The following is a 72,089-nucleotide window of genomic DNA, read 5'->3' on the forward strand; positions in this document are numbered from 1 at the left end:
CATTTTCCGCAAAAAGGAAGCAACTTGTGCGGGGGGTGCTATGCGGAAGTTCGGACATCAACTTGACCCACAAAAAGCAACCACGTCATCCTCCTCTCTTTTCTCTCTCTCCTCCCTCTTCTCCCAACCGCACACCAACACACACATATCCAACCAAAAGCAACCACATGCATGGTTTTTCTCACTTCCCAACCGGATAAATGAGGATTACTTTGTGAATAAGCGTTTGATGGCTCCCTTCCACATCATGTTCGCGGACAACGTCTGAATTGGCCCAAGGACATTTGGGGTGTCTGTTTTAGGGGTTTGCATTGGAGATTCCCTCGCAGACCCGGCAAACTTCACTTGAAGTCTAAACTGGAGCTAGATAATTTTTTTTATCTTGACCCATTGAGGATGACCCATGACGGGGATGGTAAGCTCTGCAACCATCTCACCATGTGACTGCACGGGTATCACCGTGCACTGCATCACCCCATGACATCCTGGTGGTAGAAGCCATTGCTAGACACCGGCTATGACACGTCGTGTGTGCCGCCGCATCGTCAAGGACGGCCCGACCATCCGCAACTTCGTGACCTTTGTTATCGCTACCATTCACTCTTGGTTGTGCTGGAAGGATGCAGCACCGCCATCGGAAGTTGCATTTGTCTCACACCTCGTTGTGTTCGCTTGCCCGCTCTCGCCCTCTAATTGTGCCATGCGGAAACAAAGCTCATGTAGGCGACAACTTCGGTACCGGGCACGGTGGGCATTGCGGCGCGGAGGCCGTAGAATCGATAGTTCACCTTGTGGCGGCGTTGCCGCTCGACCTCCACGTCCGGGCAGACAAGGGCGCGGCAAGCCACAGGTACACCAGTACACCACGTCCTTGTTCTGGTACGCCATGCCGATCTTGCAGGTCAGCCATTGCTCGGGGACCTCCCAGGAGGAGAAATCGAGGAACGGGTGGTGGTGCTCAAGCTCGATATGGGAGAACTGGCCCGACAACAAAGAGACCGGGAAGAAGCACGAGGAGATCGAGCAGCTCGCCGTCCATGCCCAACACGCGACACGAGGGACCCGACTGTGAGGGGTGTTTGCAACGAGTTCCTACAGGAGCGGTAGCTCGACGACAACGGCTGCAGTGAGTTCGTGGATAGTAATGTGGCGGTCAAACCTATATGACATGTCGGTCAAACATGTATGACGTGTCTGGTTTTAGTCAAGACCATGTCCACGTTGGCAAAAAAACACCTAAACCGGCACGAGGGACTAAACATATCTGGTTTTAAAAGTCAAGGGACTTAAGTTTGCTGGTTTTGAAGTTGATGGATATTTCTATAATTTCAAAAGAATCGAGAAACAATCCCATTAGTAGAAAAAATTATATATATACCTAATAATATAGAGGCTATTGCTTCTGGTGGTACGCCACGGAAATTACTCTTGAAGTTCACCAGAATTACCCACCATTGCTAACCGTAAGTGACAAAAACGATTCATATTTTCTTAAGTCACCGTGCGACGCTTTTGGTTCATATAAAGCCTATGCTTTTTCATTGTCATGTATGTACGTAACTACCTGACTGGCTAGAGCATCACTTAGGCACCGAGTAGAGCTGAGTTCGATGGTACTTTCCTTTTTCCAGATTCAAGTTAAAAAACCGTATATTTCAAACAATAACTCCAAATTACATGTCATATATGAAAATTGCTCAGAAAAAATGTGTAGATTCAAAATATGATATTACCTTGCATGTTAATTATTTTTAGAATTAAGTTTTTGTTGCATCCTTAATTAATACTTTTCTTTGTATGTGGTATTTTGAAAATGTCTATTATATATGTTTCGTACTCATTAAATTGAGTAGATAACGTAGTATGATGCTCTCACAAAAGTAATTATTGTCAACATGCACATATCATCCTCTCTATTTCACCCAGTGCACAATAAGCAAATCACATATGGTGATGTACACTAAATTGTTAATATGAGCTCTAAACTAATGGCTTAATGCTGATTTTCATATTATTTGAAACAATGCCCATAAAGATTTTTTTAAAGAATATTAATGTTGATATCCAACCTTGAACATTTGTTATGCATGTCCTTACGGATTGATTGTTTTCGGTGAAGATGTATAATACGTTGCAACCAAATTAAACTTGACGTGGATTACAGTTGCAAACACATATATCAACAAAAAAGTAATGCTCTTATGCACATGTTATCATTGAGTACTAAAAATTACTTTCATTTTTTCTGCCTAATGCACTATTTGTTGGGCATCACTGAGTAGGAATGCAAACAAAGGCGTGATCTGATATCGGCAACTAGGGAGATATCTATGTTGTCTAATAAACTAAACACAACTTCAGTACACTTAGAAATTTGTCCCCCTTTTTTTTTGCGCAACACCATTTGTCATGTTTTTGACGTACGACATCCTGAAAGATTTCAAGGGATTTATTGACCTTGCTGAGTGTGTGTATGAGTGGTGATTTTTTTTTCCGTTGCAACGCACGGGCATGTTTGCTAGTATAAGAAGCAAATGACGATGGCCGCACCAGAAAACAGCCAAACAATGATCTAAATTGGAGTTTAAATTGGCCCGGTCTAATTTGGGGTTTTGGACGGTCGCATTGGAATTGTTTGGATGTCAAATCCATATAGCGTCCCTGTTGGAGTTTTGGACACCAACGCTACAACCACCATCATGAGCCATTGTTGTTGTCGTCGTTGAAATGGAAGGACCATGACCGTGACGAGCCCGACCAGGAAGGGAGGAAGCGGCCTAAGGCCTCAGTGGAGAGCCACCTCAGATGAACAATGAAAGGCCAAGGTGAGAGTGCAGGAGGTTTGAGGACATTGATGCGTATAGTGATCCTAGGGGTAAGGGGACATGGGTCGTCTTGTGAGCACAAGAAGTGGTAGTCAGGTGCTAATAGAGATTCACAAAGTGACACAACGCTTAATGTAAGTATCTTGTATTATTTTCTTACCAAACATTTGTTTAGTATTGTTTTCTCGAGGGAGAGGCGCTCGATGGAGAGACAGAGGTCGGGCAAAGCCTGGGTGGGGTCTGGAGGGTTGCAACGACAATGAAGACTTCAAGAGTGGAGGAGGAGCGGAGCGTGAAAAGGGAAGAAGATGAGGATCCAAACGAGGTTTTGAGTTGGCCTAGACCGTCGCCCGTCGTAGTCCAACATGGCCGGCATCCATACTCCCCTAGCAAGTCGTCCGATTTGTGGTCGTGCTATGGGATTTCGAACGTCTGGATCGGTCCATCTCAGTTTAGACGGATGCATTTTTAGAGGACTAAAAATCTGCGGATTGTGAAATCCAAACATACATGGAAGGTTAGAGAGGCCCTTCCAATTTGCAAATATGGAGTACAATCGAACATGTCTTTAGTTCGGATTTGTGGTCCGGATCAGTTTGGAATCCAAACTATACTGAAAGTTTGGGTTGGGCCGGTTGCTTTTAACCGGCCTTGGTTTTGGCCAATGCTCTGCGCCGGTCGACCGGCGAGAGCCTTGGGCCGGTCTCTCGTGGATCGTTAGATGGTTTCACATGCAGCCGTTTGATTAGCATCTTTTCTCTCGTCCACTCGTTCTTCTTTGTCGTGACACTCCCTTCCTTCGCACGCTTCCGCTTGCAGGCTGCAGGAAGCTCATGCTTGCTCACTGCGCTTGCAGCGGCCACCGGCCAGCTTGCAGTAGGGACCAGTGCTCGGCAGCCCCGCTCCCAACCATGGACGTGCACCTTATCGTTGTTGGTCTTCTTGCAATCTCGCCATCGTCGTTCACGTCCCTCGCCATGGCTGCCTCGTCTTGCATCTCCTGGCCATGGATTTGTCGCTGCTCCGGCAGCGCCGTACCTAGCACCGGCCGGCACGATTTGCAGTGCACAACCTCATGATTGTGCGCCGCCCTGTCATCCTCACCGACAACGCTTGCTGGCGCCCGTCCGCTGCCCCCTCCCCGTCATCTCCTTGGGTCACTGCTTCCCCGATTATAACCATGGCAGCAAAATAAAAAGGCAGTTGTAGCTTTTGTTGGTGCCGGTTGCAGCCCACCGGGGTAGCGCCCGTCTTCATCTCAGAACCACTTGATTTGGTTGAAGCAAAAAAAGACACCGGTTCCAGCTATAGTAGTCAACGGTTCCAGCATCCGCATCATATGGTTGCATGTCCGCCATGAAGCAAAAAATCTTCTGCCGGCTGTAGCACCATGCAGCTCCGCTGTGAACGATGTACCAAATTTCGTCGTCGGTAGCAGCAAAAGCGGATGACGGTTGCAGCAAAAGGTCGTCGCCGTCGCACCATTGCTTGTGAATGCAACTCCGGTAGTGGTCGGTTCCAGCTTCTTTAGCAGCTGGTTCCAGCAGTTCCAAGCGACGGTTGTAACTTTTGGCGACAGTGGTTCCAGCTTCCCTAGCAATGTCTGCAGCTTCCCGCGACACTGGTTCCAGCATCTCCCCCGCCGGTTCCAGCAAACCTCGTGGTCGGATGTAACATCTAAATTTGCAGCGCATCAGAGGGCATGGCGTCATCGCCCCCAGCCGCCCCTTGCTGCAAAAATCGGGTGCGGCCGTGTCAGGGGAGAGGTAGACGCCGTCCCCTGTTCGTTCGCCGACTTCGGGCTCACCGCATCACCGAAGTTCACTGTCGTGCGTCCTCGTTCCCAGTACCCCGGTGGCTTGTTTGCAGCATTTTTCTGAGCCGCCGTGTGCCGCTCATGGAGTGGAGTAAAAAAGACGGTCGTTTGGTGGCACCGGCAGGCTTGGGCATGGAGCCATGGATTGGGAGCACGCGGGGTTGCTTGTGTGGCCGGAGAGCAAGATGGAGATTGGGGAAGAAGAAGAAGAAGAAGAGATAAGGCAGCAGTGCTATGGGTCCACAAGAACATGTGGCTGGGACGTGGGAGGGAAGGAGCAGCGCCATAGGATCTGTTGTGATCCGACGCAGCGCGCGAGACCGGTCGAAGACTCGGCCGGTCCACCGCTGTTAAACGTTTCCCTTGTTTTCGTCTCCAAATAGCCCCACGCAAACGTCTCCCAATCTCCCATCCGCGGATCCGCCCGTCTCAACTCAGCGCCAGCCCTAGCCCCATCCATGGACCGCGACCGCGGTGAGGACCGCCACACCACCAACCACAGCGGCGAGGACCCCCACCGACGCCGCCGCTGCGACAGCGACGGACATCACCACCGCCACAAGGCTCGGGATTCCGTGGGGCGCCGCGATTCGGCCGGCTGCGAGCCGCTGCCGCCGCCGTCACGGAAACGGAAGGACCACGACAGCGGCGAGCCCGGCCGGGAAGGGGGCAAGCGGCCTAGGGACTCAGTGGATCCGCCTCCGCCGAAGGAGGAAAGGCCACGGCGAGAGCGCAAGCAGCTAGAGTCAGGTGCTAATGGAGATCCACAGCGCGCCGCACCGCCTAATGTAAGGGCGTATCCTCTACTGTTTGTTTTCTTATACTCCATAGTGATGTGATTTATGTTTCTGAAATTTGCGAAGTGATTCCTGATATGCTTGAGTACCAATTTGATGTGATGAACTCATAATTATGCAGTTAGTGATATACCTCTCCTACTACTTTCTGGTTATAAAACCTGTGAGGAAAGGGTTGCTGTTGCATTTGTGTAGTACTCCCTCTGTCCCATAATATAAGAACGTTTTTGACACTACACTAATGTCAAAAACGTTCTTATATTATGGGACGGAGGGAGTAGTTCATAGCGCACATTGCTGCTGAAGATGATATTTACATTGCTGCTGACTGTGATACTTATTTAGTGAATGTATGTATGAGGGCAAGCTGGACTAGTACTTACCGTTTTATGTAGAATAAATTTGGTCTACAGTTCGTTTTCTTTTTAATTAAAACGTTCATGTCAGGTTCATCATTGGATCCATTCATATGCTGACTTTGCATCTTAATTATATTTTTGCAGGATGGTGCTCGGCAGCTGCTCAATTCTGCACCTGCTGTTGCGGTGCCATCTGCTGACCCTGTTCCTTCAAAGGTATATGCTCAATTCTGCATCTGCTGACGAAGTTACTGGAAAATCTAGTGCAGATGGAACTGCAAATTCATCCTCTGGCACAAGTAGCAACTTAAGTCTTGATGCTTTAGCGAAAGCTAAAAAGGCTTTGCAACTGAAGAAGGAATTATCAGCAAAACTCAAGAGATTACCTGTGGTAAGACAATACACCTATTACTGCTAGTCCTTTGCTCCATTCTTCTTTTTAATCTTTTGTAACCATTCTAAGCTCATCTTTGCAACTGAAGAGTGAGGCTGCTGCCAAGAAGGTGTTCGTAGATGCTAAAGTTGCACACTACTGGGACCTGGCTGTCAACTTCTCGGAAGATTCGTCTTGAGCTCAAACTGGTATTCAAGACAATGAGAGCGATTGCTGTGGATCACTCTACTATGCCATTGATTCGAACATATCATTGTCAGACTGTTGATCAACTGAACACATTAAAGAGCTGTTGGATTTTTGCAATATGCTTTCAAATATATCTGCTAAGGCTTATCAATTTGAGAGGAGAGGTTCAGGACCATGGTCCACCCGAACCCATGGTTGGTGCCCTTTGATCTAGTACTGGTTCCCATGTGGACCTGTGCCTGGTTAGTATTCAAATTTCTTGGTTTAGCTTAATCCTCCTCTTCGTTAGCTTGCTCGTAGGGCTGCACCAGCTGGCCTTTTCTGAAAAGGATGGACTGACACTCTTCCCTATGTTACTATAGATTATGAAGCACAGCCCAAAGAATTTAAAAAACATTCTGCTCAAACCTGTCATAGTACAGTACTGTTTATTACTCTGGTTATTTCCCATGAGTTCGGTTGGCTCAGTATTTGTTTTGTGTACACTAGGTAAATTATTTGTACTGAGTAGAACAAAACATAGGTAAAAAGAACCTTTCATACAGTTAATTCTGCTGGTAAGATTTAATCCTTTTTTCTGCAAAATGGGGGAGAACACGGTGGTTTGATGACGTATTTATCTGTTGGTTCGAGTTATGTGTGGTTGCCCTCAGTATCCAACAATTACTTTTGCTTACTCGAAAAATTATATGAGACTAAAGCTCAACATTTTGGATAGACATGTGTTGCTTTCTAAAGAGTGTTGATACAGAAGTGCATCTGGGAAAAAAAACAGATTTTTTTTTCTAAACTCCTTCAGATAGGCGAGAACATGTTTTTTTTTCTTTCCTTTTCTTTTCTTTTCTTTTCTTCTTGAACAACTATGAGAGACTTGGCAATTGGTTGGACATGTTTTTCACGTTATTTAGTACAACAACTCATAATGAACATTTTATTCTACAGTGATGTCAATGTCTACACCTGGGAAGCAGTGCGGTTCATTTCAAAAAAGGAAAAGGAGATTCATTTGACATAGGAATAAGGTCATTTTCAACAAAAAAAGGCAAAGTTAGAAAAAAAATTAGAACTCATGCGAAGTCGTAGGAACTATCATGTGATGTACGGCCTGGAGCATGGGTTCGGCTGAACCATGGCTCTACTTACTATTTTTCATTGTCAGAAGTTATTATGCTGTTTTTTGATGGACGTTGTTGTAAACTTTGACCTAAATTTTTTCGTCACTGAGTATATATTAAACAAGAGCTAGCTAGTCATGCAAAACCACATCTTTTGTTGCTAGGGTTTCACTAAATAACATGTTTGAATTTCCCTTTTACAAAACCATATCTTCTCTAATCTTTCACAACGGTCCCTAAATCAACCTTAGTGGCTTTGGCAGCAAAATTGGCAGCTCAGGTGGTTTTGCGCTAATTTTGCCAAGCCGCTTCCCTTCTCCTCTGTGCTAATTTTGTGCCCTCCCTCCCCCCCTTATCCCCTGCTTGACGATCTCATTGAGGAACACCGGCCGATGGCTGTGACTTATATCCTTCAGCTCATTTCACACCATGCCTCAAGCAGTCAAGCCTCTCCCTCTTCCTCCTTGCCCCCCTCCCCCCCAAGCGCCCACTAGGGAGAAGACGAAGCATGGGGATGCCAGTGTCAATTACTCCCTCCGTTCCTAAATATTTGTCTTTTAAAGATTTCAAATGGACTACCACATACGGATGTATATAGACATATTTTAGAGCGTAGATTCACTCATTTTACTTCGTATGTAGTCACTTGTTGAAATCTCTAGAAAGACAAATATTTAGGAACGGAGGGAGTATTACATTGTTCCCAAAATTAAAAAATGTTCGCAAAATTTTAAAAAAATAATGAATTTTCCCAAAATTTTAAAAATTATCTTGACTTTAAGGAATAAAAATGTTCAAATTAACTGAATAATAAATAAATAAATAAATTTATAAAATGTTCTGAATCTAAAAAAGTGCGGTTTTTAGAAATGTTATGGAATTTAATAAATGACCCAAAATTTCAAAAATTATCTTGACTTTAAGGAATACTCATGAATTGAAAAATGTGTATGAATTGAAAAATCTTCCCTGATTTCAAAATATATTCTTGATTTTGAAAATGGAAATAGAAAAGCAAAAAGAAAAACAAAAAACTAGGAGAAAAGCGAAAGAAAAACCGGCCAAGGACCTTCCCACAACCAACCGGTGGAAGAGGCAAGCATGGGCCGGCCCAAATATAGCATGTCGAAGCGACTTCGGCAGACATTTTTAGCGTTAAATATTGTGACGAATTAATAAAGCTTCACAAGATTGTCTAAAAAAAAGTCTATCTCATTAGGAGGTACAATCGCCGGAAGATAGATGTTTTAATGAGATTGGATCGAAAAGTGAAAATCCTAGCGTCAATGGTACCTACCGGCAAAGTTCTCTTACACTACTGCTATAGAAAAATGTTTCTGCGTGTTTACCAAATATTCATATTTCCGCTTGCTGGCCCACCATGTCCATCACATGCAGGCATGGCAGGAATATGGCAGAGCCACTCTCTCTTCTCTGGCACAATAAATCAAACATTTTATTTCACCATTCTAATTTAAATCAGCTATATCATTTTTACCATAAGTTTATTTTTGAATCTTTTTATATATTTGACCTCTTGGCGCAAAACCTTGAGAACAAAATCAATCTTGGATATATTTCAAATGTGTTTCGTTTCAACCGACTTATTTCACGTCATCTGTTTCAGTCATTTGAAGTTTCGATTTCAATTATTTCAGAAAACATATTTGAATTATTCCAATCAATTATATCAAAAAACAAATTCACAAATTGTTTCACTCAATTCTGGAATCTAATTTCATTTCCCCCCTAAAAAGTGTTTCAATTATAATTCGAAAAGACCGGTTTCATTTTCTCTTTCAAAAACCTGATTCGAGTTATTTCACATGATGATACCATTTCAAATATTTCAAAACATATATTTAAAATGTTCAAAAACCAATTTAAATAGTTTGAACAAAGAAATTTCAATTATTTAGTCCATCATTTTAATTACTTGAGAACTATTCAGGTCATATTTCACTATTTCAAAAATTAAGTTCCTGCATTTCACTTATTTCAGAACATATTCGATTTATAACTAAACAAGATCAAATATTCCAAAGAAAATTTCCTTGTTTATAAAAATAATTTTACTTAATGCAGATAAGATTCCACTATTTCAAAAACTTGAGTTCACTAATTTCAAAACATATTTCACTCTTTGGAAAAAAGCAAACCTTTTCCATAAATTGAAAACATATTTCACTATTTGAAAAAAGTGTATGTTGTTTTAAATGAAAATATGTGTAAGGTATCATGGTGAAAATACGTGACGGGTAATTAATGAACTTTTGACCAAATACACTTTGATCATTGATCAATTTCTATATGTTAGTTGTCCCACGACACGGATCACTTGTTCCTAGAGCTTCCCTTGCCGAAGGAGAAACTGGAGAAGTACATCAATGAGGCCTCGATGACTGGACCATGGAGCCAGAACGCGCTTCGCACCACCACAGATGCTTGGTTGAAGGAAGGGTTGAAATCTCGCTGCATCACTAGGGATTTGAAATGGGGCGTCCTGTCCCACACGAGAAGTAGACAAGGTTTGCCATCTGAGCACTTGGAGATTCTTTAGTATAATTTATCTCTCTCCATGTTTATATCGATGTTCGTCCATGCGATGAATGGGTTTAGGTGTTCTATGTCTTGTTTGATGTGCCGATTGGATATATTTCTAACATGACGTGCGACGCAACCGAGTGGGAGAAGCGGTGACATATCTCAACTATGAATCAGGTATCACATAGGTTTGTGTTTTCGCCATTTCCAGGCCATTATTTCTTCTTCTGGCTTTGAGTGCCTCATGTTAGAGATTTGCAGAGTCTTTAGCAATGACACCAACACAAATATCCCTACTGATTTTTCTCAGTAACACACAGGTGATATCCTATATGCTTATTTTCTACATATTTGTTGCAACTATTCATGTGCACCTATTTTAGTCTATAACCAGAAAGAACAAATGGTTCTTGTGCACATTATCTGCCTTGTACGATGTTCATATTGTTGAGACTTTGAGGTTTGTCCGGAAAGGTTGGAGGACTCGAAAATGAGTTGCCATCTATAGACCTTCAAGGGTAAGCTTGCATTAACCTATGTGAAATTCAAGTCTGCTTCTGTAGGTTGGTCAGAATCCTACATGTGATAACTTCATTAGTTTATTCCTGAGTTTCTTAGTTAATTTATGAGGTAATATCATCGGTAGTCATAGAACTTGCGCTCGATGTTCAATTTGACGCTAGAACTTTAAAAATACAGAATTAAAGTTACTCAACTTGACTCAAGCATGCACATATATACAACCACAAAGTGCATATCTGGGCGTATTCGTGTGTATGGCCTCACCCGTTAGTGAGTGATGGCGCTTAGACGAGGCATTTTTGCACAAAACCCACTTTTATTTTTTATTCAACAAAAAACGACCACCATGATGCATTTTTGCACAAAACCCCCTCATGATTTTTTATTTGCAGAAAATAAGGAAACCAAAAATTAACACCAAAAATGGATGCGCCGGGTCTCGAAACAACAACGTTTACAGCCAGTTTAACCACTCAACCAAACATGTTCACATGTCCACTATGGATAACAAATTTATATGTACTGAACAAAAACACATGGGGAGCTTAAATGGGCTGTAGATACTGCGACCCATTTTGCACGTGCTATTAGTGTGACGTGATGGCCGTAGTGGCCAGACTAGCCTGTTGTAGACGATGGTCCTGGGCACGGCGCCCCCTCATTTTTGGTGTTAATTTCCGTAGTACAGTGGTTGACATTTCTGTAATTAAAAAGATTGTGAGGGGGTTTGTGCAAAAATTTGTTTCCATGCTTGGTTTTTTTGGCGAATAAAACAAATAGAAGGTTTTTTGTGAGTGTAGTGACTCACTGACAGGTGGGGCCATACACATGGATACGCCGCATACGCATTTTGTGACCGTATGTGCACGCGTGAGTCAAGTTAAATGACTGCAATTCTGTATTTTCGAAGTTCTAGCATCAAACTAAACATCGAGCGCAAGTTACATGACTCCCAGTGATATTACCTCTTAATTTACATATGAGATTAATATCTATTTGAGCATGGCTCTCCCGTGTAGGTTTTAAATTCCGCGACATTTGTTTCACCAAGTTTGGAATATGTTGGGACTTCACCATGGAAGTGATTCGTGTTTTCCATATGTTTCGGTTGACAACTAGCGTGACGATCTGCATTAGTCATGGTTTGCTACTGATTCTTTTTTGTTCAGTTACGTATCTTTGACTATCCAACTCCACGAATGAATACATGTACATGTCTTTATTTTCCTGTTTTGTCTTGAGAACACACATACTGAGTTATGCAGTGTACATGTTCACCAAATCCGTGTCCGTAAAGGTTCATGCAAGTTTTATTATTTAAATCTAGGAGTAGTATTTTTTTGAATTTACTATTCATAAGCGAGCAGGTGATATCATGTTCAAAATCCGCGTCCGTAAATGTCCATGCAAGTTTTCGTTTTAAATATTAACCGTACACTCTGATGCATCTGACACACAAACACATGCAAGTTTCTCCTTTTCTCAGTCAAACCATCCCATACAATACACGTTTCCCCAAAAAGAATTCCATACACGTTTTCCCAAAAAAAGTTCCCATACACGTAGCACCAGTTTGACATAATGCCGATTTTTAAAGATAAAATAAAATAAATATGAACATTTGATCATCAGTTTAACAAGATTGTTAATCAGATCGTTCTAAAATATATTAGTCAATACATTTGTTATTGTGTAAATAAATAATAAAACTTTATTTATATGTTGAAGCTGCAAATAGTAGAAAAAAATAGCAAACCAATTTTCATTTCAGGTTGGATTTAAAAATAACATTTCCTTTTCTTTCATTGAATGAACGCAAAATATTCACCACACACTCTGACGCATCGAATACACAAATGCACGCAAGTTTTCCTTCCTTTTTTCCCATCAAAGCATCCCATACACGTTTGCTCAACAACAACAAAAATCCGTTAGACGTAACAACAGCTGGACGTAATTTTGATTTTTTAAGCTAAAATGAAATTAATATGCACACTAGACCATCAGTTTAACAAAACTATTAGTCAGCTTGATCTAAAACTATATTAGTAAATACATTTCATATTGTGTAAATAAATAATAAAACTTTATTCAGACGTTGAAGCTGCAAATAGTATAGAAAAATAGCAAAACCGTTCTCATTATGTAAAAAATCAGGGGCGGAATATAAATATAAAATTTTACCCGTAAAGATGAATGTGAAATATAAGTCTAAACAAAAAGGCAATACAATTACCACTTGATAGAAATGTAAGTTTCGGTAGAACAGCAAGGACACAAAAACTATATGACTTAAAATTCAAGGGATTGACTATTTCTCAGTAGACTTAAAAATATTGTTTATCGATGATATTCATAGCAATCCAACGATAACCTTCTTATTCTTTCTAATTACATGAAGCTATCAAGTGGTTCTTACCAACTATCGCAAAATAAATCCTTTACATAGCGACTATTTATCTTACACTTGTCCAAGAACTCGCAGAGCTAATATGTTTCGTACCAATTTCATATAAATATTTGGTTGCGGGTGAAAATAGTGGCAATAAAAGATTAGTTAGAGAGATACATAGATAGATTTTTCATTCATGGAATAAGATGAGAAATTTGTTGTTAGATAGATAGATTAATTTCTCTCTCTCTCTCTCTCTCGCGCGCGCTCGCATATGGAATAAGATGAGGAATTTGTTGTTTTTCCCCTGCGAGTTTTTTCATAGGTGTGCATGCATGGTTATCGATGTTTTGTTTCGTATCAATCTGGTTTTAGTGAGATGTTTATATGCAATCTGGATCACACAGGTATGAAAGAAAAATGAAACGTGCTTTATAAATTAAGTTTGTACCCTAAATAACATTTCAAAACTATTTAACAAGTAAAATAATATCATATTTAGGTTTTACATATTTTTCTAAGCAAATTCCATATATAACATGTTAAACTCGGAGTTAGAGTTTAAAAGATATGGTAATTTTTAAAAATAATTTGTTTTAGATGGACCGCGAATTGATTAACCCAAAAATCAGTGGTTTTCTACTAAAATACAAAAAACGACTCATTTTGACTTAAATATGGATCGCGGGTTAATTTCTTGAAAAGGCAGGGGGTTTTCTGGAAAGCTGCAAAAAAGGTTTACCTCTCACTCAAATGTGTATTGTAGGTTAATCCAGAGAGAAGACATGGGTTTTTCTGTATAATTGTGTGACACACATGCAGAAACACTCCTTCCTTTATTGGTAGTACTAGCAAAAGAATTTGTGCATTGCAACGGGAGAAAAAAATACGACACAACCTAACTCAACAACCATAACTCAAGACCCAATAGATCCACTTCCTTTATTTCAATATGACATCCCATATTTGTTGCCGTTTATACTCCTTTCCACCCTCGTCGACGGTGGCCTCAGTGCTCACAAAATGACAACTTGTTTGAATGTAGTCAATCCTAAGGCGTCTCTCTCGCTTAAGATGAGAAATTTGCTTTATCATCGCCGCCCCCCCCCCCCCCCCCCCCCCCGAGGTTTTGCTGAGGCATTCATACGTGCTTCTAGGATGAGGTTTTTCATAGCCAATCTTGCTTTGCTTAGGTTTTCTTTTTCAATCCTGATTGGCAGAAAGAAAGACGGATCATGCACTATTGCTTAATGTTGCACCCTAAATAACATTTTAAAAATGGTTAACAGGTAAAATAGTATCATATTTATATTCTACATATGTTTTAAGAAAATTCCATATATAACATGTTAAAATTGAAGTTAGGCTTTAAAAGGTATAGATATTTATTAAAAGCATTTGATATGGACTGCAGGTTGATTATCAAAAACAACAGAGAATTCTCTACAAAAGCGAAATATTTTCCTAATGTCACTTCAAACCAGGCTGCTGGTTGATTACCTGAAAAAGCAAGGGGTTCTCTGCAAAAGCAGAAGACTCACTTAAACTGCATTGCAGGTTGATTACTAGAAACATCATAGAGTTTTATGCAAAAAAGCGACTAGGCATAGATGTATATATAAAGTGGTATAGATAAAGTGCAATCGTACGTGAATATATGTGAAGTTTTTCTTTTTTCAAAAACATGAAGTCTGAGGGCTCTTTAATGACAGGGACACAACTGTCGGTATGTAGTATTTGGATATTCATCCCCTCAAGCGGTCATGCATGATGCATCCCGTTGCTTTTCCCACACACCGCCTTCGTGATTCGCTAGATCGGCTCCCTCCGGTAGTAAGAAACCACTGCCTCGTTGAAACCAGCCCAGGGAATGAACCCAGCTGAATTATGTTAAGGAGGTCTCAGAAAATCAAACCCCACGCAAAATTTAACCAGATGGCTAAATCGCTGGCGAGGAGGTGAGAAAGATGTCTAATTTTATTTTTGGACCGCGACGTTTATCAAAAAGTTCTTTATGCATGTGTCATTTTCTTTAATGACATATGGCGATATTAACTAGTTTCTCGCGCCATGTGTTTTCTAATCAAAGAAAAAACTTTCCCGTTCATTATCTAAAGTTTACACCCAATTTCTCGCCCCATTTTTTCCACCCTGCAATCCCCCCCCCTAATTTATTGCGCCTTGTGATTCCGGCTTGAGGCCATGTGTTTCTAGCTCAATTTGTCAGAACATGTGTTTCCTTCAGAAATTTTCCGGCCCAATTTTAGGCGGGAAAAAGCTTCTAAACAACCGACTGATCTTCTCGCCGCATCTGCCGCTTGCGCGGTCGTCAGATTGCAACCCTCTGGTCCTTTGGATCATGGTTGCACATGCGCCTTGGTACCACGCACCGATTGCCTTTGGCGATAGCATGCAACGATGACCACATGTGCGAGGCAACGATTTTGCAGAAACAGAAATCAATCGTTCAATCCCCTCGACGAATCTAGCACCTACTCCCTCGTTTTCTCGCCTTCAATCCCCCCGGTCTCGTCTCTCTCCCCATGATGCTCTAACACTTCCTCCCTTCAATCTGCTTTTAAAATCATCCACGGCCCAAGCTCAAGCCATGGCGGACGGGGGTGTCAATCTGCTTCCCAAATCATCCACAGTCCAAGCTCCATCCATAGCGAGCGGTGGTGTTGATCTGTTTCCCAAATCATCCATGCGGCCAAGCTCCGGCGATGGTGAACGACGGTGTCAATCTGCTTTCCAGATTATTCACAACCCAAGCTCTAGCCATGGCGGAAGGAGAAGATAGAAGATATTTGATTTTGCAGCAAAGGGTCTGTTGCAACTACAACAAATCTCTTTTTGCAAAAGGCCCTACTGAAGTATAAAAAAACTCACAAAAATGATTCTGTAACAAGAAATTTGTTGTGAAAAAGTTTCTACAACAAGACCTTTGTTGCGAAAAAACTCGTAAAACTGACTCTGCAACAAGATCTTTGCTGCGAAAAAAAAATCTACAACGAGCCCTCAGTTGCAGAAAAACTTATAAAAATGGTTCTGCAACAAGACCTTTGTTGCAAAAAATTTCTAAACAAGACGTCTGTTGCAGAAAAACTCAGAAAAATGATTCTGCAACAAGACCTTTGTTGCGAAAATTTTTTATAACAAGACCTCTGTTGCAAAAAAATTCTGTAACAAGACCTCAGTTGCAGAAAATACCGCAACAACACATTTGGTGCAAAGATGACTTGTCACATAGATAGATCGGACGCCATGCGCAGCTCCATCCAATGGTCACGGATGCGGCGGATCTTTTTATATTATCCGCCGGCGGACGCGTAGCATCGCCCATTTCTGGCGTGTGTTTCCCACCTAAAATTTTCGCATCGTGTGTCTCCTGGCTATTTATTTTGTTGAGTGATCGAGGAAGACCTAGCTACTAGCTAGGCCCACTCCAGCACGCGCTAACAAAACCTACTCGGGCTCTACAACCAAAACGAAACCAAACCGGATACAAAACGAGTAGGATACGGACGCCTACACAATCGTTCAGCACGCATGCCAACTTTGTATGCGTTTCACCTTTCAAAAGAGTTGCGCGAGCACGATCCGTAGCTACAGGGTGTGAAGCAACAACACACGCCCGCCACCGGTGGAAGAAGCCATCGCCGCATCATAAAGAACAGGCCGCATCACAAAGAACAAGCCGGTGTCCGGACGAGAAACATCTACAAGAACTGCAAGCGTCCCGAGCAGCCCCGGCCGTCGTACGTCCTTCTCTGCGCCCCCACCGCCCGTTTCACGAGCAACAGGCAGCAGCATCGAGGAACATGAATGGAGGGGTCGAGAAACCGGCAAGCAGCAGCGCATTATTCAGTCCCAAGGATGCTGGTTTAGGCAGACGCAGATCGTCGTACAGGGAGATGCTGGAGGACGAGGAAAGGGACATGGTTACATATCGTACTAACTGGGAACACGTTTGGGGCCCCACATGTGGTTCCTTCTAAGACTACAGTCAGTAATCTACTCTTCTGATCCATGCTCTATTATTACTGTACTAATTAGAGGCATGACAGGAGCTAACTAGTTGCATCTTTCACTTTGTTTGGCTGCAGCGTTTGTGACTCCCACACTATATACATATGGAAGGATCCCAATAGATGCTATGCCCCGCAGTTTCTTGCAGAGCTTCTCCATACAAGTCATGGAGAATGAAGAGTGGAGAATCAGGTGGCCACTGGAGGTATAGGGCTTCATTGCCGCTCGAGACTATGTGGATCACAACCGCAACATTCTCTTCAGCCGTACGAGGGATGATCCCCAAATCCTGACCCACCAGGTATTTTCTTCTTCTTAATTCTCTTGTCGTCGTTACTAATAACATAACCTAATCTGGTATATTGCCCTCTGCACCAGCGCATCTTCCTCATCCAGACTTGACCTGTATCTCTAGACATAACACCAAACTGAGAAGCTTTTTCGCTGCCTGCATATATATATGGGTGGAGAGGGGATGGCGGTCGCTTGTTAAGTTGGTTTTATTTTTGAAAACATTATTTAATTGTAAAAGGAAACTGCCTTTAGGGTGTTCAACTACTATTTGGATATGGTCCACTGAATTGTAACAACTGATGCTCTTGCAGGATCCATTTTTGCAGTTGACTGGCCCTTTGTCGCCCAATTGTGTTGTCGGACCCTATTGACTTCGAAATTCAACTAAAAGTGAAGGGCACAACATATTCTGAAGATGAAACACTGATGGATCGTTGGTTTCAAAACGGACATTGTGAGGGACCCTATGATGAACTTGCCTGCCGTCGCTGGAGGGGTAATTTTTGCGCATTAGAGGTCACCTCTGCGCTGATTGGTAGCACGGTTGCAGCAACCGTCATCTGTGCTGATATTATAGAAGGGTCATGGCCTGATGATTTCAGAGGTCGCGTGGTTTGCCGCATTGCTCCCTTGGATAAGGAGCTTGTGCTGCTGGACTCTGGAGAAGGACCGTTGCAGGTGGATCCAGATGGACGTATCATCCTTCAAAGGGGTGTTGCGAGTGTGCAATGCGAGGGAATGCTCACGGTTTCGGTGGATGCCTACTCAAAGACAGGTGTTCGTCATGCAGACTGCGTTGAATTCAGGCCCAGAGTCTCTCTCACAAGTAAAGGTACTTGCAACCTTGGATTCTGCAGGGTGCAGTTTATTGTTGGTTGGTCCTATATCTGCAACAAGGATGATCTGATGTACAGTGGCAACTGAGCTGAACTGCATCTATATCTAGTGTTCCCATCCCAGTTGAAAACATGTTAAGGATGTCGGGGAGCTAATTATGTGGTAGTGTAACAAGTGTGCAAACATTTTCAGAGGTCATGTTACTATTTATAAGTCGTGTTTGGTCAAGTGTCAGTGGCTGCATGCATCACTCTGATGCAGAGACCTGGGGCTATCCCCCATTTCAAAAAAAAAGGTGCCAGTATCTCGGAACACCATGCTTCAGGAACTGTTTAACTGTTGTGGCCAGTCTATATGCTCTACTTTGTTGTTCTGTTATCGTGAAATGGTAGAACCGGCCGTGAGATCGCTTGAAAAAAAATGTTTGGAACTAGTACACTTTCCATATTTGTGTATCGGGTGTAATTCTCTTTTGCGGTTTTGATTTTATGTCTGCAAACAAAATGCCGTTAAGTGACAGTCATTGATTGATCCCTCAACACACAATGGGCATCACTGGCTCCTTTTCTCCAACTCTTTCTTACATTTTAGACATATAAGAATAAGAGACGAAAAGGAAAGTTATTATTTCCGTAAAAAACACCAACAAAATGCCTTAGTTGACTACGCCACCAGCAAGGCCGGGCCAATAACAGGGTGAGGTGGACGTTTTTTTTCAGCCCTGTTTTTGGTGAGGGTTGGTTTATGGTTTTCTTTTTCTGGTGTTTTGGCTTAGGGTCTATCTAGGATACATCTAGATGTTACATGACATAGTTATGTCACATCTAAACTGATTTTCACTCTGTTTGTGGTCTATTTTTTTGTCCTAGTTTTTTAGTTTCTTATTCCTGCATTATATATTTGTGGGAGGTTAGATGTGACATCCTTGAAAAACATCTAGATGTGAATTAGACAAATTGTTTGGCTTATATATTTTTTGGTTTCCTGTGTATCTCTTCTGGTTTTCATTTTTTTTTAGAACCATGCATACACTATGCGATGGTAGTAATATACTCCTCAACCATCTGTTGCCTCACTGAATCATGCACTCCTGCCACCACTTTGTGATCACCTGATGCCCTTGTTGTGGCTGCAATCTGGTGAGCCAGCTCGTTCCGAGCTCAGTTGATCACCCTGACCTCAAATCTTTGGAAGGCATTTGAGGTCTTCTTTATGTCAGCTATGATTGCATAGCTAGACGACTTGCAGGGATCCTCCGAGAGCAAGTTCCGGCCCACTGCAGCGCAATCCACCTCCAGGATTATAGGTCCCCCATAAACGTTCAACCGTTCAGACATTCCCATCAGTACAGCAGCTGCCTCTGCCTCTTCTACCGAGGTGCACTGGTTCAGCCGGCATCCGACAGACAAGTGGACAAAACCCCGATGATCTCGAGCTACTGCTCCTCCCCAAGTGTCCCCTAATTCTTTAAGAAAGGCCGCATCACAGTTGATTTTTACATATCCAACTGCAGGTGCTATCCAGCGATTATTTTTCAGGGGTACAGGCTTGGTTGTGCTCTGATCAAAAAGTGTGATTGCTTGCTTGCTATCAGGCATGTTAGCTGCCTGCTCGGCCGCTAGCAAATCTTCGCCCAGTCTGAGGAGTTGATGCACTGCTCCCGTGACAGTATCCTTCCCATCCCCATGGATGGTGTTGTTCCTGAGGCTCCAGGTTTTCCACTGTATCATCAAGATGTTGCTTCTGATGCTAGCTGATTGTGGCAGAAGGAGGTTCTGAAGCCAATCCTCCCCCGTTCGTCTGAACTCAACTTCCTTGGGGATGTCCCATTTAACCCTCATGGCAGCTCTCAACGCCCTGCTTCTTGTGCATGAGACAACCGCATGGAACTCATCTTCACTTTCCATTCCACATAAATCACATATATCTTCCTTCACAATGGTCCTTCTGAAGGTGTTGTGTTTTGTTGCCAAAGCTTGGGTCGCCACTCTCCACCCAATTTTTTTTGTTTTCTCTGGAATGTTTGCTTTCCATATGACATCCCAAATGCTTTCTGTTCCCGGGTTCACTCGACGAGCTAGAGGGAGCCTCCCTTCCATTTCTTCTTAGTGTGACAGCATGTTTGTAGGCGCTCCTGACAGTAAAGACATCAAACTTTTCATAGTGCCAAGCCACACAATCCTCTACTTCAGCAGAGGGGATTCGGATTTTGCAGATTTCGTCTGCATCAAAAGCATGAAAAATTCTCCTTATGAGGTCAACGTTCCATTCCTTTGTGTCCGAAAGCATTAGTTGGTTGACCCATCTCAGTCTGGAGCGACTTATGAAAGCGCTGTTTTTAGGCCTTCGTCTCGTGGAATCCATTGGTCTCTCTCAATTTGGATTTTCCTTCCGCTGCCCACTCTCCAGATGAGACCCTTTTTCAGAAGCTCGAGTCCAAATTCAATACCTCGCCACGCGGGGGAAGCATCTGAGGAGAATACAGTATTCAGTAATTCACCATTGGGGTAGTATTTAGATTTTAGGACCCGGGCACACAAGCTGTTCGGAAATTGCAGCAACCTCCATCCCTGCCTGGCTAGCAGCACTTGATTGAAATAATGCATATCTCGGAAACCTATGCCTCCATCCCTCTTAGGTTTTGTCATATTCTCCCATGACATCCAATGAACTTTTCTATGTTCATCCTTGTCTCCCCACCAGAAGTCTCTGATTATTTTTTCATACTTATCGCAGAAGCTTTGGTTGAGCTTGAAAACCCCCATGACGTATACAGGCAAAGATTGTACAATTGATTTAACATGGACTTCTTTTGCCGCTTGGGACATGAATCTTTCATTCCAGTTATTACATCTCTTTCCAAATTTGTCCAAGATCGGTTGGAAGTTCTCATCTTTCATTCTTCCCTCCGGTGTTGGCAGCCCCAAATACTTACCCTCAAATGTTGAAGTTTCCACTCCTAGGGTGTTCATAATATCTTTCCTTACATTTTCTGGACATGCCTCACTCAAGAGTACGGAACACTTACTTTAAGGCTCAACAATTGACCCGAGCATTTCTGAAAAAGGTCTAAGAGCTCCTTCACTTTTCTTGCTTGATCTACAGTGGCTTTGAAGAATAGCAAATTGTCATCCGCGAAGAGGAGATTTGATATACCCGACTGCCTCGAGCGATTTTTAGTGGGGAGATAGTACTTTTTTCTACTTCTCTGTTTAGTAAGGTGGCCAATCCATCAGCCACAAGTAAGAAGAGGTATGGACTCAACGGATCCCCCTGCCTCAGGCCTCTCGAGGGCACAAATGCATCCAGCAGCACACCATTGCATTTAACCAAAAAGGTGACTGACCTCACGCATATCATCACCGATCTAATCCACTTCTGATCAAAGCTCAGTTGTATAAGAGCACCCTCAAGAAAATCCCAATCAACCCTGTCATAGGCTTTGGCCAAGTCCAATTTGTAAGCACAATGGGTATCTCTCCGGTTCTTGCTGTGTTGGATTTTATGGAAGCACTCAAAAGCGATGATCGCATTGTTAGTGATCAGTCTCCCCGGGATGAAGGCACTTTGAGTTTCAGAAATGAGATCACTGCTTGTTTCCGGGACGATGACACCTCCCCGCATACTACTTCTTTCAAAAGGAGATGCGCGTAATGCTGCCGAGAATCTCATCTCTTGGAGATCCTCCAGGAGCTTACAATCGCGCTGCCCATGCCCTAGATGGCCACAAGCACTACAAAACCTAGGGAGCCTCTCATATTTTACATTCAGCTTGTACATTTTCCTTCAGCACTACCATAAGTCTCTAACTTACTCCTAATGGGTTCATCCACATCATGGTTAACGCGAACACGCATATAGTTGCCCCAGATTCTACCATCCTTGTTAGCATCCACTTCTAGCACCTCACCAAGCTCGGCGCCGAGGGCACGGGCCACCGACTCAAAGAGCATGATCGGAGGTGCATCGTAGATGCGTGCCCACATTGGCATGTGGGCGACCTCCACATCACCTGGCCTGGCGCTCCCGTCCACCGCCACCATGAGGAAGGCGTCTCCTTTATGGGTCCACGACCCATTGTTAAGGATGAACCTGAGGTCCCCCTCGCGCTCAAACTCGAGGGTGAAGCGGTTGTTCTTGAGTGGAGTGTAGCTGAGGCGCCCCCTCAACCCCCACTTACTCTTGAGCTCATGGAAGAGCCCGTTGATGTTGAAGATCTGCACCAAAAAGAATAGGCCGACGGCGATCCACCTTGATCGCATGTCTGCCCTCTGCCTCGCCAAGTTCAGCTCCACCACATTTGACCTCTGCATCTCCATGTTAACAGGGAACACGGGAGCTATCACATGTTCATTCACATCATACCTTGCTCCGTGGGAATCCTGTACTCTTTGGCCGACAGGGGTGCAGAACAAGTCTCCCCTGTCCCTTGAGGAGCCACCATGGACTAGTTGCCTCGAGCCCAGCTCCGAGTCGCCCGTGGCGGCTACCTCTCCACCAGGGTTCATTGGCGCCTTGTCCCTGCGGTTGCTCTGATCAGCCATGGTTAGCACGCTCTTGTCGATGTTATGCTGCGGAGGGTGTGTGGAGGTCAGGTCCGCCCCAATCTGAAACTTTATACCATCTGATCCTCTCTCCCCTAATGATGATTGTATCTCCATACAGGGCACAATTTGATTTTCCTTCCCATCGATGATCCCTGGATTTGCTAATTGGTGATCCTTTTCCTTTCCCTTGTCCGGCGGATCCTTTGCGTGTTGACCTCCGATCTCCCTTTCCCTGGATTCTTGGTTTCCTCCTAAATTACCAGCGTACAGATACTTTCTCATATCCCCTATCCTGCACTTGATTCTATCAAGACCCACGCACAAAGGCCTCCCCGGATTACCTGAGATCTGTTGACTCGGATTCATGGCTGATATCTTTTTCTTTGCATATTTCCGAATCGTCTCCCTAGTCTTGATCCAATCCTCCCGTAACCCCAGCGGATCTACCCGCGCCTGATGCCTCCCTCTTTCATCGCTCACGATCACATGTCTCTCTGGCTCGGCAGATCCCACCGTCCGGCCGGGATCTTCCCGTTCGACACGGGATCGCCTCGGGGTCGCCACGACAGGGGCTCCGCTAATTGCGCACATCTCTCTTTGGTTTTCATTTTTTCCTTATTCATTGTTTTTATATTTATTTTCTTTTTTAGCTTTCCTGTTTTGTTTCTTTACTAGCAAAAGAGCCCGTGCGTTGCAACAGGAGAGAAAACATAACACACGCTCTTAACGCAACAACCATCACTCAAGACTACAATAGGTCCATCTCCTTTATTTTTGCGAGGCATCATATTTGTGTTGCGGCTTATCCTCCTTCTCACCCTCACCGGCGATGGCCTCGTTGTTCACACAAAACAACAAAAAACATGTGTTGAATATGGTTAATCCTAAGGCGTCTCTCTCTCCCTCTCTCCTCCCTCTCTCCCTCTCTCTCTCTCTCTCGCTTTCTCTCACTCTCGCGATGAGAAATCTGTTGTTCTCCCCTGCGACATTTTTCAGAGGTATGCATGTGTAGTTATCGATGTTTTCTTTTCCCTGTATGGTTATAGTGGGGTGTCTATTTGCAATCTGGATCGCCGCCGGTATGAAAAAAAAGGATCTTGCGCTATAAATTATAAGTTTGCTTCCATAACAATTTTTTAAAACTATTTAACAGGTAAAATTAACATCATATTTAGATTTCACACATTTTTCTAATAAAATTTTATATATAATATGTTAAAATCGAAGTTACGGTTTAAAAGATGCAGATAATTTAGAAAATCATTTGGTTTGACTCAAATATATTCCAAAATAATATTTAAAAATACTTAACAGGTAAAAATAATCTCATATTCATATTCTACATATTTTTCTAGTCAAATTTCATATATAACATGTTCAAATCGGAGTTATGGTTTATAAGATATGGATGATTTTAAAAAGCATTTGTTTGACTTAAATATGATCCGCGGATGAATTACCTAAAACATCAGGGTTTTTTTTTTGAAAAATGTAAAATAAAGGTTCGGGTGGGACTTAAATCCGGACGGCCGGTTGAATTCTCTGAAATAGAGGGACTTTTCTGAAAAATGCCATGACGGACGAAAGAAACCCAATTTGCTTTAGGGCACCAATAGGCGCCGGCGCACCGGCCGAATCGTTCGGCCGGTCAGCCCCTAGCCGCATGATGCGCGCGTCTACACCGCACGATTCCTCCCCTCGCCCTCCATGCGCTCGTCTTCTTCCTCTCGATAGCTTCCCCAAGCCTCTTGCTTTCCTCCCCCTCGCTGACAAGCCGTGACTCCGCGTTTGCCCCTGCGCCGCCCGTGCTCGCCGGCCGCCCGCGGCGCCGCGCTCATCCTCGTCGGCCGCCCGCGCCACCGTGCTCCCGTCGCTGTCAAGTGGTTGCAGCTTTTTCGCCGGGCGTTTCCAGCATCCTTGATGGAAAGTTCCAGCACTGCCGGTGGTGACCACCGCAACTCCGGGGAGCAGCGTCGCCGGCGCTCCGTTGGACTGGTTCCAGCACCAATCTCGCTCCACCGGTCCACGGTTGCATCATCCCAAAAAATCAAGAGCTCGCCCCCTCCCCTTGCAGCTCCACTGCACCGCGGTTCCAGCACGCCGGACAACGGTTGCAACATCCCAGCCGCAGGGGGGTCGCCTTGCAGCTCCGCTGGACGGCAGTTCCAGCTCTTATGGCCATGGTTGTAGCTCCCCTTGTCTGGTTGCGGCACGCCATGCTGGCAGCCATGTCGTCCCGCCGTCACCGATAAAGCAAGATTGGTCACCCATAGTAGCAAAACAAAACCACGGTTGCAGCTCCCGTTGCAGCCCCCGTAGTAGCAAAATTGGTCGTCCCGACGGATGTAGCAAATTTGATCACTGGTTCCAGCAAATCCAGATGCCCGTTCCAGCAAAAATAACTACCACCGTCGTTGCTCCCACCGGTTGTAGCAAAAAGACGTCCGATTTCAGCATCTGGTGTGGTCGGTTGTAGCAACAAAAGTTGCTGGTTGTAGCTCTAACCCTGGCCGGCTCTAGCACCGGCGGTGAGCAGCTGGTAGCGTCCCCCATGGCTCAGCACCAGCGTCGGTGATGGTCGAATCCAGTGTAGGTGGTGGCAGCAGCGGGTGGCGCTTGCTTGCTAGGACAGCTCGCGGCCATGTCACGCCGACGGCCTGGCCATGAACGGGCGGTGAGGAGAAAGAAGATGGCGTCCGTTGTGAACGAGTGGAGGAGAGTACGCGTGAAAAGATAAGGCTCGCTCGGTGTGTGGTCCCATCCCGCCTGTGTCCGCGTGAGCTGTTCAATCAGCTTTGACCACGTGGTGTGCGTGAGTCCGGCCCAAGATTCAGCCGGTCCACCAGCACTAAACGTTTCCCTTTGCTTTTTTATGAGGTAAAGATAAAGACTGAACATTCTCTTGGACAAATACGCAATCATCCCTTGAGCAGCTAGCAGTAATCACATGGCGATCATATCATGATCAGTACGTAGTAGCTTTATTGAAGCAAATTAACTAAAGACGATTTTCCATGAGCAGCAGGCAGTAATCTTTCCTCATGTCCTTGGGAAGCGCCAAAAGTGACCTGAACTTGAACTGGCTCCCATCACACACAAGAACGCTATACGTTCTCAGCATGTCATCACGCTCCAGGTCACCTATCTCCCGGAGTGTCGCCAACATCTCCCCAGGAGAAGCCATGGCCGCCTTGTTATCCGATGAGTTGAGTTCATTAATAATTGTTGCCGCTGCCGCCATCGGTGCTTGCTCATGGAGCTTTGCTGGAGGACGGCAGCTGCGAGAGGAGGCGTCGAAGTACCGGGAGATCATGCAGGGAAAGAACTCGGGAGGAGAGCAGAAACCGTCGTCGTGCTCGTCGTAACAGACGACGGATCGCAGCTCCATGCGATTCGTGTCCACCTCGATCATCCGTATCGCATGGTCGCCGTCAACGTCCTCCATATGGTATGGGAGCTTGTGCACCATGAAACAGAGGACATCGGGGTCGTCCAGGCTGACGATGGGGTACTCCGGCGTGATGCGTGGCACGACGCCGCTGTAGCCGGGGAGCGACCAGAGCTCGTCGGAGTCAACCACGCCGACCTTGTCCCACGTTGCCAAGTCATCGTCCATCCTCAGCGCCCACGTGGTTATGTTAAAGGCGTAGCGGGAGCGCGAGCAGAAGGTCGCGCCCGGGCAGCCGCAGCAGCAGCGGGGAAAGACTTCCACGAAACTCACTGCTCCACCGCCGTCCGTTGCGCACACGCCGCGGTAGCTCGAGCCGCCGTCGTGGTCGTCCGGTCGGCTTTCCAAGGGCTCCACGGGAAGAGACACGTATCGCAGCTGGGGCGTCTCCTCCCACGCGTCCGAGAAGATGATGCCGCGGTAGTAGTCCACCCAGTACAGGAACCGGTCGCCGACGGGGATGACCGCGTCGGTCTCCCAGAAGGACACCTCCTTCCGCTTGCCGTCGCCGTGGAGGACCGGAAGACGCTTGAGCTTCCACTCCCACTCGCCGGATCTGAGCAGGCAGAGCTCGGCCTCGAGCGGCGCCTCTCCTTCCGTGCCATTGAGGGTCAGCCGCGCCACGAGCAGGTCCTCGTCGCCGCGGCGCAGGAGGCCAGTGGTTTCTGCAGGCATAAGTCGCTTCCACCTGGGTGACCCCTTGTGGTAAGGGGGCAGCAACGACAGCGACGGCGGGCGGGAGGGGTCGGCGGCGGCGGCGCCGGCATTATAGACGAAGTAGTCCAACGAGTCGCGTTTGTCAGTATCAAACCTGCCGGGTCTGCTGGTCTCGACCTCTATAAGGACCGAGTCCGCGTTGGCCGCGATGATCTCCGCGAGGAGCTGGGTGCCGTCCGGCAGGCCGGGGATGTCGACGCGCAGGCGTGACACCGCCGGTGGCGCCGCGAGGTGGAAGGAGACGCGGACGTTACGGCCTCCGGAGGTCAGAGCATCCGCCACGGTCTCGGCGTCGAGATCGTCGCTGGCGATGGGTGTTGTTGCTCTGGCGGCGGGATCCTCGCAGATCATGTTGCCCTGGAGCAACACCCAGCGAGGTTGCCCCGGCGGAGGATCGCCGGATGGTGGTTGGCGATCCGTTCGGGCTTCCATGTCGATCGCGCGGATTTGCTGGAGATCGATCACGGCTGCGAGAGAAGCGCACACGGAGTCGGAGGTTTTTATCTCCAGGAAAAAAGGGTGAGCAAACCGACTTTTACTTTGGCTACGACGACTCCCCATGGCTCGATCCGGCCCACCGCCATCCAGTCTGCTTTAGATTTTGTTAGGGCCTTTTGTAACTTAAAAAAAAAAGGTATTAAGGCGTTTTGTTAGGGATTCTTATTCGTCGCTTTGTGCGAAATGGGGGCATCTAAGAGCATCTCCAACGGCCGCATAAAAATCTCGCGCCCAATAAAAGTTATAGCATGCCACTGTAGCACTTTTAATGCGCCGGGACCAAGATTGCTTTAGCAGACGCCCAAAGACGCGCGCCCAAAAAGCAGACAGTGCAAATTGTGAAGCGCGCGCAAACCGGAGCCCAAAATATGCTGCGCGCGATAGCGTTTTTCAGCGCGCGCCCAAAAACTTTTAGCGCTACAGCGTCTGCTGGAGCTGCTCGGCGCCCAAAAAAGCAAAATTTTAGTGCGCGGAGCTCTTTTTAGGCGTCTGTTGGAGATGCTCTAGCAAAGGGGAGTAACCAACTGGAGGGCAATAGAGATTAAAGAGATGGGGCTGGACTATGCAAAGTATGAAGTAAGTAAATGCCCTCGTGAAGCAAACTGTGTAGCTGATTGCATAGCTAAATCATCTCTAGCTAATAGATCTTCAAAGGTTTGGGAAAATGATATCCCGGACTTTATTTCTCATCTTATTGTAAACGATCTCGCTATTATTTGAGAAATAAAGTTTTGCCTTGTCAAAAAAAAAACCGGAGGGCAATAGAATGGGAGGAGCTGGTCGAGGGGAAGGGGCTGATGGTACATGGAATACGCGGCAGCGGAAGGGGAAGGAGAGGCAACCTTTTTGGTGCACGAGGACATGCAAATGCAGAGAATATGGGAAGTGACGACATGGAAAATGGCACAAAAGAGAAGAATGTGATGGGCGCTCAAAGCCTCAAACCCATATTCTGGGAGAGGGAGTGATTATAGAATATGATAGAAATCCCCGCAAAAAAAAAAGAATATGATAGAAACATAAGTTGGCGTTACAATGCTTTAGCAGCCTCAGAAGGGAAAGAATTTCTAACTGGCCAGAAAAGCGAGATACAGAAGGAAGGCCCCCTCATATTAGGGAAAAGGGTAGCCAGTGAACCGGTTGACCCTAACACTGCTTTGGTTTCGGTGGGAATTACTTCTGTGATTGCTAACCAATTTGAAGTAGCAGATGGAGGCCCCACAGATGGAGGAGGGACACCGCAAAAGAGTGCAAACAGAAAGAAGTTAAAGGGCAGCGATGGCATGGCAGTGGAGAGCAACAAAACAAGTGAAGAGGCGGACTCCCAGGAGGAGGACCGCCCAGCCAAATGACACTTTTATGTTGGAATTGTCATGGGGCGAGCAACCCTGCAACAATTTGAGAGCTTCGTGAGCTGACGAAGCGTTTTGCCCCTATCATTCTCTGCATCTTAGAAACCCAAATTGAGGATGGTAGAGTTGAAAAAATTTCAGTTTCTTTAATAAGAGCTTTGCAGTTAGTACCTCAGGTTGAAGCGGTGGTCTTGGTATAATGACTCAACAAAAGCCAAGATTCTTGGTTACCCTCCATATCACATAGATGTGGAAGTGGATGATTTGGGCAGCTCACTTTCAGGAGTAACATTTGTATATGGAGATGCCCAAGTGCAAGAGCGGTATAAAACATGGGATACTCTTAGGGGAATTGCTAGTGTGAGTAACCTTCCATGGTTGGCCCGTCAAAAAAAAAAACCTTCCATGGTTGGCAGCAGGGGATTTCAACGAGGTACTACACGCTCATGAACATGATGGAATTGGGAATAGGAGCCATGCCCAAATGGATGGATTCAGGGACACCGTGGACACATGTGGCCTGTCGGACATAGGGTACAGAGGAAATCCGTGGACATTTGAGAAAAAAGTCTCAGGGGGCTCGTTCACCAGAGTTCGCCTGGACCGTGGAGTGGCAACGGCAGCTTGGTTACTTGCTTATCCTAGTGCACAGCTCGAACATAAGGATACAACTACTAGCGACCATGCAACACTATTTGTGAAACTAGCCGACGTGCATGCATGTAGTAAGGGTCCAAAGAGTTTTAAATATGAGATTGTATTAGAGTTGTGTCGAATATTGTGTACAAGGTAGGTTACAGTTGAACTTGTAGTTGTATTGTGTTTAGATAGGATATCTAGTCGTGTCCAAGTGGGACACTTGTATCCTAGACCTCTCGTATATAGCGGGGATAGACACACGATGTAACCTATGCCAAAATAATAGCACGGACACGCGGGGGAGCCATCGGTGTGTGCCGGCGCCCAGGCGACCGGGTGCGGTATTGTAGCAGTGTCATGGCGAGGAGCGCCCATAGTCAGGCCTTGGGGATGTAGCCATATCGGTGAACCTCGTTAACAAATTTTGGTGTCGTGCTTGTGTGATTGCTTGGTTCTCTAATGATCGACGAAGTGCCTTAGATTTATTCTAACAAGAGGTATCATGAGCTAGGTTGTTCGGAAGTCGTATTTGTATTGATCTAGAGAAGGAAGATTCAGCGTCGTGGAGCCATCGAAGGATAGACAACCGGCGGAAGCGATCAGAAGATGTCGTCAGATCCAAGAAAGCAATCGGAAGTGGTCTCGGCGTGATAATGTGCAGCAGGTTGGCGGGGCATGGCACATGGGTACACGGCAAATTGATTCGATGCGGGCTCCTGTGGCTGGCCTTTGGATCGAGGCCGACCGGGCGGCTGTTGTGTGCAGGCGAAACTCAGCAGATCAGATCGAATCTGACTCGAAAGCGACTCGGTGGCAGCTTGCATACTTCGCGTGCGGAGGCCCCAGGAAGAATTATAAAGGTGGGGGTGTCCCCTCCTAACAGGCTAATCTTTTGGGGGAAGAGGGCCCAAGGCCTCTCATAAATCGTTGTTACTCTTCGGTTGGGTTTGGTGACGCAGGTAGGTCGAAACGCTGGTGTTAGCGAACCCGGAATTGCGTAACAAATTGCACTGGGAAGCTCATGCACAGAGTATTGATTCGGCGTGGGGACCGAGGAGCACAAGTACTCTGGAAGAATTGAAAGAAAAGTTGAAGGAGGTTTCGGCTGATTTGGCTACTCCAGGCAGATTACGTCCCTCACATGCAGAAGGAAAGATCTGTGATAGGCTTGTCGAGCTATACGACACGGAAAAAATATTATGGCGTCAACGAGCTCCGGTAGAGTGGTTAGCGCACCGAGATAAAAATACATACTCCCTTCGTCTAGGTGTGTAAGTCATCTTAGGCTGCGCACCGTGATCAAGGTGGAGGGGAAAATGAGAAAACTTAATGTGTTTTTGCTAATTAATAACATTGCATGCAATGAACTAACCACTGCATGTCGTGTTTGATAGTATCAAGTCATTTAAAGAATGCATGGCCCACATCTCTTATTGGTTGATATGTGACGAAACAAGAAACGAGATAAGAATTAATGTACCGCGCCTAAGTATTTTAAGATTATTTGGTTTTCGTAAGATAACTTACACACCTAAACGGAGGGAGTGGTACTTTTTCAACCTTCAAGCAAGCAGACACCAAAAGAAAAATCAAATAAAATCAAATCAAAGCATTGCAGATGCCCGTTGGAAGGTTGACAGAGGATGTAGGAGAGATGGTGGAACTGGCCACAAGTTTTTACACCAACCTATACACGTTAGAAGGGGTGCATAACATGGAACGAGTGCTTGATTAAGTCCCATGCAAAGTCACACCGGAGATGAATAATCTCCTGAATGCCGATTACAAAGCGGACGAGGTCAAAACAGCGCTTTTTCCAAATGTTTCCGACTAAGGCGCTACGGCCAGGCAGTTTTCCAGCACACTTCTTTTAGCGTCGTTTTGATGTCTGCGGTGAAGAGGTGACAAAGGCAGTATTACGAGTTATTCAAGGTACGGAATCAGCAGAGTGTATCAATGAGACTATTTTGGTGCTAATACCGAAGGTAAAAGAATCCTACACTACTGTCTCAGTTCAGGCCTATCTCTCTCTACAACGTTTTGTACAAAATTGCATCAAAGGTCCTATCTAACAGACTGAAGCTAGTTCTACCAGATATTATTGCAGTCTGATTTTGTACCAGGGGGAATCATCACAGATAACATAATTGCAGCATATGAGTGTCTTCATTTTTTGAAGCGAAACAAGGCAAAGAGAAACTGTCATTGTGCGTTGGAATTGGATATGATCACTAGTAGAAAATATGCCTTTAGTCCCGGTTCGCAAAGGCCATTAATCCCGGCTGTGCAACCGGGACTAAATATGCGCGACTAAAGGCCCCCCCTTTAGTCGCGCCTCTTACGAACCGCGACTAAAGGCCCGTCCACGTGGGTGCCAGGAGTCCGTTGGAGCGGAGGACCTTTAGTCCCGGTTCTCGTGGCTAACCGGGACTAAAGGCCTCCTCCGCAGGTTTAGGGTTTTAGCCCCCCTAAACCTGGTTTCTTTTTAATTTATAGTGTTTTATTTCTTTTATATTTTATTTTGTGTTTTATTTTAATTTTGATGAAGTTTCAGTACACATATTCTACGCTACTATATACATGCATATGAAATTTCAAACAAGAAGAATTCAAGAGGAATATATAATATATATTCAATCTCGGGTGACCATATACAACTTCGAACAAGTTTCCATACACAATTAGGATGGATGACCATATACAACTTCGAACAAGTTTCAATCTCGGGTATGCATATAAATTTCTTCGTCCTCGGTATAGTGTTCTCCTTTAGGATTGATGACTTCCCTCATGAAAAATCCTGCTAATTCATCTTGAATTGGTCGGAAGCGAGCTTCTGGACTAAGCCTCCTCCACAAGTTATCCGTCGCCTTCCGCACGCTATCCGATGCCTTCCGCTCAGAGGTGTGTCTCCGGATGTCCTCACAAACATAGTATCCACATCGATTGGTCCCCGGTGGCTGCTTATCCACATTAACTAACCTTCTAAAATCTAGCTCATGTTTGAATTCACCGACAATTTTTTCTGAGAACCGTCTCCAAACCCTACAGGGCAAAGAAAATTAAATGAACAAGGGATTTATTAGTTACTTGATATTAGGAAATGAACGAAAGGGACCGATCGATATAGAGCTCAAATGATTGAAAATAATTATTTTTGCAGCATTTTTCTCATGTCGGCCCAACGCTTTGAATCCGAATCCATAGAGTCCATGATTAGAACTCTGAAGGTGTGAAGTTCAATATTTAGCAGAATCCAGTGGAACCTGCGGATACGTTACATGCACAGTCATGCATAACTCATCGATTAGACATACCATGCATGGAGTAAACAAAAGAGAATGGGCACAAGACAGAAACACTCACCCAAAATGGTAAGGAAATAGAATATGACTTTTGAGTTGATGCTTTCTAAGAAACTTGTACAAGTCTTTCTCCACGTCTTGGTCGTGATTTTATAACACATGTCCATTAATGATATATGGGTCAATGAACCCAACATCATGGATGTTTCTTATTTTGCATTCCCAAATCTTCAATCTGCATAATACCGTACGCAACAATATAGTTAGGACAATATATATATATATATATATATATATATATATATATATATATATATATATAGTGCAGGCAATGAAGAACGAGATGAGGTAGAAATAAATCACTTACAGAACGTAGCAACTCAGGATAGATTTGTCGAGCTCGCGCAGATTGAACAGCTGGAACAATTCACTCATATGAACTTGTACAGAGTACCGTTTGGTGTGATGCTCCTCTGTAACATCCGCATAAACATATTCTTTGTCGGCCCATGTTATGAAATGCTTGTACCAACGTAGCAGATTTCGCATTTGTGGTGGTAGACTCTTTTCCCGCGCAGGCTCGACGAGAGGCCCATTCCGCACATATTGTAATGCTATCTCACATACTGGCGCATCCTCAAGGCCTAACGAGGCACGGAGAGTCAAACCCATCTCAGACGCTTGTTTCATGGCACTCGCTACAGTCAATCCAAGTGCTGCGGCAGCTGCTATGATCTCGGGGTCCTCTTCCGGACCGGCTTTCACTATGAGCGGGGGGATTGATTGTTTATTCTGCATCTCGGGGTCCTCTGTAACAGTACGGGTCATTGTCCTGGGAAAACCCTACTTTCCACGGAATTCTGCCTTTGCCTCGTACATGTCCTCTGTGTTCATCATTCCCGAGGGCTGTTGTCAGTGCGTCTTTCTCTCTGTTGAACTTGATCAAGCCCTCTTGAGCTTGGGTCATTGCGTCAATAAGGGCTTGGGTGGGAGCAAACTGTTTCTTCCGGTGAACACACACCCCTGTCTCCGGGTCTAGCGATTCCCCATGCCCGTACCACCAGCTTTTGGCCCTTGGGTCCCATCCCTCTGTACCTAGAGGGATTCCTCGCACCCTCAGGTCCTCCTCCATCTTCTGCCACTTAGGCTCCGAAAGGCGGTATCCTCCTGGCCCCATAATATGATGGTACTTTTTCTTACTCGCATTATCCTTATTTTTTTCGATATTTCCTTGAAATGCTCCGATTTCTTTTGCCTCACAAATTCTGGCCAATCATCTTTCAGTTTCTCATGTTGTCCATTGAAATCCGGAGTCTTGCCCTTGTTGACATAGTCACGGGTTAAATTTTTCATGAAGTTCCGGAATGCTTCGGCCATCTTCTGAAGAGCGAACTCTTTAACTAGCCTCCTCCTCTCACGTCCACCCGGAACCTCGTTACCGAATTCATCGACTTTGTTGTATTCCGGAGGTAGAATGGAATGTTCCATAAGCTTTCTCCAGCAATCCTCTTTCGTTCTCTTGTCGACAAAACTGAAACCAAGACGTGCCTTCTTTGGCTCCTTCCATTCCTGGATGGTGATCGGGACGTTGTCTCTAACAATGACTCCACATTGGTTGATAAACTTTGAGGTGTGCTGTAGGGGCTTGCCGGTTTCACTGACAAAATCAATGGTATATGTTTCTCCTGTTTTCATCGGCTTGGATTTGCCACGCTTTGTCGTACTCGATCCGGCCGAGGGCTAAAAAAAGAAAGAGAGTCGCGCGCGTTAATACATATGTATTCACATTTCAGTAAGTTTGTATCACGAGAGGCTCAATGTATATATATACCTCGCCGGAGGTGGTTGCTACTTGCAATTCGAGATCGTCGTTTGTTGACGGTTGACCTCCGTCGACAATGTCCGTTCCTTCACCTTCTTGATCATCGACAATGTCTGTTCCTTCACCTTCTTGATCATCGACAATGTCTGTTCCACCGTCAAGGTTCAGAAAAGAAGAGACTACATCCTCTTCTTGCTCATATTCTGAGCCCGGCACATAAGGAATCTCGTTGTTTATGATGCCCATTAAATAACGTTCAGCCTCCGGATCCCTAAGCGGCTCGGCTCTATCGTCCGCCATATGTCACTCCTGCATGTAGTAAAAATTAATTAAGTATAAAGGAATTAAAAAATAAGATTAAGGGGACATAGAGGAGGAGCAGCGACGGTTGAATGATTAAGAGCTATTAAAAAATAAAATTGATGTTTTTTGGTCAAATTTATACAATTATTCCCAAATAAATTTCCTTTTCTTTTTCCTCTCTGCTCTCTCTTTCCTTTTCTTTTTCCTTTTCAGTTTTTTATTGAGCACTAATTTGCATAGAAGTTTTTGTTTGAGCACTGCCAAGTATTTTGTTTTTCCTTTTCTTTTTCCTCTCTGCTCTCTCTTTCCTTTTCTTTTTCCTTTTCAGTTTTTTTATTGAGGACTAATTTGTATAGAAGTTTTTGTATGAGCACTGCCAAGTATTTTGTTTTTCCTTTTCTTTTTCCTCCGCCGCCGCTCAAATTTAATGATTTATACAATTATTCCCAAATAAATTTCCTTTTCTTTTTCCTCTCTGCTCTCTCTTTCCTTTTCTTTTTTCTTTTCAGTTTTTTATTGAGCACTAATTTGCATAGAAGTTTTTGTTTGAGGAGGACGGCAGGCGGCGGCGGGCGGCGGGCGGCGGAGGACGGCAGGCAGGCGGCGGCGGGCGGCGGAGGACGGCAAGGCGCGCATCCAGTACGCGGCGACGAGGAGGACGACAGGCGGCGGCGGGCGAGAAGGCGGGCGAGAAGACGACGGCGGCGGTCCAATCTTCTTCTAGGCACGCGAGGAGGACGGCAGGCGGCGGCGGGCACCTACCGGAGACGAGGGCGGCGCGGAGAAGACGAGGGCGGCGGCGCGGAGAAGACAAGGGCGGCGCCGCGGAGAAGACGAGGTCCTGGCCGGATGCGTTTGGTGGTTAGCGCGGAGAAGACGAGGGCGGAGAATATATAGGGCAAGCCTTTAGTCCCGGTTGGGGACACCAACCGCGACTAAAGGTACCCTTTAGTCGCGGTTGGTGTCCCCAACCGGGACTAAAGGGGTACCTTTAGTCGCGGTTGGTGTCACGACCCGCGACTAAAGGTTCTTTCGCGCCGTTTTCGTTCCCGCGCGGAAAGAGCCTTTAGTCGCGGTTCGTGTCACGAACCGCGACTAAAGGTCCTTTTTCAAATACTTTCCATTTTAAAATCTTAAAAATACAAATAATATATCAAAAAATTCAGAAAAATAAAACTAATTCATTTTAAAATCTTAAAAATACAAATAATATATCGAAAAATTCAAAAAAATAAAAATAATTCATTTGAAAATCTTAAAAATACAAATAATATATCAAAAAATTCAAAAAAATAAAACTAATTCATTTTAAAATCTTAAAAATACAAATAATATATCAAAAAAATTAGAAAAATAAAACTAATTCATTTTAAAATCTTAAAAATAGAAATAATATATCAAAAAATTCAAAAAAAATAAAACTAATTCATTTGAAAATCTTAAAAATACAAATAATATATCAAAAAAATCAAAAAAAATAAAAATAATTCATTTTAAAATCTTAAAAATACAAATAATATATCAAAAAATCCAGAAAAATAAAACTAATTCATTTTAAAAATTCAGACCGATTGTTTTGTTCTACATCCTCGATCCCTTGAAGGTTTGACAAAAGGTTTGATACATCATTCAGTTCATCAACCAAATACAAATCATCCGGATTCGCCATCATACGTCCTGCCGTGCATTTGGTATGCATATATGCACTCAGTAGCCACGGCAGGGCTGTATGATGGCGATACCGATTGTTTTGTTCTACATCCTCGATCCCTTGAAGGTTTGACAAAAGGTTTGATACATCATTCAGTTCATCGACCAAATACAAATCATCCGGATTCGCCATCGTACATTTTAATTCACATGATCCATTCAACAAAGTTTGGTATAATAAATTATTACACATCAATTCTTCCCTTGTGTCCCTGCTTGCTTACGATTGTGCCGTATCCATGGAGCATCCTCATCATTTAACTTAATGCTTGGGTCAGTGTTCACTTTGAAGGGCGGAATTTCACCAAACATATTATAATCTTCTGACATGTCTGTCTTGTCCTCCACTCCCACGATGTTTCTTTTTCCTGAAAGAACAATGTGGCGCTTTGGATCATCGCATGATGTACTGATCATTTTCTTATCTTTCCGTTTCCTCGGTTTGCTACTCATGTCCTTCAAATAAAAAACCTGAGCGACATCTTTGGCAAGGACGAATGGTTCGTCAAGGTAACCAAGATTGTTGAAATCCACCATTGTCATTCCGTATTGCTCGTCCACCTTTACCCCAACTCCTGTTAGCTTGAACAATTTGCACCGGAACAAAGGGACCTTAAAGGAGGGTCCATAGTCAAGTTCCCATATCTCCTCTATGTAACCATAATATGTGACCTTTTGCCCATTCTCGGTTGCTGCATCAAAGCGGACACCACTGTTTTGGTTGGTGCTCTTTTTATCTTGGGCGATGGTGCCATTTATCTCGTACCCTTGGAAAGTCGTTATAGTCGAAGATGGTGTCTTGGCCAACATATACAGCTGATCTCCAACATCATTGTCATTCATTAAATGTTTTCACAGCCAACTGCCGAAAGTCTCCATGTGGGCCTTTCTAATCCAGGATTCAGGCTTCCCCAGGTTGTCCGAGCGTAAAATATTCTTGTGTTGCTCGAAGTACGGAGCCACCAAGCTGGAATTTTGCAGAACTCTGTGGTGTGCTTCAGTCATAGAATGACCGCCCATACATATCGTTGATTTCCTTCCGATCATGCCTTTTCCACTTAGTCTCCCCTCGTGCCGCGATTGAGGAATACCAATCGGCTTAAGGTCAGGAACATAGTCAATACAGAACTCAATTACCTCCTCATTTCCATAGCCCTTGACGATGCTTCCTTCTGGCCCAGCATGGTTACGAACATATTTCTTTAATACTCCCATGAACCTCTCAAAGGGGAACATATTGTGTAGAAATACAGGACCGAGAATGGAAATCTCTTCGACTAGGTGGACCAGGAGGTGCGTCATAATATCGAAGAAGGATGGTGGGAACACCAACTCGAAACTGACAAGGCATTGGACCACATCGTTCTGTAACCGTGGTAGATCTTCTGGATTGATTACCTTCTGAGAGATTGCATTGAGGAATGCACATAGCTTCACAATGGCTACTCGAACATTTTCCGGTAGGAGCCCCCTCAAAGCAATCGGAAGCAATTGCGTCATAATCACGTGGCAGTCGTGAGACTTCAGGTTTAGGAAATTTTTGTCCGCCATGTTTATTATTCCCTTTATATTCGACGAGAAGCCAGACGGGACCTTCATACTGCTCAGGCATTCAAAAAAATGACCTTCTCTTCTTTGGTAAGAGCGTAGCTGGCACGACCTTGAAACCATTCCGGATGCCGGTCATCTGGGTCTTTGAAAAGTTGCTGGTCCTGCCGTGCTTCCTTTGTATCATTTGTCTTCCCATACACGCCCAAGAAGCTTAGCAGGTTCACGCAAATATTCTTCGTAACATGCATCACGTCGATTGCAGAGCGGACATCTAGGACTTTACAATATTCTAGCTCCCAAAATATAGATTTCTTCTTCCACATGGGTGCGTGCCCGTCAACTCCCCGCGGAACTGATTGTCCGCCAGGACCCTTTCCAAAGATGACTTTCAAATCCTTGACCATATCAAATATCTCAGCACCAGTACATTCCGCAGGCTTCGGCCGGTGATCTTCCTTGCCGTTGAAATGCTTGCCTTTCTTTCTTACGTTATGATTTCGGGGAAGAAATCGACGATGACCCAGGTACACGTTCTTCTTACAATTACCCAAACGTACACTTTCAGTCTCATGTAAGCAGTGCGTGCATGCATTGTATCCATTATTTGTCTATCCCGAAAGGTTACTGAGAGCAGGCCAATCGTTGATGGTTACAAAAAGCAACGCTCGTAGGTCAAATTCCTTTTCTTTGTGCTCATCCCAGACACGTACACCAGGTCTGCCCCACAACTGTAAAATTTCATCAACTAATGGCCTTAGGTACACATCGATGTCATTGCCGGGTTGCTTTGGACCTTGGATGAGCACTGGCATCATAATGAACTTCCGCTTCATGCACAACCAAGGAGGAAGGTTGTAGATGCATAGAGTCACGGGCCAGGTGCTATGACTGGAGCTCTGCTCGCCAAAAGGATTCATGCCATCAGTACTTAGACCAAATCTTATGTTCCTTGCGTCAGCTGCAAAATCTTTGAACACTCTGTCGATCTTTCTCCATTGCGTTCCATCAGCGGGGTGTCTCAACTCCCCGTCGGACTTACGGTCCTCTTTGTGCCATCGCAACGACTTGGCATGCTTTTTGTTCCTGAACAGACGTTTCAACCGTGGTATTATAGGAGCATACCACATCACCTTGGCGGGAACCCTCTTCCTGGGTGTCTCGCCCTCAACATCGTCACCAGGGTCATCGCCTCTGATCTTATAACGCAATGCAGTGCATACAGGGCATTCATTCAAATTCTCGTATTCACCGCGGTAGAGGATGCAGTCGTTAATGCATGCATGTATCTTCAGAACCTCTAAACCTAGAGGGCAGACAACCTTCTTTGCTTCGTACGTACTGGCGGGCAACTCGTTATTCTTCAGAAACATATTCTTCAACATTTTCAGCAAATTTTCAAATGATGAGTCAGCTACACCTTCCCGTGCCTTCCATTTTAGCAAATCCAGTGTGCAGCCCAGCTTTTTCAGACTATTATCCCATCCTGGGTACAACGACTTTTTGTGATCCTCTAACATGCGATCCAAATTCTCCCTCTCCTTGTCAGTTTCGCAGCGTCTCCGTGCATCAGCAATGGTCCGACCAAGATCATCAGCGGGCTCATCATGTGCCTCTTCTTCACCTTCACCTAACCCTTCCCCACCTTCAGCATCATCCTCCATGAAAGTATCACCGAAATGATCATGATAGTTGTCATCGATATCATCCCCTTCTTCATCTTCTTCCATTCTAACCCCTCTTTCTCCATGCTTGGTCCAACAATTATAGCTTCGCATGAAACCGTGCCGAAGCAGGTGCATGTGAACGTCTCTTGAGGAGGAGTAACCCTTCTAATTCTTACAGACAGCACATGGACAGATAATAAAACCTCGCCGCTTGTTCGCATTTGCCACTACGAGGAAATCTTTCAAACCCGTAGTGAACTCGCCGGAGAGTCGGGGACCGTACATCCATTGCCGATTCATCTGCATTATTATTATATAAAGTATATAATTAACCATCATGCATTTGTTAAACTAACTAGCTAGAAATAATACAAATTAAACAATGAACTACACACACGCATATTTTATCAATGACACATGAAAGGTTCAAGTTGCTAACCGCGATCGCGGAGGAAAAATAAATGAGAAAGCTCAAGTGTGGCTCGGACACTTCATATCATGTTTGTTTCATGCTCTCGGGCATTTCATCGAACACCTTGTGTGCATATGAGGAACCAAAAGCAAACCCACCACCCCCCTTCTGAATATTGTGAATAGAAGTGGCACCAATTGTGGCTAAGTGAAGTGAGCTGAGTCTTATATATAGGGATGGGCCTTTAGTCCCGGTTGGCCTGGCCAACCGCGACTAAAGGCCTTCGGGCCAGCCTGAGGACCTTTAGTCCCGGTTGGCCAGGCCAACCGGGACTAAAGCCCCTCCCGTCCGCCAGCTGTCGACCGAGCGCGCTGGGCCCAGATAGTTGGTCACGGGTCTCCTCCCGAACCGCGACTAAAGACCCCTTTGGTCGCGGTTCGATATTTTAGGGACTAATGGGGGCGTATGGAAGCCTCTTTTTCTACTAGTGATGAAAGCCTACGATAGAGTTGAGTGGGAATATTTCAGGCTATGATGCTTAAACTGGGTTTTGCTGAAACGTGGGTGAATATAGTGAAGAGTCTGGTAAGGACAGTTTCTTTCTCAGTATTGTTTAAGGACAAAATAGCAGCTTGCAGAAAATCAAGGTTTACTAGCTAGTCTGATGTGGTGCTGTTGTACTGAAAATCAAGGTCTTACTTTTAATGCAGCTTATTGTGATTGAAATGTGGCATTTCTTTTCTCTGCCGGGCCTTGAAGCATGCCATTTTCATTAAGAAAATGCTCAGATGCTCGAATGATAGATATTACAAACCACCGCCAACAAGAAAAGCTCTTATATGAAGTTTTTTGGGGTATCAATTATGATGTATAGTAGCATCCTGGTTGCATGAGGGAAGGATAAATACTTTGGTGACATACAGTCAAATCTGAAACACAATATACATAGTTAAGGGCTTCCATGGGACGCGCATGGAGCCCTCCTTGGGGCCTGTGCTCGACCACATAAGGCATGTGCATCCCAAACACCTTGTCCCACATCACAAAGAAGGGCTGCGAAAAGTTGTATCTGCCGGGGCGCGTCTGATGGTGGACGTCGTGGCAGTGGCGGACCCAGAAATTCAAGTTAGCCGGGGCGAACATGTTAGGACAAAAAAATTTGAGGCACAAATGCAAGTGTTTCCAACACAATAAATGGCCTTGAAAGATTCAGTTTTAATAGAGATAAGATTCACCTATTAAGAACATGGAAAATTATATTTTAAAAAAATCTTAGAAACTACTAACATGGTCTCTTGTTGCCTGAACACACATTGGCTGTAAAAACATGACCCAAAACTCCAAGCAAAACCTACAACATGTAAAAAAGAAAAAATATGTATCCAAATCTCATTGCCTACTAACATGGTCGTGAAGGTGAGCTAGGGATTGGAATTTGGATGCAGTGTGGGAATTTTTCTCCAATCAAATAGTACTGAATCGAACGATTCAGCAGGCTAGCTACAGGCGCGTGCTGTGTTGGTTCCTGAAAAATAAGTAATGGGCCTTCCACAACTAACTAAAACCTACAAAGTCCAGCCGTCTAGGCCCATCTTTTCTTTCTTCTTCCTCAGGAACACAACTGTTCCAGAGAAACGAATCTCATCGTCAATGGCGCGGCTCCCCTTTGACTAAAACTGAAAGTGGCTGAGCTGGGGTACCTTGCTCCGCATCAGGAGAGCCGGGGCGGCCGCCCCTGCTCGCCCCAATGGTAGGTCCGCCACTGCGTCGTGGTATACCGTGTTGTTCCAACACTACTAGGAAAAGGCTTATACATAGAAGTTTACCAGTAGCGTGTGTTATGGACCCCCACGCTACTGATAATTACCAGTAGCGTGTTATAAAGCGCGCTACTGGTACAACATAGTAGCAGCGTGAGTTTATGGAGGCCACACTACTGGTAAGTTTGCCACAGCACATCACCCGACCAAACAATATTAGCAGCGTTTGTAGTCTAACTAGCGCTACTGTTAAGAAAGTAGTTGTAGCGCCTGTGCATATAGACGCGCTACTGTTATTTCTTCTATGGGTAAACTTATACATGTAGCATTGTTTTTGTACAAGCGCTATAGCTAGTACGTATTTTGGCTGGCACTCATAGCAGTAGCGTGCTTTGGCACCCCGCGCTACTGCTATGGTCGCCAACCACCTACCACCTTTCCCCTCCTTCCTCCCCTTTCTTCTTCCTCTCCCCCTTCCTTTCTCCCCCTTTTCTTGCACCTTGCTTGTTCCGTTCAATGCTCCCCCTCCACCACCCCTCCATTAGAGCCCTCCCTCCCCCTCTTCTTTGCCCTCCACCACCCCCTCCATTAGAGCCCTCCCTCCCCCTCTTCTTTGCCCTCCACCACCCCCTCTTCTTTGTGCCCTCCACCACCACCCCCTCCATTAATGCCCTCCCTCCCCCTCTTCTTTGCCCTCCACCCCCCTCCATTAATGCCCTCCCCCCCTCTTCTTTGCCCTCTATCCCCTTCCATTAACGCCCTCCCTCTTCTCTCCCTCTCCTCTCCCACTATCTCCCTAGCTAGCTCTCTCTCTCTCCCTAGCTAGCTAGCTAGCTAGCTAGTTGGAGCTATATATCTAGAGCTACTAGGCAATTAAGAAGAAAGGTGCTTGATATCCCTCTCAACACATAGGTGAGCAAAAAAAGGTGTTTGTGTGGATAGGACCGCAACTATATATATGGGCGATATGAGAATATATATACCGAATTGTGTGTGGCATAATTTTAGTTGCCTACATTGTGTATTTGATGAAATAATGTGGGTGACATGAGTTGCCTATGTTTTGCCGAAATGTCGATTCAATTCCGTTTCGGCGAATTTCGGGCAAACTCAATATGTCCTATGTTAAGGTATGGTCATGCCGAATTTTTGTATGAATTTGATCCATGCATGCATGTATACGTGGTTATAATATTTGCTCCGCGCGCAGGTGATCATGAAGGTCAATGGAAGGATGGTGGAAAGATACTGGCAGTCCGCTGTGGACGACATGTATGAAAAAAGACTGAAGGATGTTTTATGTCCGTGTCGAAAATGCAAAGGAATAGTCAGGCTCGACCCCTTTGAGGGTGGCACATTCAAGGCGCACCTGCTCATGCATGGTTTCATGCATGGCCATACTCGGTGGATAAGTGAAGATGATGATGATGAGGATGTCGACGGGGCAGGTATAACGACATGGGGCCACCAGACGAAGAGATGACCGATTATGTGCCCGAAGAGGAAGACGGCCTCGGAAATGTCGATGGCGAAGAGGCAGTTCAAGGCGGAGAAGACGCGGACACGCCGCTGTCTTCGTCGCTACTAAGTTAAGCCATGCAGGACCCGCATGTTCGAGACCTGCTTCGCAAGAAGACGACTAGCGACAGAGCTGCTTCTAGAGAGAAGGCCAAACTGGCGCAACTGGAGGTAGACTCGATGACTCCTTTGGATGATGGTTGCAATCCCGAGGTGACCCGCTTGAGTTTCACACTAGAACTTCTAAAGACGTAGGCAAAAAACAAATGGACAGATACAAGCCTGGATGAGCTTCTGAAGTATCTAAAGAAGGTTCTTCCCGCGGGAAGCCTGTGTCCTACTAGTGTCGAGGAGGAAAAGAAAATCGTGTGCCCTCTTGATCTGCCACACATTAGATATCACACATGCATCAATGATTGCATCATATATCGGAACAAGCATGCGGAAAAAACCATCTGTCCAAAGTGCAATGCTTCACGATATAAAAAGGTTGGAAAGAAAGCTCCACAGAAGGTTGTATGGTACTTTCCGATCACTCCGCGTCTACAGTGGTATTTCGTAGATCCTAAGGAAGCAAAGCTTATGCACTGGCACGCGGAGAGGGTGAAGCCAGATGACGGAGATGAGCCGAAGCTGAGACACCTCGCAGATGCTAGCCAGTGGAGAGCATTAAATGCTGAATTTGATTTTTTCGCAAATGATCCAAGGAACGTCGTGCTTGGCGCTAGTAGTGATGACATGAATCCATTTGGCAACCAGAACACCAATCATAGCACATGGCCCGTGTTTGTATGGATGTACAACCTCCCCCCTGGTTGTGCATGAAGGAAAAATACATACACATGGCTATGCTTATTCAAGGGCCGAGACAACCGGGAAATGATATAAATTTGTATCTCGGGTTACTAAAAGAGGAGCTACATACCTTATGGACAACGCCGGCCAAGACATGGGATGCAAGCAAAGGAGAGTATTTCTACATGAGAGTCGCGCTGATCACGACGGTGCAGGACTATCTCGGTTACGGCTATCTCTCCGGCTAGGCGTGCCACGGATATTGCGGATGCATGAGATGCATGGATGATACGACTTCTCTGCAGCTATCGAAAGATGGCGGGTCTTCGAAAATCGTTTACATGGGGCGTCGAAGATGGCTCGAGAAGGATGACCCGTGGAGAAAGCGTGGAGATCTATTCAATGGTAAGGTTGAGCATCGAGGTCCTCCACATAAGCGTAGCGGTGCAGAAATATATAAGTTATTGAAGAACTGGGAAGAGTGCCCCTCGCCGGGAAAGACGAAGAAAAAGGCGCCGGAGCCCCTGCTGAAGGTATGGAAGACGAGATCTGTTTTCTGGGACTTGGAATACTGGCCCATACTCGACACGCCTCATAGCCTTGATCAAATGCATATCACAAAAAATATCCTTGAGAGTTTGCTTGGAACATTGATGAACATGCCGGAGAGGACCAAGGATGGGCCGAAGGCAAGAAAAGACTTGGAATTTTTGAATATCAGGAAAGATCTCCAAATGCCCGGTAAAAGGTCGTCAGAGGAGACTGAGACGGAGACGGAGACGGAACATAGGGGCAAAAAAGTAAACAAGAAGGAAGAACAATATTGCCCCCCCCCTCTTGCTTCACCTTAGATCCGAAGGAGGTCGATCAGTTGTTCAAGTGCCTTGCCGAAATCGAAGTTAGTTCTGGATACTGTGGGAAGAGAAGCAGATATCTAGACACTAAGAAAAAAAGGTTCAGTGGGATGAAGTCTCACGACTGTCATGTGATGATGACGCAGTTACTCCCGGTTGCACTTAGAGGGATTATGGACACACATGTGCATGAGACGCTTACTGACCTATGCCACTTTTTTGATGCTATCTCTCGAAAGTCGATCAATGTGAAGCAACTCCATAGGCTATAGGAAGAGACTGTTGTCATACTGAATGAGCTAGAGATGTACTTCCCGCCCGCGTTCTTTGATGTCATGGTGCATCTATGTGTCCACATCGTGGACGACATCATCGACCTAGGGCCGACATTCCTGCACAACATGATGCCGTTCGAGAGGATGAATGGCGTCATCAAAGGATTCGTTCGTAACATGTCCTGGCCAGATGGAAGCATAGCCCAGGGATATCAGACCAAAGAGTACATCTCTTTCTGTGAGAGTTATCTAGTAGGCACCGGAGACCCTGTTGTTGGTTTTCCCGTCAACAAGCACTGTGGTAGGCTCGAAGGCGAAGGTCACACCAACGGTCATAGGGATGTGAATATGTTACGCTCGTGCCGACAAAATGACCTTGACATGGCAAACTTAGTAGTGCTACAACACCTAGATGTGCTAGAAGATTTCGTGACACTGCACAAAGAGACCATCGCAAAGAAGTACCGTGACCGTGGGGTGCACAGGACGGACTCTGAACTTATTAGAGAGCACAACTCCACTTTCTTGCGTTGGTTCAAAGAGCGAGTTCTGGCTAATCCCCCGGAAGAGGGTTGTCCGAACGGAATGCTCATATACGCCTTAGCACATGGCCCCTCGACTAACCTTACGACTTATCAAGCATACGATATCAACGGATACACGTTCTACACGGAGGAGAAAGATATAAACAGTGATGACCAAACCTCAGGGGTGACGATGGAAGCCATGACCGGGAATGTAATTGAAAGATATTACGGAAGGGTCGAAGAGATATGGGAGCTTAACTACTCTGGATTGCATAGCGCGACGATGTTCCGTGTCAGATGGGCTAAGAATGTACAGAGAGAAAACCGACATTTCACTATCATGTGTATACCCGACTCCGATAGCGGTACCGTCAACGCCATTGCCAAAAATGAGCCATGGGTACACGCTAAACACGTGACACAATGTTTCTTCATAACTGATCCGATCAATCCCAGCTGTGTTGTTGTGAGGAGAAGCAAAAGGAGCATCGCCGGAATGGATGGAGTTGCCAACGAGGAAGACTACGACCAGTATGGTGATTCGATGAGGGAAGATGATGCTGATGACGACGAAACATACGTCAAAAGAAGAATGAAGACTACATTACCTACGAAAGATCGTAATCCCTGGAGAAGGAAAAGTCATGACCATGGGCTCAATTATTCGACAACGAACAAAAGAGGGAAGAAGATCAGTCTAAAGCGTCGTCGTCACCCATGGTGACAAACTAATCCACAAATTTTGTGTGTGTCTAGCTATTTTGTATGCCGCCGATAGCGGCCGGTCAAATGATGTAATATATATTATACTAATTATTATCCGAGGGTAACAGTGGTATTGCTCCAACGACAGACCAAATTAAACCCTAGCTAGCTAGAGCTATATATAAATAAAATAAAAAGGAAGAAAGTTTGTGGAATATGAAAAAGAACAAGAAAATGAAAATGAAAATGAAAAAGAAAAAGAAAAAGAATAATAAAAGTAAAAAGAGAAATAAAAATAAAATAAAAAGGAAGGAAGTTTGTGGAATATGAAAACGAAAAAGAAAAATAAAAAAAGAAAAAGTCAGCAGTAGCGCGTTTTGGCTTGGCAAGCGCTATAGCTAAGAAAAAGAAAAATAAAAAATAAAAAGAAAAAAATTAGCAGTAGCGCGTTTTGGCTTGGCAAGCGCTATAGCTAAGAAAAAGAAAAAAATTGCAGTAGCGCGTTTTGGTTTGGCAAGCGCTGTAGCGCGTTTTGCCAAGACGCGCTATAGCTAAGTTGTGTATACAGAGCCACTGCACCCATCCATCTCTTTCCTCTATCTCACTCTCGCTCGATCCGATCGATCCCCTTTCTCTGTGCCGCCCCTACCCCGCCGCCAACGCCGCTGCCGACGCCGCACCGCCCACGCCACCGCCGACGCCGCACCACCCCCGACCTCAGCCCCGACCCTGACGCCGGCCTCAACCCCGACCCCGACGCCGCCCTCACCCCCGACCCTGACGCCGGCCACCGACCCCCTCCCGCTCTGGTAGGACCCCCCGCCCCCTCTTCCTCCCGCTCATGTTCAAGTAAGCCAGAGCCAGAGAGGAAACTAGGTGTCTTGCTGCTGCTAGGTGTCTGTTCTTACAAAATCGTTAGGTGGTATACACTGATAGATCATCATCATAGAACAGAATGTGATAGCTGCAGTGCTACTGCAATTTTGAAAATAAACTTCTGCTCCCTCTCTAAGAGGGAATTTTTCTAGGTTTGATAAGTACAGTGAACTTTGGTCATATTGCTATAGGTAGTGAAGCTAAACTAATGCTTTGCCAAGCTAACTAAACTAAACTTATTACTTGATCTAAGGTTGTGAAACATAGCAACCATATTTTATGTTTTGGCATGTGGCAGCCTTTCCTGGTATCTCCATTGCATTTTCCTATGGGCCAACCAGTTGGTAACCATCAGGGCTCATTTTGTGGCAGCCATATTTTTTGTTTTTTGGTGGCTTTTGTTCATGAACTGCAATAATGTAAGTTGCAGCGCAGGGCTCATTTTGTTAGTACCTGAAGTTTACTTGCATTGTCCATGGCAGTGACATAACTAGTGGTTGTGCGGTACCTAGATTGGCCAAAGACAAGTGTGGATGATCATGCTGCTTTGATTATGACTGCTCTGTTGCTACCACGACAGCGATAAATTTGGTTGTTGATTCATTTCCCAATTGCGAGTGACCTATGTTTTGCCGGAAATGTTAATTCATTTTCATTCCGGCAAATTTCAGGCGCTGTATATGTGCACTTTCTAGCAAAGGTCATGCCAAAATTTTCCGTGAATTTCGGCATGACTTGTGCTACAAAGGTCACTTCTTTCATTATTCACTTTATTATATAAAGCTCGATAATTAAACGACTACGACATTGAACCCTAGGAAACATGACCGACATCGATGAGGCCGGAGGTTCTCAGTCCCAATTAGGTCGAGCACACGCCTACCTCGACTTTCTGGCGGATCAGGAGAGACAGCAAGCTGGGTGTCCGGACCCCCTTGTCATGACGGATGACGACGGTGGTGGCGCCAGCGCCGACACTGATGCCACCAACGACACCGGCACTGAGACTGGCGCTGATGATGTTCCTAACTACAACACGGAAGGTGGGACCTCCCAAGCCAGTGAGGGAAAGAAGGAAAAGAGGACACAATGCCCAAATGAGCTCGGCACCGGAAGACTGGTGGTCACGGCGGTGCACTCTGGTGAGTTCGAGCCAATAGAGCCGCGGGAAGTGGCAGCGTGTTACGGCAACCAACTAGCATGCATCTCTGGTAGGACCCCCCGCCCCCTCTTCCTCCCGCTCATGTTCAAGTAAGCTAGAGCCAGAGCGGAAGCTAGGTGTCTTGCTGCTGCTAGATGTCTGCCCTTACAAAATCGTTAGGTGGTATACACTGATAGATCATCATCATAGAACAGAATGTGATAGCTGCAGTGCTACTGCAATTTTGAAAATAAACTTCTTCTCCCTCTCTAAGAATGAATTTTTCTAGGTTTGATAATTACAGTGAACTTTGGTCATATTGCTATAGGTAGCGAAGCTAAACTAATGCTTTGCCTAGCTAACTAAACTAAACTTATTACTTGATCTAAGGTTGTGAAACAAGCAACCATATTTTATGTTTTGGCATGTGGCAGCCATTCCTGGTATCTCCATTGCATTTTCCTATGGGCCAACCAGTTGGTAACCATCAGGGCTCATTTTGTGGCAGCCATATTTTTTGTTTTTTGGTGGCTTTTGTTCATGGACTGCAATAATGTAAGTTGCAACGCAGGGCTCATTCTGTTAGTACTTGAAGTTTACTTGCATTGTCCATGACAGTGACATAACTAGTGGCTGTGTGGTACCTAGATTGGCCAAAGACAAGTGTGGATGATCATGCTGCTTTGATTATGACTGCTCTGTTGCTACCACGACCGCGATAAATTTGGTTGTTGATTCATTTCCCGATTGCGAGTGACCTATGTTTTGCCGGAAATATTAATTCATTTCCATTCCGGCAAATTTCAGGCGTTGTATATGTGCACTTTCTAGCAAAATTCATGCCGAAATTTTCCATGAATTTCGGCATGACTTGTGCTACAAAGGTCACTTTTTTCATTATTCACTTTATTATATAAAGCTCAATAATTAAACGACTACGACATTGAACCCTAGGAAACATGACCGACATCGATGAGGCCGGAGGTTCTCAGTCCCAATTAGGTCGAGCACATGCCTACCTCGACTTTCTGGCGGATCAGGAGAGACAGCAAGCTGGGTGTCCGAACCCCCTTGTCATGACAGATGACGACGGTGGTGGGGCCGGCGCCGACACTGATGGCACCAACGACACCGGCACTGAGACTGGCGCTGATGATGTTCCTAACTACAACACGGAAGGTGGGACCTCCCAAGCCCGTGAGGGAAAGAAGGAAAAGAGGACACAACGCCCAAATGAGCTCGGCACCGAAAGACTGGTGGTCACGGCGGTGCACCCTAGTGAGTTCGAGCCAATAGAGCCGCGGGAAGTGGCAGCGTGTTACAGCAACCAACTAGCATGCATCCTACGGGATACAGCGAACATCAACACCACGAAAATACGGAAGAATGAAAATTTGAAGAAGCTGCTCCTAACTAGGTTGCACACAAGATTCTTGTTCCCCGGTCGAAATGACGATGTCGACCCATGGGATGATGATGCCATGAAAAAAATCAACAACAAAGCCCTAGGGAAGTTCAGCAACGCATTGAGCGCTTGGAAAACTAGGGTGAAAAGGTGATTGCAGTAGACCATGAAACTTACGCCGAGATTGTTGCAGAGAATCCGAAAATTACGATAGAGGACTTTGAAAAGTTCAAGGAGACTTGCAATGAAGAAGCTGCCAAGGCCAGGTCGGAGAGAGGCAAGCAGCTGCAGGCAAAGAACATGGGAACCACCGCCTTGGAAGTCGTGGTTACACGGGAAAGAGGCCCGTGTGGGCTAAGGAGGACGCGGAATGTGAACGGCAGGGGATCCTAGACCCATTGACTGAGTTCACCGACCAGCTGGAGCACGACTTCATCAGGGCCCGATTATCTTGGGACCCCAAAAAAAGATTTTCTTCACCGACGGGCCGACTAGGAAATTAATGAGAATATTGGTAATTATCCTTTTACCACCTTACATATTAGCTTCTAATCAATGAAGTCTACTACATTCTAGTCGCATTCCTAAATGATTCACGGTCCATTTTGCAAAGAGAGCAACACAAGCTTGCGGCCGAAAGCGACTCGTCGACTCAGTCGACTCAGTCGTCGGCGAAGTACAAGTGGGACACTCCTTTCAACCGGGCCATGAACATAATGATGGGACACCCGCCCGGCCAGCGGCCGCAATATGGACGTGTGCACGGCGTCAGGGATGGCGCCACGTGGAAGTACTATTATAATGAGGACCCCGAGGCCAAAAGACAGAGAAAGAAGTTTAGTCAAGTGACTATCGACGAGAAGGTGGCACGGGCGATGGAGAAAGCAAAAGCTGAGACCAAAGCTGAGATAATCGCTGCCTGTAGACATGACATGGTGGCTGCCTTTACAAGCTTGATTCCAACAGTGGTCACATGGGTGACACAAAATCCGAACGCGCCACCAAGTGATTTTCCCATGCCCAGCTTCACCGGAAGCAACTCAATGAACACCGCACCCATACTCGTACCTACTATGGCAACCGCACCCGCACCTCCTCCAGCACCTGCTCCTGCACCCAGCTCTCACGGCAGCCCTAGCTCCGTCTCTGGCTTGAACGTCGGGCCGTCGACATTGGCTGAGCTCGATGCCCTCACGGTAAATACTCGTCGCACCTTCGTAAACTCAACTAATTAATTAATCTTCAGTTGCCGTTATTTTTGGATCTCTGACGCCGCACGTATATGTCTTTGTAGGCCGACTCCACTCCGTGCACCCTCCTTTACCACATGAGGGGCGGGTTGGTGCATGTGGGGAAGGGTACTATAGTCAAGCCTAAGGATCAATTTTTTCACCGCCGGTAGATGCCTGATAACGCCTTAAGGGTCTCCGTGGCGAGTGTGAAAGCGGGCTACGAGGGTTTCCCTCGTCCGATACAAACCGATGGAGAGGATGACGAGACCCCGACGCAGCTTGGCCAATGCAAAAATTGGCCGATCCTGTGGCCGAAAAATCTTCTTCGTGTCGAGGTAGCCGGGAGCACACCAACGGGACCTCAGGAAGGTATGACCACAACACCACCTACACAAGTACAACCATCGTGTGTGCTGCTTGCTGAGATCGAGAGACATGAGGAAGGAGGGCCAACCGTTCCGGCAGATGATGCCATCTGCCCCATGGAAGAGGATAGGGATCTTCACATGGAGGAGGCCGATGACCCTAACCAGTATTTCAATACTGCCTTTGACAACGAAGTAACAATGAGTCAACCGTATGAATATGAGATGCATGTACCAGAGCCGGAACGTCCTCGGGAGTGCAAGAAGTCTTTGTTCATGCAATCCTCGCAGGACACGCCTCCAGATGCCGGCTCCACCCAAGCTCTACTAATTAGCCAGAGTCGTCCAATGCTGAGCCCGACAACACTAGGGGTGGTGCTCAGGGAGGGTCTGACAGACCCACCAGCACCTGAGCCCACCAAGAAGAAGCAGAGGAAGAGACCGGCGGCGAGAAAATCCAATAAAGCTGGCAATGTTGGTTCTAGCAGCCAGCCGCCTTCGACCAAGGTTGACCGTGTACCGATGAAACATGCGCCATTAATCCATGTTGTGGGAGAGCCAATGGTACCGGCGAATGCACTAGCTGCCATAGCAGGGGATCTCAGGAGACTCCATGACCATGTGCTTTCGACAGAGAGAAGCCTCCTCGCCTCGGATGATCCAGGATACCCACTTTATACGGTTCATGTGCCGAGCAGTTGCAAGATGTATGTCCACACATGCCCCACGGACCTCTTCTTCCTGAGGTTTGATTACATCTTCCAGATGTTTCAAATGAGGACACTCGATTTTACGTTCGTCCGACTGTATGCGCTGCACATGAACTACATCGTCAGGAGAGAGCAAGTCACCGGTCTTGCGGTCGCGGACCCATACTACATGCATGAGGGTTTCTTTTCAATCAATGACGCCAACCGTCAATATGCGAGTCAGTACATCGAAGAATTCGTGGTCAGCAATAAGGACAAAGAAACGATTCTCCTACCTTATCATCCCGGGTAAGTCATCCGCGGATAGCACTATAACACATACGTGCATTTCAATAGTTACTTTGCACGCATGGAGGCTAACTTGATCGTGTATTTTGCGCAGCGGGGGGTGTCGTGCCGTTCTCATCGTTCTTTACCCGCGTTATTCCCGCGCTCTATATTTGGACCCGTCAAAGAACATACAGAAGAAAGATTACACACACATAAAGTATATTCTGGAAAGAGCTATGCTGGGCTTCAGCATGCGGGGTGGCTACATCCAATGCAAAAAAAACAAATAAGGTCGGGCTTTGTTTCGGCCACAAGACTGACTTCTGTTGCATCCAGCAATCGGCAAGAAGTGAGAATGATGGATTCTACTTCATCCATCTAATGATGGAGTACAGAAGGGATGTGCAATCACTTTGCATGAAATCTTCATCCTATACCCATATCCAGAGATGGGCCGAAGCCTTTGGAGCCGTGCCGGATAATGGACTTCGAAATGATTTCTACCGGATCCAGCAGGAAATTGCATCCATCATCACGAAAGATTTCCTCGAAGAGAATGGGATGTTCTACGGCGGCCCAATATCGCGAGCTGACGTCCGAACCCGCATTGCCCTACAGCGTCAGGACATGACGCCTTTCACTAAGCTTGGGTGCACCCTTCCGGATATGGACAGATGGGAAGAGTGCACTGCTTAAAAACAATGTGTCTGTTTAGTTACTTGTTACTTTCTGTACGACGGAACTTGGAATCTCTCAGTACGACGAAACTATTAGATGTATGGTGCCGCGCTCTAGTTAATTACTTTCGGTACGATGAAATTTGTTAACTATGTTTACTAGATATGTTGCTTCTATTTCATAACTGTTTCGTTGAATTCGCTTCATGATATATATATATATATATATATATATATATATATATATATATATATATATATATATATATATATATATATATATGTATGTATGTATGTATGTATGTATGTATGTGCATCTCTGACAGGTATATAGATCAACGATGGCGAGGAAGTGGTATGCCGTGTATGTAGGGCATGTTCCGGGTGTGTATGATGAGTGGCCAGAGTGTCAGGCCCAAGTCTCTGGCTTCTCCGGCGGAAGCCAGAAAGGGTTTGATAGCAGAGCGGAAGCCGAAGCTAGTTACTTGAGATTCATAGCACAACAGGGGATTCAGAACCAGCGCCGCTGCAAAAACTACTACATAGTGCCACTTTTGATCATCGTGATCGCTCTTATCTCGTATGTCATAGTTTAGGTAGATGATGAAACATGTGTCTACGGTGACAATGTAAGAGACATGTGATCATTAACTTGTATCGCTATTTCGAGATGATGATGAGATCGACATCATTTGTGTTGAGACTATGTTGAGATGATGAGACTATGTTGTACCACTTCGATGATGATGATGAGACATTCCTTTTTCATATAGTTTCAGTGTATGTGTATGTTGTAATTGTATAAAACCTGTAAAAATACGAATACAGCAACATAAAAAAAAGAAAATACTAGCAGTAGCGTGGGGTATTGGAGTAGTAGCAGCGCTGCTTACCAGTAGCATTGGTTGTAGGGGCACGCTACTAGTATTAGCAGTAGCGATGGACAGAGGCGCGCTACTGCTAGATATAGATAGCAGTACCGCTGGTTCAAACAAGCGCTACTGCTAAAAGATAGCTATAGTGTCGTAGCAGTAGCACGCCTGCCCGCGCTACTAATAGCCAAAAAACCAACGCTACTGGTAAAGGTTTTCCTAGTAGTGCAAAAGCAGAGGTGGAACACGTTCCCCCGACAACCACAACCTGTAGTGGTCGTCGACGCCCTTGACGGTGCAGAGTGTGAAGAAGATGACGGGGACGCGACGCGACATACCGGGGGCGAGGAAGGCGAGCACGCCGCCGACGGTGTCGAGGAGGAGGCCCTCCACAGGGTGGTAGTACTGCGTGCCCAAGGCGTAGGGCACGATGAGGCGGTGGTGCCATGAGTGGACGCGCTGGTACAGGAACTTGTTGAGGTGCATGCACCGGTGCCACGCGTACTGCCCTCGTTTCCCTGAAGATGGAATAAGGTTCATTTAGGGTTTTTGTGAGTTCGTTTAGGTGTTTTTATGACTTTGTTTAGGGTTTGTGTCGTGCTTAGAAAGGCGAGACGGTGGCGGCTCCCTGAAGATGGGATAAGGTTCTTCCTGTCTAGCCCCCGTTACAATGATGCATCTAGCATTGTTGGAAGGCGTGTGGAGATGTGTCTCTGGCGGATCTCATAGGATTCGGTCGGTGTTTGTCTTTGGTGGGTCTGCTTCGGTCCAACGTTTGCTCATCTTCATTCATGTGTATACATGTTGGATCCTTTCTATCTATACTTCTCATCAGTGTTGGTTGCTGTTCTGGTGCACTGGTTGTATGGAGTCTTAGCACGACGACCCAACTGTCTACTACAATAAGTTTGGCCCAGCTCCAGTGAGGGAGGAGCGATTGCAGCGTCGCGCATTCGGCTTGCTCCAATGCTTTTAGTGTTCTTGGGCCGGCCCGTTCAGCCGCTCGCTCCGTCAGCTATCTGCGATTGGCTGACATTTCATCGCACAAAGCGACGAATAAAAAGAAGTCAGAATTTTGTCTCAAACAAATTCTGCCTGGACCCATGGGGAGTCCCATATAGCCAAAGTAAAAGTCAGAATTTTGTCTCAAAAAAAAGTAAAAGTCGGTTTGGTTTCTAAAAAAAAGGGAGTAAAAGTCGGTTTGCTCAGCTCTTTGCAGATAAAACCCTCCGCGTGTTACTTTTGTCGCAGCCAATTGATCTCCAGCAAATCCGCGCGATCGACATGGAAGCCCGAACGGATCACCAACAAACATCGTCCGGCGATCCTTCGCCGGGGCGACCTCGCTGGGTGTTGCTCGACAGCAACATGTGCTGGGACGACTCCGACGCCATGGTCTGCGAGGATCCCGACGCCAGAGCAGCACCCATCACCCAGCGCCAGCAAGGGTCCCGCCGTCGGGATCATCCCGACGCCGAGACCGTGGCGGAAGCTCTGTCCTCCGGAGGCCGTCACGTCCGCGTCTCCTTCGACTTCGCGCCGCCACCGGCGGTGTCACGCCTGCGCGTCGACAGCCCGGGCCTGCCGGACGGCGCCCAGATCCGATCGCAGATCATCGCGGCCCACGGGGACTCGGTCCTTATAGAGATCGACACTAGAACACCCGACCTGCTTGATAATTACGAACGCGACTCGTCAGACTACTTCGTCTACAATGCCGGCGACGCCGCCGCTGCCGACCGCTCCCGCCCGCCGTCCCCGTCGCTGCTGCCCCCTTGCCACCTCACCTGTCGGCCTCTCCGTCGGCCTCAATACGAGGGAAAACCCAGGCCGAAGCGACTCATGCCTGCGGAAACCACTGCCCTCCTGCGCCGCGGCGACGAGGACCTCCTGGTGGCGCAGCTGACTCTCGATGGCACGGAAGGAGAGGCGCCGCTCGAGGCTGAGCTCTGCCTGCTCAGATCTGGCGCGTGGGAGTGGGAGCTTAAGCGTCTTACAGTCCTCCACGGCGACGGTAAGCGGAAGGAGGTGTCCTTCTGGGAGACCGACACGGTCATTCCCGTCGGTGACCGGTTCTTGTACTGGGTGGACTACTACCGCGGCGTCATCTTCTTGGACGCGTGGGAGGAGTCGCCCCAGCTGCGATACGTGTCTCTCCCTGTGGAGCCGCAGATGGAACGCCGGCCGCACCACCACGCCAGCGGCTCGAGGTACCGCGGAGTGTGCGCCACAGATGGCGGCGGAGCAGTGAGTTTCGTGGAAGTATGTCCCCGCTGCTGCTGCGGCTCCCCGGGAGCGACCTTCTGCTCGCGCTCCCGCTACGCCTTCAACATAACCACGTGGACGCTGAGGATGGACGACGATATGGCGACGTGGGACAAGGTCAGCATGGTCGACTCCGACGAGCTCTGGTCGCTCCCCGGCTACGGCGGAGTGCCGCGCATCAGGCCAGAGTACCCCATCGTCAGCCTGGACGACCCTGATGTCCTCTGCTTCATGGTGCGCAAGATCGGATACCATATGGAGGACGTTGACGGCGACCATGCGATACGGATGATCGAGGTGGACACGAAGCGCATGGAGCTGCGATCCGTCGTCTGTTACGACGACAACAACAATTTCTGCTCTCCCCCTGAGTTCATTCCCGGCGTGATCTCACAGTACCTCGATGCCTCCTCTCGCAACAGCCGTCCTCCGGCAAAGCGCCATGAGCAAGCACCGACGACGGCGGCGGCAACAATTATTAATGAACTCAACTCATCGGATAACAAGGCGGCCATGGCTTCTCCTGGGGAGATGTTGGCGACACTCCGGGAGATAGGTGACCTGGCGAGTGATGACATGCTGAGAACATATAGCGTTCTTGCGTGTGATGTGAGCCAGTTCAAGTTCAAGTTACTTTTGGCGCTTCCCAAGGACATGAGGAAGGGTTACTGCCTGCTCCTCTTGGAAAATCGTCTTTAATTCGTTTCATTTAAGAAAGGAGGTGCGTACATATGTACTCATGATATGATGCTGGCCCATGCATGTGATGTCTCTGAAATAAATACAACGTGAACACGACAGGGATCATTCTCAGTTGTGCACTCGCAACGAGATTCAAATGTTGGTACAAATTTCTCAGTCATATTTGTATTTTTCTTATTTTATTCTAACATGTGAAAATACAATCAGATAAGAACCCAAATAAACACGAAAACCACCCTAAACAAACGGAAGACTAAGACTACAACTATATACTTTCAAATTCTTGCCACAACCACAATTGAACTTGTCGTCGTTGTATCACCATAGTCACGTCAATAGTGGACAATATCGAGAAACGCACCAAAGTACACAAATCTCATTGAATTGCCATGTATGACGCGCCAATCAAATTGATGGGAGGTCACCCTGATATACACAACCAGCTACCCTATTATCGCCAGATCAAGCCAACGATGCAGCTCGCAAAGGCTCAAATGAAGAGGTTGTCGAAGAAGGTAATATTGCCACCGCCGATGCAAGTAGCTAGAGGTGGCCGATGGCTCGTTACCTCCTCCATGGTCGTTGTATTTTGTTTCCACGAGCCAATGATGCAGCACAAATCCTAGAAAACAACTTGTTGATAAGACTGTCACTATGCTTTTTTTTTGTCTGCCATGTACTATCACTACGTTACCGTAGAGAACACCATGACACGACTCATTAATAAAGACAGGCACAAAAAATTAGTTTTTTTCGAAAGTATGCCAAAGGCGTACTATATTTTTATAGAACAAAGCAAGGGTAATATAAAAGACACCGTGGATGGTAACATCAATAGCAACTCCACTCCTACACTAGCCAGAAGAACTACTCACACATGTCGTCAACTCCTTTACAACCAGCAAGTTTCCACAACTTCAGCTCCTGAATGATCAACACAAGGAGCTGGGCTATGTTCTTCTGTAACTGCCTGTTGCCAAAGACGCGTGCATTGCATTGCTTCCAGAGGCTCCAGCAGATCAACAAGACAAGGGAGTCCAAATCCCTTCCTCCTATTGATTGGTTCTCTATCGCGCAAACGCAATCACCAATTCTCAAGTGTAATATCCAGAGCAATTAATTTTCAGAAGAGTAAGGCAGCAGTGCCAAAGCTGACGAGCATAGACACATCCCATCAAGATGTGGTCGGTTGTATCTTCAGCTTGGTCGCACAAGTAGCAGGCATCCACCTCGTCCTGCATGCCCCGTCTTGCTAGCCGATCCGATGTCCAAATGCGATATTTGAGAGCTAGCCAGATGAAAATTTTGCAATTCAGAGCAGCCCAGCTGTGTTCGAGAGATGCTTAGCACAGGGCGAGCAGACGACACCCTCCCACAACATGCGATAGGTGGAGAAAGCAGAGTAGGTACCCTCTGCATTCCAAGGCCAGAGAGGCTGATCTGGCTCATCGCGGATGAGCTTCTCGGCCATGACGGCGTCCAAAAGATGAACATATTGGACCGGACCTAAGGTGGATAGGCTGCCAGCAATGTCAGCCACCCATCTCTTGTCCATCAAAGCTTCCTGAACGATCAGGAAGCAAGGCGTCGTGGATTCACTTTCTGGAGGACAAGAGGTGCCATGTCCGCGTATTTGAGGGAAAATTTCACGAATTTAAGGGAAAAGTTCACGGAAAATGGAAAATAGTTTGCAAGTTTGGAAAAAAGTTCATGAATTTAAGGAAGAAAGTTCACTGGATTAGAAAATGTTCGTGAATTTGGAAAAAAAATTGCGAGTTCAAAAAATTTCCTCAGGTTTAAAAAAGGAAAAGGAAAAGGAAAAACAAAAAAATCCCAAAAAACAAGCCCATAAAAGTGAAAACCCGAATAAAGAAAACACCGCCTCAAAGCTTCCAAAAGTTTCCTAAAACTGGCCCTGGAAGCTTCTGGGAGCTTCTGAGAGCTTCCCGTTGATGCCAGCTCATATATTTAGTTGGGCAGCCCATTAGAATATACTATCAGGGAGAGGGTTTTGCATTGTGTACGATTAAGCCCATAACTATGCACGCATGTGACCTCACAATGTTCTAGGGCCGCCCCGTTCGGTTGCTCGCTCTGTGATCTATGTGCGATTTGGCTTGCCTAAAATAATATGTGCGATACATATAAAAATCATTAGTCAAATGTCACCGTCACCTTATCAGACATGGACAAGTGGCGTACTGCAGTGGCAACCTGAATGTTTTCTTATTTTTTTCTTATAGTCGCTTATTATCTCTCGAACCATGCGTACAAATCTTTTATCTCTTGAACCCTGAATCTAGATCCCGAACCATCTTCACCTTTGGATTTCTCATGCCAAGATCTTCGAAACTAGATCACATGTTAATAGGCTCCAATGAAATTATTTTTCAAGAAAAAACCGAAAATTTAAACCTGAAAATCTTTAAGCAGAAGCAATGTCTATATTAAGGTACTTTGGTTCAGGCTAATGCTAGACTTGAAGATCTTTAAGCAGAAGCAAAAAATCTTTGTTGACATTTTCTTAATAAATTATCCATTTTATGTCATGTTCCTCTCCATTGCTTAATTTCCTATGATAATGAGCATATGAACAATGTCTTCCTACATGTCTATATGGTATTGAAAACAGATTCTCCTCTTTCATATAGGCCCTTTCTCAACTAAGATGTCTCTTGCTTTATTATCAAGATTACCCCAATTTCTTGGATCATAAATATCAACCATATAAAGTGGTAGTTCATCAAACACTAGCGGACGATGCATGTGCATTCGATGAATTACCTACGTTCTCAGAGCCACTTACAATGTCATCGGCGATGTTGGGGTCAACATTTTCTTGTTGTTGATCGGATTCCAAATTCCCATTACTTGGTTGCTCTTTCTCTATGGCAACTATCGCCAACTCATCATCTGGATTTATAGAAGTACTACAAGCACCAGTATTAATCTTGAAAAAATTATGAATATCTACACGCTGTGGTTGTTGAAGTCATCAAAAACTTTCTTACTTTTCCTTTCATCGCTACTAGATAGATAATTTCTTCGACGAGGACGATAAGAAACAATGTTGAAGATAAATAAAAAGAATTTTTTTAGGGGAAAGAGAGCTCTTTCATTCATTCATTCATAGCAAGTTTACAGTCATTCTCAATTACATGTAGGACATTCAGTGGCACATTCTGCAGTATATAAAAATCTCCATGAGCTCTAGCATGAGCTGCTATCTCATGTGCGGCCACGTTGCACTCTCTTCCAATTTTACTCACATGCACGAACTGAACTCCCGCATTATAGTCTTTGCTTCTTCATAAGTAGCCCACCACTTAGTGTTGATTCTTTCATCTGTATTCACAGCCGCAACGACAACAGCACAGTCTGATTCCACAAATAAAAAGAATTTCATCAATTGTTGAACAGTCCCTTTGTGCCGGCTATTTATCTAGGCACCGCAATATGAATAGAGGATATATGTGGATAGTCGGATGGTCGAATCGCTGATGGACGAAAAGCAAAGCGAGGTTGCAATTAGCCTCCGGAGAATTGAAATTGGCGGAAGTACTAAATTAGCAAGGAAAGGGAAAAGGAGTGCCGAGGCTAAACGCGCAGTAGAGAAGAGACGAATCATCAGCGACCGCTGGGAAATTGGGAATCGCTACGCTGAATGTGTGCACGATGGAATAGGAAGGTATCAATCAGTTCATTTTTTTACATGAACGTACTAACATAGGAACAAATCAGTCACTGGCTTCCTACCTTCGTTGAACTAGACGATACCCCACGCGTTGCTGCGGAACTGTATGCTAAAAATAATTATCTTGAGCATTATTATATGCTTCATCGCAATAAAAACATCCATTGGAATTTTGAGTCAATAAAGAGACACTGTGCACACAAAAGACTTCTTTTTTATAAAAGATGTGTAGTCGAGAACGTTGGGGAAGTAATGGTAAAAGTAATTGACATGTTTATTGAGTTAAGTTTTATTGATGTAAAAGGATTAAGCATCCAAATATTGTTACTATCAGTGAGAAAAATAGTAGTGTTGTAGAAGTAGTAAATGTATTACTATTCCACAAATCTTTGTCCAACAATCTGGAAGCACCAGAGAAAATTCCTAAAGCAGGGTCTCCCTAGAGGTAAGTATTATCTGAACTTGTGAAGGCCACCGGTTCGGTTGGAGAAGCGGTTCGCTTCCGCTTCTACGGGCCGATGAAGGAGGAGCGAACGGGAGGAGCGTCGAGCGGACAGGGAGGGTCAATGCTTGGCTGCAGATCAGCCACACACGGGCAATCAAACGGTAGAATTTTTTTGGGATGACGTGGACGCATGAGAGGGCTGAGAAATCAGGTAGTGGGGTGCTCCTATTTAGATATACTCCCTCCGTCCGGAAATACTTGTCGAAGAAATACATAAAAATAGATGTATCTAGAACTAAAATACGTCTAGATACATCCATTCCTCTGACAAGTATTTCCGGACGGAGGGAGTAGTAGATGTGTGTGCGGTTATCTTGTTCCCTGAGCTGAACAACTATTCTTTTTTTTTGTCGTATCGTCAAAATGAAAGTAATTCGTGTATCTTCTAGAATAAAATAACTATAGGAGACAAAAAAATGTTACCCCATAGACGAAAACTTGGAGGGCAAAGTCACCTTCTTTAACTGAATTTTAAACCAACCAATGCAGCAAAGCCAATAATCACCAACCTGCAAGTCTGAAGAACAACCAAATTACCATTACCAAGATGAACTAATGTACCCCAATATAGCACAACTGAAAAGCCTGGCGAAAGAAAAATTATTCAGACAGAAACTATGTATGTATCCAATGTCAAGATGAAGCGGAAATAAGATTCACTTATGTAAATTAACACCTATACTACGTAAAAGAGACTATACTGGAATTCTAATAGGAAGGTATGTTTCAAATTGGCATGGGAAACAATAATTCAAGAGAGGATCTGACGTGTTAGTACATAGTAAGATGAGAATGTAATCATTCGCAGCGAGTAAGATAACCACAAGCACACACACATAGAAAATAGGGGATAATCTGTACAGATGACACGCATGTACGCATAGGCGAGAGCAAGCGATTCATCTCACCGTGGCCGAGATTTACTCCTCAAAGGAGTCCTGGTACTTGTGGACTTGTGGTAGAGCTGCTGCGAGTCGTCGCGCGGATGCTTCTGCATGCATATCAGATCGGATCTAATCGGGCATATGCTAGGCATGGACGGAGGGAGGCGGGGATGAACGCGACTTACGCGTACAGCCTTATGTGGTCCTCGGAGTTGTACTCCGCTCTGGCTTGCCCTCGAGGACGTTGATGTGCTTGTTGATGCCCCTCCGGATAAAGTCCCATCCATCCTCCAGATCGACGGTCTTGGAATCCTGCGTTGCCCCGCAAGCCGCCATCGCCGCCGGTTCCCTTCCTGATGGCAGCCGCGAACCTTAGAAGAGGCTGGGGTCAATTAGGGTTGTTTTTGGCTTTTTGTCGATGTCGAGGCATCAAGTAGGCCAAGTTAGGGTTTTTGGCTTTTTATTGACATCGAGGCATCAAGTAGGCCAAGTTAGGGTTTTTTGCTTTTTATCGACATCGAGGCATCAAGTAGGCCAAGTTAGGGTTTTTGGCTTTTTATCGGCTCCGAGGCATCAAGTAGGCCAAGTTAGGGTTTTTGGCTTTTTATCGACTCCGAGGCATCAAGTAGGCCAAGTTAGGGTTTTTGGCTTTTTATCGACGCCGAGGCATCAAGTAGGGTCAAGTGATGGTTTTTTGGCTTTTTGTCGATGTCGAGGCATCAAGTAGGCCAAGTTAGGGTTTTTGGCTTTTTGTCGACGCCGAGGCATCAAGAATATCACAGCATCATGACTATCACAGCATCATGACTATCACAGCATCAAGAGTATCACAGCATCAGCAATACTACTAGAATGCCATAGTTTGACACAAATTGATCATAACAGTTGATCATCACAGGACTAATAGAATTCCAGAGTAGCATAACTGGAGTAGTAGAACAACACAACATAGTTTCACAACACAACCAAAATGCCATAGTTTGATACAACATCAACACAACCAAATCACCATCATCATCATTTTGCACCAGAGGCAGTCAAGTAATCCTTCATTCTGTTGCTGGGCTTCCTGGCTCTCTGGGAACCATCACTTGGTCTTGGAGGCATGAAAGCTAACCTTGGTCCCTTCGCAGCAGCTGATGAAGATCTGGTTGCTGGTGCCTTACCCTTGGGAGCAACTGGTGCCTTACTCTTGGGAGCAGATGATGAAGATTTACTGGCTGCTGCCTTACCCTTGGGAGCAGCAGCAGATGTTGCCCTCCTCGCTGGAGCTGGACTAGCAGCAGATGTTGCAGTCCTTGCTGGAGCTGGACTAGCAGCAGATGTTGCCCTCCTTGATGATCCACCAGCAGTGGCAGCAGCAGAGGCTGCAGTCCTTGCTGGAGCTGGACTAGCAGCAGATGTTGCCCTCCTTGATGATCCACCAGCAGTGGCAGCAGCAGAGGCTGCAGTGCTTGCTGGAGCTGGTGTGCTTCTACTATCAGGTGGGTAAGATCTGGTGCTTGGCTGCAATGAAACAAGTAGTTTAATATTAGTAAGCAACAAAGTAACAACAAATTTAGTCTTTCTCATAGCAGAGTGGTTACCTGATGTTTGTTCTTTCTCATAGCAAGTGCAGGCTTTAGAGCATCATGGCAATTGGTGTACCTATGGCCCACCTTTTTACAGTTGGAGCAGGTAATTGAGGCCATTCTTGAAGTGTCTTTGGGAGCTGGCTTCTCAAATTGGCCCTTTCTCCTCTTAGTCTGTGCTCTGCCCTCGTGTTCTTTGAAAACAGGAGCCTCAATGTCCAAACTATCTGTCCTTGGCCACATGTCAGGGCCAGGTACAGGATATATTATAGGACTGTAAGCTGCTAGGTACATAGGTTTTTTGAAGAAATCATCAACAAAGTCCTCTGGCTGAAGCTTAGCCTTGTGTATAGTAGAAACAGCATGATTGCAAGGAACTGCTGTCATATCCCACTTCTTACAACCACAAGTCCTATGTGCTAGGTTGACAGCATATGTTCTCTCCTCACTGGTAACTTGGTAAAGGTTGGGGCCAGCCATCAATGATTGGCAGTTTCTAGACCACTTCTTTGCTTCCTCCAATTTCTCTGCATATGTTGGACAAATCTCCCATCTGACAGTCTGAGTCTTGGTTCTATTTGCATTAAACTTGACCATTAATTTTGTTCTAATTCCATCAACCATGGTCCTTATTGGCTTAGCCCTGACATCTAGAACCCACTTGTTGAAAACCTCACTTAAGTTGTTAACTACTAAATCTGTTTTGCAATTTGTGTCCATGGCATGTCTGGCCCAAGTGTGCTTTGGGATTTTACTAAGCCAAGCCCATGCTGCCTCACACTCTCTCTTAAACTCATCCATTGCAACATTATAACCATGTTCAGTGTATGAGTAACTTGCTTCATCCATGTATTTCTTTAATTCTGGCCCTCTAAACCCAGCATTTTGAAAGTTCTGGTAAATGTGTCTCAGGCAAAACCTTTGTGGACAATTGGGAAAGACTCTGTTTATGGCTTTAAGCAGGCCCTGTGTGAATTGAAGTAAAGCTAACTTAGTGACTACACCTAAATGATTGTGTAACTACTACAAAGAACTAAATGATTGTGTACAAAAAGTAGCTACACCTAAATGCAACTAACTACTAGAAAGAACTAAATGAAAGCTAGCACAAGTGGATTTCATTACCTTCTGCCTATCAGAAATTATTGTGTACTTGCCAAACTTCCCAGATTGGCCACCTAGTGCTACCTTCAGCTGATACAGAAACCAAGTCCAGGAATCTGTGTCCTCCTTATCAACAATTCCAAATGCAATGGGAAATATATTATTGTTCCCATCTCTTCCAGTAGCAGCAAGGATCTGTTGACCAGTAGTGAGCTTTATGAAGCATCCATCCAGACCTATAACAAGTTAACACATTAGGCAAACTATTTGAAAACACACATTATTCAAACACACATTAGATACCAAGGAATTACCTATGAATGGTCTGCAGCCACTGAGAAACCCTTCTTTGCATCCATTTAGGCAATAGAATAATGCATGAAACCTAGGGTTTGTGCTTGGATGCTCCCTCAAATGTCTTGTTGTCACTATACACCTTGAACCTGGATTAGTATCTAGCACAGCCTGCAAATAATCCCTAATCCTGGTGTACTGGGCCTTCTGATCTCCTAACACAACATTCTTTGCTGCCTTCTTAGCCCTGTATGCCATGTGGGTTGATATTTCCACTCCATACTTGCTCTTTGCAGTGTTAATTATAGTAGTGATTGTTGTGCATGGGTCATTTCTGATTGCTTCCTCACAAAACTTTGCAACCCACTTAGCAGTAACTTTTGTGTTCTCTGACACAGAAGGACAAGTGTGCACCACATACTGCTTCCTTATGGTAAAAGTCTTCTCATTTTCAATCTGAGAAGCTGCTATATAAAAAGGGCATGTCTCATCTATGCATTGTGCTATAACCCTGTCACTGCAATTTCTATGGTACTCATAGTTCCTGTTCTGTGCAATGTGCATTGTTTGAAGTGCATTCCTGAACTGGTACACATCAATGAAGCAAAGATGCTTCACAAATTGCTCAGCTGGGTGAGCTCTCTTCTCATCATACCATAACCTTTCCTTCATCTTTTTAGCTCTGCTTTTCCTGCCATTGGGCATAACATATGCCAATGCCTCTGCACCATCATCATCTTCCACACCCAAGTCCATTGGTTTCTTGTCTTCATCAGAAGATGGTATCCAGTCCTCCTCAAACAACTCCTCTACACTTGCATGTCCTCTGCTTGTTGGGCCTTTTCTGTGTTTCTTCTTCTTTTTCTTCTTCTGTCCATCTTGCTCCTGCTCCAGATTACTCTCTTCCTCCAGAGTACTCTCTTCATCCTCTTCATCCTCTTCATCCTCTTCCTCCTCTTCTTCACTTTCAGGCTCATATAGTGCATCCTCCTCCTCCTCTGTCTCATACATTTCCTCAACATTTGTGTCCCCTTCAAAATGAAGGAGTGGATCTTCCCTCTATCTTTTCATCTCCTCAAGCCTAGCAAGGATATCACTATATTCTTCCAAATCATCATCATCACTGTCCTCCTCATTATCCATCACTGCAGCTTTTCTCTTCACAAAAGTGACCTTCTCTTTATTTTTCTTATTCTTTCTAAACATTTGAATTTCCTTCCTCCTTGTCTCCTCCATAACCTTTTCAATTTCCATTTGCTCCTCTGAATTGTATACATGATTTTCTTCCACTTGTACATAACCTAAAGCAACTTGCTCCTCCAAATTGGTGCTATGCTGTGTTTGAAACTGCATGGGCATTGGCTCCACTTCTGCTGCTTCTGAACTTGCTGCTGCTACATGCACATCTGGTGCACTGAACAGCACTCCTTCTTCATCTATCTGATACAGTTTGGGCTCTCCAATTTCTTCTAGAGGGATTTGCTGCTCAATAACATTGGAGCTGGTGTTTATACTTGCAGCATTGAGAGAACTGGCCCTAACAACTGTCACATTCAATATCTTCTGATTTTGCAATGCTATGTTGTCTAGAATTTCCTCAAGCTTGTCATCATCATCTATTTCTTCCATTCCTTCTATCCCTAGCCCAGGATCCCTGACATAGTACATGTAATCTTTAAATCCATAACCTTCTGTTTCTATCAGTGCTACTAGGTTGTAAAATGTTATGTCTGACACCATCATAGATCTCTCAATGTTGTCTCTGTCATGGAAATGCATCCTCAATTCCCAAACCTCATCATCCAGACTGCAAATAATATAAAGCACTAATGAAACACTAATAAAACTAATAACCAAATGTAAACCCTAGGGCACAGGACAAACAAAGCACAACATCAGAACTAATCTAAAAGTGTCAACCCTAGGCACAGGACAAACAAAGCACATAATCTGAACTAATCTAAATAATGTCCTAGGGCACATGACAACAAAATCACAACATTTGACACTTGTACTGCATCTGATAGGATAGAACAATATGAACACTAATCCTAGGAGTACCCTCGCAACGCAATTGAATGGAGAATGGGAAGGGAAGAGCAAAGAAAAGTGGATCTCACTATACGCCGCCGAAGGATGACGCGATGTGCTGGCTTCCCGTCGGATTGGCCTTCACCGCCGCGGCGAATGCTCTGGCCGCCCTGTATTCCATCGAATACTGCGGGTCCTCCTCCTCCTCTTCCTCCGACGGCTTGCTAGGGTTCGAGCTCGCGCACAGCTCGCCTAGATCCACTGCGGGTCCTCCTCCACTACGTACGATGTGTGCGGCGCTGCCGGGCAGAGAGCCGCCACCAGCATCTCCACCTTTCGCCGGACTGCGCATCTCTATGTTTCTATGGAATGGCGACGGCACCAATGGGGGAGGGCGACGGCAGCGGGAGCGAGGAGGAGGGGGAAGAAGAATGGGGGAGGGCGACGGCGGCGGGAGCTAGGAGGAGGGGGAAGAAGAATGGGGGAGGGCGACGGCGGCGGGATCGAGGAGGGGGAAAAGAGACGGATGCGGGAGTGGATGACTAACGACGAGCCCGAACGGCGCCGTCTAACGGCTGTCGGGACGGCTTGGAGTGCCACGTACGCGAAAAACGGGCCCCACCTGTCATAAACTCATTTAACTCAGCCCGATCCGCCGATCAGTGGTTTTTGCAAAACAATTACGCAAGACGTGGTGCTTTCTGCAGAGAATCTGTATCCTAGTGTTTTTCGCAAACCGAGCCCTCAAAGTGGTGGTTTTATGCAATTTACTCTGATAAGTGCCACATGTGTGGCACGAAGCAATTTGACCCTAACGTTTTTTATGGCAACTTTAGTTATCCGGAATCTGAGCTCTAGTTGTGAAGCATGATAAATTTTTGTTTGGATTGTAAGTTTCAGCTCTTTGGGGTTTCTTTTTTATTTGGATGACAATTTTAGTTGTCAAAACTTCAGGGGTGTTACTTCATACAACACGTGACATCTATCATTTGGGTTTGCTTTTGAGTAGTTACAAAATGCCCTAAATCTAAAGCAGATTGGATGGCGGTGGGCCGGAGCCATGGGAAGTCGTCGTACAGCCCATGTAAAAGTCGGTAGCCCTCAAAAAGAAAAGGAGTACAAGTCGGTTTGCTCAATTCTTTGCAGATTTTGCTAAAAGAAAAAAAACCTCTTTGCAGATAATAAAAACCTCCTCCTGCGCTTCTCGCGCAGCCGATTGATCGATCTCCAGCAAATCCGCGCGATCGACATGGAAACCCGAACGGATCACCAACAACCATCCGGCGATCCTTCGCCGGGGCAACCTCGCTGGGTGTTGCTCGAGCGCCGGGGCAACATCCGCGATGATGCCGACGACATGCTCTGCGAGGATCCCGACGCCATAGCAACACCGAGCGAGGATCTCGACGCCGAGACCGTGGCGGAAGCTCAGGCCTCCGGAGGGCGTCTTGTCCGCGTCTCCTTCCGCTTCGCGGCGCCACCGGCAGTGTCACGCCTTCGCGTCGACAGCCCCGGCCTGCCGGAGGGCACCTGGATCCACGCGCAGATCATCGCGGCCCACGGGGACTCGGTCCTTATGGAGATCAAGACCAGCAGACGCAGACGTGGCTTGTCGTGGAGTATTGACGAACGCGACTCGTCGGATTACTTCGTCTATAATGCCGGCGACGCCGCCGCCGACCCACTCCGCCCTCCGTCGCTGTCGCTGCTACCCCCTTGGCGCGTGGGGGCACCCGGGCGGAAGCGATGTATGCCTGCCGAATCCACTGCCCTCCTGCGCCGCGGCGACGAGGACCTGCTTGTGGCGCAGCTGACTCTCTGGGGTACAGAAGGAGAGGCGCCGCTCGAGGCCGAGCTCTGCCTGCTCAGATCCGGTCGGTGGGACTGTGAGCTCAAGCGTCTTCCGATCCTCCACGGCGACGGCAAGCGGGAGGAGGTGTCCTTATGGTCGACCGACGCGGTCATCCCCGTCGGCGACCGGTTCTTGTGCTGGGTGGACTACTACCGCGGCGTCATCTTCTCGGACGCGTGGGAGGAGACGCCCCAGCTGCGATACGTGTCTCTCCCCGTGGAGCCCCAGCTGGAACTGGAACTCTGGTCGCAAGACAGCGGCGGCTCGAGCAACCGCCGCGTGTGCACAACGGACGGCGGGGGAGCGGTGAGCTTCGTGCAGGTCCTTCCCCGCTGCTGCTGCGGCTGCCCGGGAGACGCCTTCTGCTCGCGCTCCCGCTACGCCTTCAACATAACCACGTGGACGCTGAGGATGGACGACATGACCACGTGGGACATGGTCGGTGTGGTAGACTCCGACGAGCTCTGGTCGCTCCCCGGCTACGGCGGCGTCGTCCCGCGCATCAGGCCGCAGTACCTCATCGTCAGCCTGGACGACCCCGATGTCCTCTGTTTCATGGTAAAGAAGCGACCATACGATATGGAGGACGTTGACGGCGACCATGCGGTACGGCTGATCGAGGTGGACACCAAGCGCATGGAGGTGCGGTCCGTTTTCTGTTACGGCGACTACTCCTCTTCCCCCGACTTGATCCCCTGCCTGATCTCCCAGTACTTCGCTCGCAGCCGTCCTCCGGCGAAGCGCCATGAACAAGCACCGACGGCTGCAGCTTTAACAGTTAAACTCAACTTATCGGCCATGGCTTCTCCTAGGGAGATGTTGGCGACCCTTCGGGAGATAGGTGACCTGACGCCTGATGACATGCTGAGAACGTATAGGGTTCTTTCGTGTGATGGGAGCCAGCTCAAGTTCAGGATACTTTTGGCGCTTCCCAAAGACATGAGGAAGGATTACTGCCTTCTGCTCATGGAAAATCGTCTTTAATTCATTTACTTCACAGTAAGTCAAGGTATGTACTCGTCATATGAATGTAATGTGATCTCATACAACGTGAACACGACCACGGATCATTCTCAATTGTGCACTCGCAAGGAAATTCAAATGTTGGTACAAGTTTCTCAGTCATATTTGTATTTTGCTTTTTGGTTCACATATGTATCGTACTCATGATATGATTGCAATGTGATCTCATACAATGTAAACACGGCCACGGATCATTCTCAGTTGTGCACTCGCATTGAAATTCATATGTTGGTACAAGTTTCTCAGTCATATTTGTAGTTTTCCTTTTTATTCACAAATGTATCGTACTCTTGATATGATTGCAATGTGGTCTCATACAACATGAACACGACCACAGATCATTCTCAACTGTGCACTCGCAACGAAATTCAAATGTTGGTACAAGTTCCTCAATCACATTTGTATTTTGCATTTTTATTCAAATATGTATATCGTACTCGTGATATAATTGCAATGTGCTCTCATCCAATGTGAACACGACCATGGATCATTTTCAGTTGTGCAATCGCAATGAAATTCAAATGTTGGTACAAGTTTCTCAGTCATATTTCTATTTTGCTTTTTTTCACATATGTATTTTTTGAAGGGTCCGACTATATCACATCCAGATGTGAGATAATATCTCACATCTGACATGACATCATCTTATATTATGGCCTCTTTTATTTGTTTTCTTTCTTTTTTTCACAGTATATACACACAAAAAAGCTACAACGCGTACAACTACACTCTCAAAAGAGTTTGGCTGTTGCCGCTAAAAAAAAGCTACTCGTGCACATCTTGCTAGCTACTATACAATCGAGGTGCTTGCATGCGTGTTTCGTTTGAGACTTGCTTTGCACGTACTCCCTCCGTTCCAAAATAGATGACCCAAAGTTAGTATAAAGTTGGGTCATCTATTTTGGAACGGAGGGAGTACAAGTGAGCGGCAATGATGGTAGTGTGCTGGGACGATGCTAGCTTGTGTGCGGACGTTTAAATATCTGTTTTTCTTTTTAAAAAATTTGACCAAATTTAGATTTTTTGAACTGGGAACAAATTCTGAAATATCGAATATTTTCTGGAAATTGTGAACATTTTTCCAAATTCTGAATATTATTAAAAAATATGAACAAGTTTTTTACAAGATGGGGCCCCCAGTTGCGAGTCACGGGTGGACTTGCAACTGGGACAAAAAAGGTTGGGCCCCAGTTGCGAGTCGAGGGTGGACTTGGAACTGGGACAAAAAAAGTCAGGTTCTAGTTGCGAGTCGAGCATGAACCTGCAACTCGGACAAAAAAGGTCGGGACCCAATTGCGAGTCGAAGATGGACTTGCAACTAGGACAAAAAATGTTGTGGCCCAGTTGTGGTCAAGGGTCGGATTGCAACTGGGACAAAAAATGTCGGACCCTAGTGGCGAGTCGATGATGGACTTGCAACTGGGACAAAAAAAGTCGGCTCCCAGTTGAGGATCGACTTATAAATGAGACAAAAAAGATCAGGCATCAGTTGTGAGTCGATGATGGACTTGTGAAAAAAATTGGTTGGGTCCCAGTTGCTAGTCAAGGGTGGGATTGCAACTTGGAAAACAAGGTTGGATCCTAATTGCGAGTCGAGTGTGGACTTGCAACTGGAAAAAATGGTCGGGCCACAGTTGCGAGTCGAGGGTGGACATGCAACTGGGACAAAAAAATCAGGCCTAGTTGCGACTCAAGGGTTGACTTGCAACCGGAACAAAAAAAAGGCTAGGCCCAGCTGCGAGTCGAGGGTGGACTCGCAACTAGCATAAAAAAATTGGTCCCCAGTTACAAATCGAGCGTGGACTTGCAACTGGGACAAAAAATTGGGCCCTAGTTACGAGTCGAGGATGGACTTGCAAATGAGACAATAAATATCGGGCTCTAGTTACAAGTCAAGGGTGGACATGCAATTGAAAAAAAATGTTGGGTTCAGTTGCAAATCGACATTGGACTTGCAACCTAAAAAAATAGGTGTACCCCTAATTGTGAGTCAAGGTTGGACTATCAAATAGGACAACAAATGGTTGACCCGAGTTACGAGTCGATGGTGGACTTGCAACTGGGACAAAAAGGTCGGGTCCCAGTTACGAGTCGAGGGTGG

The 72,089-nt window shown here is 45.8% G+C and overlaps 3 protein-coding genes across 5 annotated transcripts; 1 reads left to right on the forward strand and 2 right to left on the reverse strand.

Moving 5' to 3' along the window:
- Window positions 1–4,329: 4,329 nt before the first annotated feature.
- LOC109736564 (uncharacterized) lies at window positions 4,330–6,531 on the forward strand. 3 transcript variants are annotated; one of them, XR_005762252.3, is made up of 4 exons: window positions 4,393–5,429; window positions 5,942–6,013; window positions 6,067–6,188; window positions 6,280–6,531. XR_005762252.3 is itself a non-coding variant. In XM_020295780.4 (4 exons), the coding sequence occupies exons 1-4, from the start codon at window positions 5,398–5,400 to the stop codon at window positions 6,367–6,369; spliced, it is 321 nt and encodes a 106-aa protein (XP_020151369.1). In that variant the 5' UTR covers window positions 4,979–5,397; the 3' UTR covers window positions 6,370–6,531. The 3 variants fall into 3 exon arrangements, 2 of the variants coding, with proteins under 2 accessions (XP_020151368.1, XP_020151369.1); XM_020295780.4 differs by having other exon boundaries at window positions 4,979–5,429; window positions 6,062–6,188; XM_020295779.4 differs by having other exon boundaries at window positions 4,330–5,429; window positions 5,942–6,188.
- A 12,742-nt stretch (window positions 6,532–19,273) lies between these two features.
- LOC141026774 (uncharacterized) lies at window positions 19,274–19,954 on the reverse strand. Its single transcript, XM_073503624.1, has one exon. The coding sequence runs from the start codon at window positions 19,952–19,954 to the stop codon at window positions 19,274–19,276; it is 681 nt and encodes a 226-aa protein (XP_073359725.1).
- Window positions 19,955–25,538: 5,584 nt separating this feature from the next.
- LOC109736563 (uncharacterized) lies at window positions 25,539–27,747 on the reverse strand. Its single transcript, XM_020295776.4, has one exon. It carries the CDS (start codon window positions 27,384–27,386, stop codon window positions 25,659–25,661), a length of 1,728 nt encoding a protein of 575 aa, XP_020151365.2. The 5' UTR covers window positions 27,387–27,747; the 3' UTR covers window positions 25,539–25,658.
- Between the last annotated feature and the right edge of the window lie 44,342 nt (window positions 27,748–72,089).

The sequence above is a fragment of the Aegilops tauschii genome, chromosome 7 (assembly GCF_002575655.3).
Source record: "Aegilops tauschii subsp. strangulata cultivar AL8/78 chromosome 7, Aet v6.0, whole genome shotgun sequence".
Taxonomy (NCBI): Eukaryota; Viridiplantae; Streptophyta; class Magnoliopsida; order Poales; family Poaceae; genus Aegilops; species Aegilops tauschii.

Excerpts from the sequence above, each read along its gene's own strand:
- LOC109736563 (XM_020295776.4), bottom strand. The coding sequence starts at position 27,386 with ATGGGGAGTCGTCGTAGCCAAAGTAAAAGTCGGTTTGCTCACCCTTTT.
- LOC109736564 (XM_020295779.4), top strand. The coding sequence starts at position 5,398 with ATGGAGATCCACAGCGCGCCGCACCGCCTAAT. Across the intron at positions 5,430-5,941 it reads AGCGCGCCGCACCGCCTAAT|GATGGTGCTCGGCAGCTGCT; the intron begins GTAAGGGCGTAT and ends ATATTTTTGCAG. Across the intron at positions 6,189-6,279 it reads AACTCAAGAGATTACCTGTG|AGTGAGGCTGCTGCCAAGAA; the intron begins GTAAGACAATAC and ends TTGCAACTGAAG.
- LOC141026774 (XM_073503624.1), bottom strand. The coding sequence starts at position 19,954 with ATGAGGGTTAAATGGGACATCCCCAAGGAAGTTGAGTTCAGACGAACG.